This window comes from Hibiscus syriacus, unplaced genomic scaffold (assembly GCF_006381635.1).
Source record: "Hibiscus syriacus cultivar Baekdansim isolate YM2019G1 unplaced genomic scaffold, ASM638163v2 tig00002840_pilon, whole genome shotgun sequence".
NCBI classification, from domain to species: domain Eukaryota; kingdom Viridiplantae; phylum Streptophyta; class Magnoliopsida; order Malvales; family Malvaceae; genus Hibiscus; species Hibiscus syriacus.
In genome coordinates, this window is record NW_024061947.1 from 7443493 (window position 1) to 7503577 (window position 60085).

At 35.8% G+C, this 60085-nt stretch overlaps 3 protein-coding genes and 3 pseudogenes across 4 annotated transcripts; 3 read left to right on the forward strand and 3 right to left on the reverse strand.

Annotated features, from left to right (window-relative positions):
* Positions 1-10967: 10967 nt before the first annotated feature.
* LOC120156127 lies at positions 10968-19699 on the forward strand (annotated as a pseudogene).
* Positions 19700-20589: 890 nt separating this feature from the next.
* Positions 20590-23631, reverse strand: LOC120156118 (argininosuccinate lyase, chloroplastic-like). Its single transcript, XM_039167536.1, has 6 exons — positions 23236-23631; positions 22725-23105; positions 21988-22136; positions 21559-21850; positions 21170-21334; positions 20590-20990 (listed from the first exon to the last, which is right to left on the reverse strand). Exons 1-6 carry the CDS (start codon positions 23566-23568, stop codon positions 20736-20738), a joined length of 1575 nt encoding a protein of 524 aa, XP_039023467.1. The 5' UTR covers positions 23569-23631; the 3' UTR covers positions 20590-20735.
* A 16749-nt stretch (positions 23632-40380) lies between these two features.
* LOC120156139 lies at positions 40381-42962 on the forward strand. The gene is made up of 3 exons (XM_039167552.1): positions 40381-40555; positions 41159-41725; positions 42400-42962. Exons 2-3 carry the CDS (start codon positions 41263-41265, stop codon positions 42447-42449), a joined length of 513 nt encoding a protein of 170 aa, XP_039023483.1. The 5' UTR covers positions 40381-40555; positions 41159-41262; the 3' UTR covers positions 42450-42962.
* A 2018-nt stretch (positions 42963-44980) lies between these two features.
* On the forward strand, positions 44981-48406 carry LOC120152302 (annotated as a pseudogene).
* A 295-nt stretch (positions 48407-48701) lies between these two features.
* On the reverse strand, positions 48702-53450 carry LOC120156149. Of its 2 annotated transcripts, none has more exons than XM_039167566.1 (6): positions 53108-53450; positions 52827-53019; positions 52290-52376; positions 51645-52031; positions 50106-50235; positions 48702-49910 (listed from the first exon to the last, which is right to left on the reverse strand). In XM_039167566.1, exons 1-6 carry the CDS (start codon positions 53182-53184, stop codon positions 48796-48798), a joined length of 1989 nt encoding a protein of 662 aa, XP_039023497.1. In that variant the 5' UTR covers positions 53185-53450; the 3' UTR covers positions 48702-48795. The 2 variants fall into 2 exon arrangements, with proteins under 2 accessions (XP_039023497.1, XP_039023492.1); XM_039167561.1 differs by having other exon boundaries at positions 50085-50235; positions 53108-53448.
* A 491-nt stretch (positions 53451-53941) lies between these two features.
* Positions 53942-58952, reverse strand: LOC120153631 (annotated as a pseudogene).
* Between the last annotated feature and the right edge of the window lie 1133 nt (positions 58953-60085).

The following is a 60085-nucleotide window of genomic DNA, read 5'->3' on the forward strand; positions in this document are numbered from 1 at the left end:
TGGGCATAAGGGAAAGTTTCCTCTCGAGTTTAACTTAGTCCACAGAAGCCTGTGATGGGTTTAAGACTAAGGGTCTGGTAAGCCCAAGGGGGCACCGACAAGGAGAACTCGAGTACCTTTTTTTAGAAGCTAAACCCTGAGACTACAAAGAGTTAGGGCCCACCCCAAAACCTCGTTTTAAACCCTAGGATGCCAAAATTATTTTCTGCTTTACTTTCTGCTCAAAACATGTGAACTAGAAATTTATGCGGTTAGGACTTGTTCAAAATCAACTTGCGGGATAGAGATCATGTCCGGGTAGGAATAATAAGCATGTGGGGTAGATATCATGTGGGGTAGGACTTTTATTTTCATGATTGCTTTGATTATTATCTTTACCTTACTAACTCTTTTCATTTTTTTCCTCTCTTTTATTTTATTTCCATCATCTGCATCATTCAAAAGAGGTGTTGATACACCAAAAAAACGTGTTTGTTAACCATAAATAATCTGCATAAAGGTGTTGTAATACAGGAGATTAAAAACCCCGGGGTACGTCTATGGTCCGAGAAGACTCAGAAAGAAAAAGGAGACAGTCTTCAAGGAAGTTATGTGTCAGAGCTTATTAGCTATGCCTCTATCAGCCTAAAACAGAACAATGTGCAAGAACTTCGAGACACCTGGGACAGTTGGAAGAATGATCGAAAATAGAAGTTCAGTCAGCGGTATGGTGACATTACACTTTTGCTTCATGTTAAGACTGGTGAGCCCTTAATCAGAGCCTTGGTTCAATTCTGGAACCCGGGATACAGTTGCTTCACTTTTAACCAAGAGGACACGGTACCTACCATCGAGGAGTATACTTCACTATTGCACTGTGAAAGCATTAAACTGGAGCGAGCCTACATCAAACACATCAAGAGTCAGCCTTTCAAGAACATACTGGCTAAGATTGCAGGAGTTGATGAAAAATGGGTGACTGACCAACTCCGAAACAAAGGTAACGGGCAAGGAATTCAGTGGATCCACATAAAGAAACTAATGAATGACCACCTTGAATGTTCCTCCATAGTCCGTGTGTACCTTTGATTGTTTTTATGTATCTTACAAGATAAAACATTTTTGTCAAAATAAGGAATATTTATAATAATGGACACTTCTCTAGATCAATGCCTCGAACGTTTCATGCATTTTTTTCATTTTGCGTTGTGCATCTACATTTCATTTTTAAGCATTTTCATAAACATGAAATTTCTTCATGGATGATTCGATGAAGTGGTTTTAACCACATGAAAGTAAGATTGTAATATCAAAAGAAAAAAAACTGAAAACAATACAGTGGGAGCCTGATCAACTGATTGTAGGACAAAGCCTGCCAGGATGATCTAAGAAAAGAATCCCCATATCCTAAGGGCTACGATGTTGAAGCTGTTAGCTCTTACCACATAAAAAGCCCCAAATATTCCTCTTAAAACTGTAAGGCGCTTGCCGAAGAAGGGGGCATGGCATATACCATTTGCACTTAGAGGATTATTTTGTTTGAACACGTCTTTGATCTTTCATATTTGCTTAATCTTTTAAATGATTGAATTTATGCTGCTTTCTAAGGTGGAGCAATTGAACAAATTTTAATCTTTAGTTCTTCGAATATTAAATGAATTAATGATTCTTTTAATTCTTCAAGAATTATAGATTTTTGACATATGGAAAGATTAGACCTTTCTTACCCTGTCTCAAACCCCAGAATAAAATACCTTGATTCTTTGCCCAAAACAACTCGTGGTCATTACCAAAAGATGAAATTTTGACATTACCTCCTTTTGAAATTCTTGAACATTGGCTTTATCTTTTTGATACACTCATACCTTTCTTTGAGTCAATAAGATCACACCACTGTCTTTTTTAGACTCAAAAATAACCTTTCTTACCATTAAAACCCAAGGCATTGAGTTGTTCAATTTAACATGAGTATTCTTCTAAAGAACCAACTTGGGGCATCTCGCGGGGAGCTTGAACATTGAGACATATGGGAAAAAAGAAGAAGAATTCATTCGAAATAATTCTATCATACATTAATTACACTGTTTTCATGTGAATAGAATTAATCTTGAAAATCTATCCCCCTGGTGATACCTCTTCTGTGAAGATTTACATGTATGAAATTATGAACGGCTTTCTTTCTTTATCCCTTCACAACAGGAGAAAAAATATATCCCTTGTGTCCCCTTTTGAGCCTGTAGTATTTTTCTTCTGATTCAACCCTAACCAAGGATCACCCTCCACACTGGGGGGCAAGGTGGAAGAAATATGCTCACATGAGCGAAGACATTGATTCAGATGAGATACCAAAAGGTGAACCAAATGCCAAGTGTGAAGATTCAATCAGAACAAAAAGGGCAAAAACAAAAAAGAAAAGAAGCAAAAAAGAAGAAAATAAAAAAAAGAAAGAACAAAAATCAAAAAGAAAAATGGACAAAAAAGCACGTGCAAAGATTCCCTAAAGACAACTGGTACATCAAGCTTCAAACTATGAGATTGATCAAGCAAAATCATTCCCGAATCACTGAATCACTTCACTCGAAGATCATTGAGCATCAAGAGAGAGAAACATTTTGAGCAAGATTGAAGGCATCAGAATGAATTGATCATTGGTTCAACACCTTGAAACACTTGTTTGGGCCTATTTATCCTTTTCTTTCATAACCATGAACCCTGGCCTACATTACGTGCCTTAAAAGTCCCTTCTAATCATACATGGATTTCTAAACAGAAGAGAATATCTTCAGATTTCATCCCGCCCATCAGGATTAATCTTTGTTTGCAAAAAACAATGTAATTAATGCATGGTAGAGAAAAATAACAAAGGGGGGTTCAAGACGTAAATCCTGAATAACGTCTTGAAACCAAAGGAGGATTCGAGTTGAATACCTAAAAAGGCGGCTCGAATATAAAAATTGTGCAACTGAGGCGATCACACAAATTCCTTGATAAGGCATCGCACAATCCAAATGTGACTATGAAAACTGGGAGTCGGAGAACACTTCCAGTAGAGGAGCATGCAAGCTACCCCATCAAACATTTGAGCATCAAATGCCAAACCTTTGACCAAACACAATAACCTGAGACCTTTTTATCATTTCCTTACTTAACCATTTCCCAAAGATAGCTTTGATCTTGGCACGTGTCAAATAGCTTTAATTTATTGAAGGATTAACATTGTACTTAAACATTTGATATCCAATGAACTCTAGTTTTGTGATTCGTCTCAATTGTAAAACCGTGAAAGAGACAATATTTTCAAAACTTTTGATTAAACATTTTTCGAAACTCTTTATTGATATTTTCAGAACTTTGAAAATAAAAGAGAAATAAAAACATTTTTTTTTCAAACAAGACAGTCTCTCTAGAGTGGATCTTGGTAAATGACATATGACTCTTAGACACATAACTCATGCTCATAATCAATGCTGAAGCAATAAATGAGGAACATTTGGGGCATCTTTGAAGATTCAACATCAAATATTAGGGCATTTTTGGATATTGGGGCATCATTTGGGGATTCAACATCCTAATGCAAATTATCAGACCTTTTTCAGGAGATAAAATATAACCAATTCATGTTACATGCATATTATGCATACATTTTAGAGCATCATATTTATCATTTTCCACATACATAATTTTTTGCAGCTTTTAGAGTCAAGTTTCAACTTCAAGACGAAGGATACTCGATTCAAAAGCACCTTTAAATATTCATGTTGGTTGCTTAACTCAACAGCAAGAAGCTACACTTCGACCAACTCGACAGATTGAAAGTTTCTCTCGAAACAACACAATTTTTTCGAGAGTGGATTTCAACTTCACGACGAAGGATATCTAGCTCGAAGCCAAACTTCACAATAAAGGGGTCTCCACGGTTTCAACTTCACGGCGAAGGGAATTGTGTCCACCCGCAACATACAATACTTGGATTTCAACTTCACGATGAAGGATATTCAAGTCAAGGCTCAACTTCACAACGAAGTGGCCATCCGTGATTTTAACTCCACGACGGAGGATATCGTGCCACTCGAGACAACACAAGTTCAACTTCACAACGAATGGATGGCTGGTTGTCAACAAACAACTTCCCAATTTCAGAGCCAATTTCAACTTCACAGCGAAGGATATTGGACTCCAGACAACGCAAGTTCAACTTCACGACGAAAGGACCGCTGGTTGTCAACAAACAACTTCCCAATTTCAGAGCCAATTTCAACTTCACAACGAAGGATATTGGACTCGAGACAACGCAAGTTCAACTTCACGATGAAGGGACCGCTGGTTGTCAACAAACAATTTCCCAATTTCGGAGCCAATTTCAACTTCACAACGAAAGTTATTGGACTCCAGACAACGCAAGTTCAACTTCACGACGAAGGGACCGCTGGTTGTTAACAAACAACTTCTTAATTTCAGAGCCAATTTCAACTTCACAACGAATGATATTGGACTCCAGACAACGCAAGTTCAACTTCACGACGAAGGGACCGCTGGTTGTCAACAAACAACTTCCCAATTTCAGAGCCAATTTCAACTTCACAGCGAAGGATATTGGACTCGAGACAACGCAAGTTCAACTTCACGACGAAGGGACCGTTGGTTGTCAACAAACAATTTCCCAATTTCAACTTCACAACAAAGGATATTGGACTCGAGACAACACAAGTTCAACTTCACAACGAAGGGACGACTGGTTGTCAACAAACAATTTCCTGATTCCAGAGCCAATTTTAACTTCACGACGGAGGATATTGGACTCAGAACAATGCTACTTACTTGGATTTCAACTTCACGACGAAGGATATCCAATTATAGGCTCAACTTCACGACGAAGGGGTCACCCGCGGTTTCAACTTCACGATGAAGGGAATCGTGCACACAAGCATCATCCATCTTTAGATTGGATTTCAACTTCACGACGAGGGATATCCAACTCAAAGAAAGATTATCTGTCAATAAAGACCTTCGAGTTCGACTACGCTCAGCTCCAAGGCACATCATTTACAGCATAACTCAAGGCTAGAAGGGTTATCTGCCATCAAAATTGTCGAGTTCGATTCCATTCAGCTCGATGACACATCAATCGCACTACTTTCCGATTGTAGTCGAGGTTTTCAAGTCGAGAAGAGGACATGGGTTAGCTGTGCCTGAGTGACAAGCAACCATTTTCAAGCAGCATAGCTTAAGTCAAGAAAAAGCTATCTGTCAATGAAGATTTTTGAGTTCGATTCTGATCCAAGGTCTTTAGACCGAGAAGAAGACCGAAGGGAAACATGAAGCCACGTGCTGATTCAAATTTCGAACTACTGCTTCAATTTCATATCATTTCAAGATGAACTCGACTTCACGATGGAGGAGTCATCCGTAACTCAATTCGACAGGGAGTTATTGAAACATCAGAGTCTATTTTCAACTCCACTGAACAAAAATTGTGTCTTTTAATCTTTGCCATATCCCCGTTACACGACAATGAGCAAAGAGGGGCAGCTATCAACACACATTTTCGTCATACTAGGATTCAAACTCCTAAAAATAGGATATAATTTTGCTAGGATTCAAACTCCTAAAAATAGGATAGAGTTATACTATTATTTAAACTCCTAAAGATATGATCCACAAGCTTTATAAATAGTCATTGTAACTCACTATTGTAACACATTCGGAGAATGATATACGAAATACCAAGTAAAAAAGTACAAGCAACTCGTAGCCATTTTTCGAAGCATTTATATTTTGAAAGGTAAAGTTCATACCTTCGCATGTTATTTTTCCTTACCCTTGTTGTGTTTTGATTCGAAAGAAAACTGAGAGAAGTGTTTTTGGCCGATGAACGAGGGCGTTTTGGAGATCTATTTTTGTAGATCTAGTCCCCGAGGCTTATGTTTTTGAAAAACTATTCGGATTTTTATAAACGGGTCGTGTGGATCCGCGTGTTTTGTCGTTTTTTTCTTCGATTGGCTTTTAGTTTTGACCCCTAATTCATTTTTTATTTTAATTTAACCCTTATTATTTATATGTATATATATATATATATTTAATTATATTTTATTTATTTATTTATTATAATTTTTTTATTTTTCTTTGAGATATATTATATTATTTTCTTATTATTATATATATATATATATATTATTTTTTATCTATGTTTACTTATTTACTATATTTTTTTACTATATTTTCCTAACGTTATATATATATATATTATTACTTCATTTTATTTTATATTTCTATGATTACTATTTTTTAGTTAATATTATATGTATATTTATTTTTCATTTATTTATTATTATTGTTACTATTTAGTATTTTATTATAATATTATACATACATTTTTATATTTTTATATATATTTTTTATTTTTTATTTTATTTATACTATTTATTTATTTTCATTATGTTTTTAGTTTCTTTGTTCTTATTATTATTTTTCTTTTTTTAAAAAATATTTTACCTTTTTTATTCTTTTTTGTATATATATTTTTTTCTTCATTTATTTTATTTTATTCAATTTCATTTTTCTATATTTGTTTCATCCAATTATTTTATGTTTATTATTATTGGTTTCATTTATTTCCTTAGTTTACTCTTTAGTTTTGTTACTTTTTTTTATTATTATTATTTTCTTTTAACATCTTATTTTAAAGGGTATTTCCGTAAACTCATTAAGAGTAAGTAATTCAGATCAAATTTTACCTTTTAATTTAACTTGTAATTTTCTTAATCAAAGACAACTGAAAATTACGTAGTACCGAAAGGGCAGTTCAAGGGTGTTAATCCTTCCTTGACCATAACCGACTCCCGAACCCGACACATCTTTGGAAAGACGCAGATCAGGTAAGAAATAGGGTATCCGATCAACCCATTTGTTTTAAATAAATGATCGGTGACGACTCCCAATCTACATTTTTTAAGTCGAAACCCAATTTCGGGGCCTAACTGAAAGACGGTTACGACACATACCTGAGCAGCAGTATCTGCACCGACCAGGTGCCACAGCTACGACGGGATAATAGTGGATAGAAGCCATGACGCAAGCTCACTATCCTGTGCAGCGAACAACTCATGTTTTTCGTTTTCCACCACCGTCCCATCAGCGATATCAACCATTGGAGGCAGGGGGAGAAGCCGCGCCAATCAACAATTTCTCAAGACGATGACTCCAAATGGCCAGCAACACCTGTTGCTTCCACAACAAAAAATTTCCATCATCCAAAACAATATTGACTGGTTTGTTGGTGAATACCTTTGACGCTACCAATGAGGACTCAGCACTCGCCATAACACCACCAGAAAAAAAACAAAAGCAGGAGGCACCATGCGATCAGAAAGGAATCAACAACCTTGAAAACACTCCAGAACCATAGACATATGATACCGTGTTAACTATCTAACAAATATGAGAAAATAGAGAATGAAGAACTTTGTATATTCATTAAGAAAAGCTACATAATGAGTAGAATAAGCATTGTTATTTATTGCACACATAGCTATTGTAACAAACTTGAAACTATATACACGTCAGCATAACAACTCAAACAAAGGTGGTTAACCCATGCACAACTCATCACATCACACACTATGCATGACCTCAGCAACTCATGCTATTTACGCTTCAACATAGAAGAAGAAGATACATGAGTTTTTTTTTTCAGTTGCCATCTCATAGTACTGTTAATGGGTTAACGAGAGTTAACGGCTAAGTGACTAAAATCGAACGAAATGATAACATAAGGGACCAATCACATTTAATTGAAAAATAAAGTGATCAAATTCGATCAGACAGAAAATAAAGACAAAAAAAGGGGACCATCCATATAATTTATCCTTTACTATTTTAGAGGAACATTATGTGACTCTGGATCTCTTACAAATTGATGTTATTATTGATGTTAGTGTTGAATGACATCTATTTAGATCAGAAGCCAATCAAGTTACGGCCATGTCGACCTGTTTTTTTCGACGATTGTCTTGTATCGACACTGTTGAGCAACATGATTTTAAAACTCATTTAGATGTTCATGAATGCTTTAGGTCATATGGGGGGGGGGCAAATAGTGAACTTTAATATGTCTCCAATTCTGTTTTAAGGTAATACTTGGCATGATTTGTCTCTTCTAAGAATTCAGTCTATTTGAGGTTGAAACAAAAAGTTGCATTGAAATTTGTGAGTGATAACTTTGAAATAAGTCGAAAAATATTACTTAAAACAGTTGATGTAATCCGAGTTTTGATATACAAGAATTTGTTATCGCTGGCTTAATGGAACACTTAACAACTTATGGTGGGGCAGTTTCGAAGCTAAGAATAGAGGCATCCAGTTGGATGAAGCAGCTCCATTTAAGCAGGCAGATTTGGGGTTTTGGAATTTTGACAAGCCCAATATTCCTCTTTTGAGTAAACCTAATATAAAGGTTAATTGAAAAAAGAAAATAACAGAAGCGCCTGTAGCTCAGCGTCTGTTTCCTAAGCAGAAAGTCATTGGTCTGACCCCTATCTGGCCCGTTTCTAACTTTGCTCTCTATATTTTGTTCCGAATTTGTTCTTCATTTAGTTTGAAAGCTTAATACCAAAATAAAATAAGAATGGGTGAACAAAACTTGAATTGAAAAACCTTTTTTCGTCTTGAATTGAGATAGAGTTGTAATTTTATAAACTCGTCTTGAAAAAATTAGTTCAAATCAAGTTGTAAAATACTACTCGAACAACTTAAAATTTTTAGTAATTATTAGTTTGATTTTCAAGTTTGAGTCGAGTTCCTCGAATTTGTATGATATACGTGAATCATATATAAAAAATACGAAAAAATATATATGTATTGTATATGATTATAAAATATCATTTAAATTGGAATCAAATAATATCATAATATTGTAAATATTTATAATTAAATTTAAACGGGAACTCAAAAATTTGACTCGTCTTGACTTGAAAAAATTTCAATTCAACTCCAAGTTATAAAATATGACTCGTCAACTCGAATAACTGAAATTTTTTGACTCGACTCAACTCGATCGAACGCTCACCCCTAAAAAAAGTGCTCAAACTATACTTAAATTCTCGAATATGTGCCTAAACTATTTTTTGACCCATCCAAGATTCTAACGTTACAAACGTTACCTATTTAGGTGCATGTACTGTCCATGGTGTTAATTTCCCCTTTAAGTGCTTAAATTCTTGAAATTTATTTTTTTAATTATTATATTTTATAAAAAACCCTAATTTCTCTTAAATTATAAAAACTCCAAAATATCTAGAATCCCCAAATCATATCCTTAACTAGTCACCGCCCACCTTTTCGGCCATGACCGTCGTCGCCAATATAATCCTTGTCATTCTCCTAGTCATGCGTAGTCGTAATTATCATCGATTGGTCGTCGAGATCGTGGTTTTCATCTTAGGGTTCTTGAGGTATAAAATGTTGATTCGTCGTTGATTGACCGTCGATCGATCACGATTTCATGGGGTTTTTGGTTGTCTAGGAGAGATGAGGTGGGTTTGGGGTTGAAATGAAGGTTTTCAAAGTTTTTGGGATTATGTTTATGGCTTTCTTTAAAAATATATATACTTTTAATTTTAAATAAATTTTTTAAAATCACCAGATTGTGACATGTGTCACTTAACAGAGAAATTAAATCCGAGCACCCAAATGAGTAACGTTTGTTACATTAGACACCTGGATTTGTCAAAAAATAGTTTAGACACCTATTCGAGAATTTATGTATAATTTGAGCACTTATTTTGATATTAAGCTTGGTTTGAAATATGAGCATACATATATATATGCAAAACCTTATTCAACTCTTCATGTTTTATACAAAAAACTCAAACATGCCCATTATTACTTGGACTCAAATTAGTATTTTATTTAAATGTGTTCTTTTTAAATTCCACGATCAAAATAAAATAAAGACAAAATAAAAGTGACCTCCATGATAGTTTATCCAATTTTCAACTTAAAAAGTGAGATAAATCATTTTTTTCTCAGGTAAATTACATTTTTAGGTCATCAATCTACTCTCACAGTTCCTTTTCGGCCACCATACTATTTTTTCTTTAAAATTATACATAATGTTATATTTTGATTATGTTTTGATTATCCACAAAATAGACAGAATGAAAAAAAATACCCTTAACGTTTGACCAAAAGTCACTTTAGCCTCTATAATTTTCTTAGATCTAATTAACCTCTAACATTTCATTATGGGTCTTTTACAGATAAAAATCGTTAGTTAACTAATGTGATAAATTATAATCAATCTTATCATAATATTATAATACTTAAAATTAAATTTGAATAGAAACTCAAATAATTTGACTTGAACTTTATAAACTTGATTTTATTCCAAAAAAATTTAAATAATAAAATAAGACTCATCAACTTGACTAACTCAAAAAAAATTATACCCCAATTCAACTCAATCAAATACTTAACCTTAATGTTATTCTTCATAGACGACCCGTATTTGAGCAGCTGTTTCTACAATGTATACACATATTATTAATGACTGAAAAATAAACAAATACTATATTATAATCTTATCATATTATTAAAAAAATAAACCTTAATATCTCACTTGAGATATATAGTCTAGCATTATTTGGATAAGTCACGTGTCCAACATCTCTCACTCATCAACCTTTTGAATTAGGAAATGAGCGCTTTTTTTCTCAAATCCAGTTCAGTTATTATTAACAAATTAATTTCTGAAAAACATTTCCTCGATTGTTCAAATACTCATTCGCCCTTTGTCCCCCAGAGATTCAAATTGTAACTTCTCGGAACCTTAAAAAAAAAAAAAACAATCTCCACAGCCTTCTGGTAGTGTATTCTCCTATAGTGTTAATACTTTCTCTTCATATTTGTCTTCTTCAGATCTGATGCACACGATTTTGAGTGATTCAAAAGGTGTTTTAATGGTTCAATTTCCTTTTCAACAGTTAGGGTTTTGACGAATCCATTACAGATTTAGGTCGCATTGCATTGGTGATGGAGAACTCGGAATCCGTGAGGGTCGCCGTTAATATTCGGCCGTTGATTACTACCGAGCTTCTCAATGGATGCACGGATTGCATCACCGTTGTTCTCGGTGAACCTCAGGTATTATCATTCTATAAAATCTTCGTGAGTTTTGATTTTGGAATGAGTATAGGTGTTCAAATATTAGCTTGATTGTGATTCGCATTTTTTTTATTACATAGGTTCTTATTGGGTCACATGTCTTTACTTATGATTACGTTTATGGGGAGCTTGCTCGCCGTCTTCAGCAATTTATGATGATTGCGTTGCTCCTCTTGTTGATGCACTTTTTCATGGTTATACTGCTACTGTACTTGCATATGGTCAGGTTAGTTTATTTTGTTATAATGAGGGTGTACTGATTGTTATTATTATTATTTTCGTAAAGAAGTTTATAATGTACTAATGATTTTTTCTGGGTTTTTTAGACGGGTTCCGGTAAAACATATACTATGGGAACCAACTATACAGCGGATGGAAATAATGCTGGGATCATACCTAAAGTTATGGAAGCTATATTTAAAAGAGCGATGCAACAAAATGCTTGACCGAATATTTGATTAGAGTCTCATTTATTGAGGTAGTTAGCTAATGATGATACTTCTACTTGTTTCTTGCTGGTCAAGTAATATGCTTATATTTATTATTTCTGAATTTGACAGATATTTAAGGAAGAAGTGTTCGACTTACTGGACTCAAATCAAGCAGCTTCAGCGAAGTCGAAGGGGTGTCTCTTGCGAAGCCTACAGCTCCTGGAATACTACATATTCCAATTAGGGAGACAGTGAATGGAGGGATAACACTAGCTGGGGTGACTGAGGCAGAGGTCCGGACAAAAGAAGAGATGGCATCGTACTTGTCACGAGGTTCTTTATCTCGTGCTACTGGAAGTACCAATATGAATAGCCTATCAAGGTGATCCTGTGCATTTTTTTTCGTCTTTAGCTCGGTGTATTTCTTTTTTCTTTTTGCGTCAGAATAGACAAAATCTTGTGTTTACAAATTATTTATCATGTAATTCTAGTATATTTTGCAAATTTGTGATTATGTCAATGTTTATTACATGTTTCCAATCGCTCACATGCCATTTTTACAATAACCATGGAGCAAAAGAAGATTGCTAGCTGCTCAAATGAGGTAAATGATGATATCGGTGATGATATCTTATGTGCAAAGCTTCATTTAGTGGACCTGGCTGGCTCAGAACGTGCAAAGAGAACAGGTGCAGATGGCTTGCGCTTCAAAGAAGGTGCTTCTGTTTTTATTTTCCAAAGCCTTGTATTTTGGAAGTAAGCTGTAATCCACAACATGAAAATTTGTGCTGAATGTTAGCTAAAATTTTGATGCTTTCATGTTGCAGGCATTCATATCAATAAAGGTTTACTAGCTCTAGGGAATGTGATTAGTGCATTGGGAGATGAGAAGAAGAGGAAAGAAGGGGGCCATGTCCCATATCGTGATAGCAAGTTGACACGCTTGTTACAGGCATGCTTTTATCTTTTGTTCTGATTTCTACAATTTGTTTTAACTAGTATATATCTGGATATCCATGAACAATCAACTCAATCAGTTGTTTAAATTGAATGCTTTCACTGTATTGAAGTAGACTGTTGTTACAGGCATGTATATTTTGTTCTGGAATGACGTCTAAATGTTTTGGCTACAATTATCTTCGTTTTAGAATTAAATTTATTTGATATAAATATGTCATTTGATGAAACTTCACAAAGAAGTTCTACATTTTCTGATGGAAATTTGAATTCTCAGGATTCCCTTGGAGGAAACAGTAAAACGGTGATGATTGGTATGCTTTTATATGTTTTAGAGCATTAAATTGTTGTTCCTATCTCTCTGTTACCAGTAACCAGGTTTTTTCTTTGAATTTCTCTTGTATGCATAAATATTGTCTTTTATTTATTTGATTGTAGCTTGTGTTAGTCCGGCTGACACCAATGCTGAGGAAACTCTCAACACATTGAAGTATGCTAATCGAGCCCGAAACATTCAGAACAAGGCAGTTGTAAGATACTTATGCAGCATGTTTGCAGGAATTTTTGTTAATGATTATTATAGTCCTCATCTAAGTTCTAAACATCTCGTCCCTTATTTGATTAGGTAAACTGTGACCCAACAGCAGTTCAATTGCAGAGAATGCGAAGCAAAATTGAACAATTGCAAGCTGAGCTTTTGTTTTATCGCGGTGATGGCAATGCATCATATGATGAACTTCAGGTTATTTTTTAAAATATAAAACAGCGAAGTTCTCTTTACTTTCTTAACTTAGTTGTTAATTTCTTTTCCTTTATTTTTCCAGATTCTCAAGCACAAAGTTTCTTTACTTGAAGCAAGCAACACAGAGCTACAACGAGAGCTTCAAGAGCGTAGACTCACTAGTGAACAATTAGCTCAACGTGCACTTGATGCTCAGGTGTTTTTCCATTCATTTTTGTCTTCAGTTGTTTAGGTTATTCTAAGATCCCCTTTTGCATTCCCTGCTTGTGTAGCTGGTCAAAGGCAATATGAAATCTCATGATTTTCAATATTTCAGGTCGAGAAAAACAAACTGGTAATGCAAATTGAGTCAGCCCGTAATAGTAAATCATGGAATGAGATTGACTCTAATATAAATCAGGTAAAGTTTATGCTAGTTATTGAATCTAGCAGATGATGAATGTAAACCTTGGTTGACATGTGCTTTTCATTATTGCAGGATTTGATTTGATGAAAACTTATGTCTTGAAAATTCAAGAGTTAGAAGGAGAATTAATACAATTGAAAAGTTTAAACAACTCAAAGCGTAGTCTGTTGTCTGATTGTGTTGATTTCGGTGATGATGGAAACTCAAAAATTTCGTTATTTTCTTCTGTAAATGATTATTTATCTTCAGGTAAATTAGGAATGCTGACCCTATTATTTTGTCTCACTTGCATATCTCATGCACTGATTATGATTGAATTCTAGTTGAAATGCATATCTATCTTCATCCCTGGAATGTAAAGTTTTTCTCTATTTGCATGCATGCTAACTATAACAAGCCTTATTAAGGACTAAATTTGAAGATGTTGACGCCCCTCTGCGCATCTCATAATATCAACAATCAAATATTTTTGATTTGGGTGTGTAGCAGTCTAGGTATTATATTTTTGATATGAGGCATCATCAGTTAAACCTTTCACATTTATATCATTTCATTGATATGGCTCTTCCATTCTCTAAGCAACCTTTTAAGACTTTACCTCAGAACTAACGCAGATAAGAGTTACTCTTCCTTCATGTGCAGATGAGATTGTGGATAACGAGAAGGAGCTAGAACATTCATCACTCCAAGAAAAGTTGGACATGGAACTCAAGGAGTTGGACCAAAAACTTGAACAGAAAGAAGTATATGTTGCCTTTGTCAGTAATTGAAGATTTTAATTTGGCCTCCCACTTTCTTTTTCATTTTACATTATGCTAGAAAGAAGTGGAGCTGTGGAGATATTCAAGAATATGCCCTATCAAAAAAAAGATATTCAAGAATATTTGATACTGAAATGTTAATATTTCTGGTTAGTTGCCTTTATGGTTCCAGAACCATCAGAAGCCAGATAGTTATTGCTAAAATGTTTGTGAATCACTTGTTGAGATGTTTATATTATCATGCTAATTCAAAATCCTTATCTTTTTAGCATCTTGGTTTACCTTTCTCTTTACTTATTTTTTCATTATTTTCCTAATTGCTTTTTATTTGTTTATTAAGGCTGAAATGAAGCGTTTCACGAGTTCTGACACCTCAGCTCTTAAACAACATTATGAGAAGAAAGTTAATGAGTTGGAAAAAGAAAAAAGAATTCTGCAGGTTAGTCACCTGTATAAAGTTATTGTGTTGTTTTGTGCTCAGTGTCATCATATAATATTAATTTCTTTTCTTTTTATTTGTCACTTGACAGAAAGAAATTGAGGATTTGAGACATAACCTTGCCAATATTTCTTCTACTTCTGATGCTGGTGCTCAGAAGTTAAAAGAGGAATACCTTCAGAAGCTGAATGTCCTTGAGACACAGGTAAGTTTTGAATTTTCTTTCCCAGTCAACAGCTGGTATGCATATCAGCTTGTAGATTAAAATTCAGCTCAGGTTGTGGAATTGAAGAAGAAGCAAGACGCTCAAGCTCAACTTTTGAGGCAAAAACAAAAAAGTGATGAAGCAGCAAAGAGACTTCAGGATGAGATTCAGAGAATCAAATCTCAGAAGGTGAATCTCAATCCCATGCTGTCTAATTTCATCTTTAAAACTGAAATTGTTTTTGCAAAATAGGAATAAGATTCTTATTATCAACCGTTGCAAATTTCTATTTTTTAGGTTCAACTGCAACATAAGATCAAGCAAGAATCTGAGCAGTTTAGGTTATGGAAAGCATCACTAGAGAAAGAGGTTCTTCAGGTACATTCAAATATGAGTTTAATAAATGCATCGTCAAATCATGTATCTGTTATGTACTAATGTGATAGATATTTTCTATTTGCAATACCTCTATAATTACTCAAGCTATATTAATAAAGTTTTGGCTTTCACACAGGTGTGAGTGTACATACGGGCATGGTTAGATTTTTCTAAGTTTTACCATGTATTTGGAGGATCCTTGGGATGCAATGTTACATCATCCCCTTATTCATGTGTTACATATGAATGTTAGAAACTGATACTTTAAGAAAAATAAAGAGTTGAAGCAACATAGAACTAGCATACCATCTGAATATTAATTATTTGATGATAATGGGCGGTATGTTTTGATGCAGCAGTGATACCAAAATTATACTCCACTTTAACATTCAAGTAGTTGCTTCCAGTGGCAGTGTTTCTGTTACATGTTAAGACTCGAGGTTAGTACTAAGCAGAGATTTATTGTTGTTACTTGTTACATACAAAGATAGAAACGCAAATTCAAATGGTATGTAATTCTTTTCTTTTTCATTCTTTATCAATTGGCAAGAGTTGTACAATTTAGATCCTCGCAAAACCTTTTTTGTCAATATATAATTATTTTTCTTTTTCTTGCTAACTAGCTTAAAAAAGAGGGGAGGAGGAATGAGTATGAGATGCACAAGCTCTTAGCTCTGAATCAGAGACAAAAAATGGTAACATTTATTTTCACATAGAATCTTTGTAATTTGAAGGAACTGTTCTCACTCTCAGCAATACATGTTTTGTTTTGCATTGAAAGAATCTTTGTAATTTGAAGGAACTGTTCTCTCTCTGTGCATATGCAATATGCATGTTAGGTTTAGCAAATAAAGAATCTTTTAATTTGAAGGAACTGTTCTCACTCTCTGCATATGCATGTTAGGTTTTGCAAAGAAAGACTGAAGAGGCTGCTATGGCTACAAAAAGGCTAAAGGAGCTTCTAGAATCTAGAAAGGCTTCGTCACGTGATTTTTCCAGTTAAGAGAATCTGTGTGCACTGTATTCTTTCTTTTTGTAACTAGAACTCAAAATGTTTATACTATATTTGATATGCAGGCACTGGAAATGGCAATGGGCCTGGAATTCAGGTATTGACAAACAGATAGAGCAGCTTGTTTGGGAGTTGTTTAGGCCTATTAGTTTCAGTCTAACATATCATATTAAATTCCCATGAGAGGGGTTATATTTTCAATTTTTTTCTTTCATACCATTGGATTTTGATGCATGTTCTAAGTGGTTCACTTTTTGTGATATAATATATCCTCCTTTTGAAGGCAATAACGCAGACAATTGAGCATGAACTTGAGGTCACAGTACGGGTTCATGAAGTACGTTCTGAATATGAACGACAAATAGAAGAGTGAGTCCTTATTTATTTCATGTTCAGCTTTGTAGGCAATGTTTGATATGGCTATAAAAATTGAAATGATGTATGCAAACACTAAGGCTTTGCTTGGTTGTCGGAAACTGTAAAGAAAATAATTTTGAATGTGATTGGTAGGAAAGAAAAATGAGAGGGATGATCATTTTCCGTCCTAATCCTTGTGTAAAAACAAATCATTCCAATTTGGAAGGAAAAGAGGAGAGAATATGTGAGAGAGAGATGTAGTTTAGTTCAAAATTATGTATTTTCAAAGCGTTTTTTTCTTCTCACTTATGAACTTACCAAGCAATGAATGGAAAGAAAAAATGTAATTTTCCATCATTCCTACCAAGCACACCAATGAAAAGAAAAAATATATCTTCTATCTTTCCACTTTTCTATCCTTTAGTTTTTCATCCTTCTAAATCTCTTTCCACTCTATCAAGCAAAGCCTAAATGTGAATTTCAATTTAAAATCAGAGGATAATGTTTGAGATTGTTGCTTGTATGCTTATGGAATTACTCTTAACTTTCAGCTGTATTTTTTGCCTTTGATTTTTGGGTCTCCTCGTACTCTTTTACACTACATTCTGCGTTGACTAGGGATGCTGACGTGCCTCTCCCTCCCCAATTGGACAAAAAAGATTAAAAAAAAAAGGTCTGTTTCATTGTTAAAAGGATAGACCATTTTTCATGATGCTTTTATGTTAAGAAATTTCCTTGATTTTGTACGGTTGCCCCATCTTCCCTCTAGCACCTTGTGTTTATGGAGGATGCCAGAGAAAACTTGTTCACATAATGTGTTTGGGCACAATAACCATTAGTTTCTTTTACATAAGATCCCAACTAGGTAGCGGTGGCTTTCTTATTGTTTTTATTTTTAATGTTCTCTTTGTATAATAGGAGGGCCAAGATTGCCAAGGAGGTTGCAAGACTGAAGGAAGAAGCTGAGATACTTCGACACTGTGACTAAGGTTAAAACCTTGCAAATATGCTCTCTTCGTTATTTGAATTGTTTCACTTTTTAATACTATCACATATACCAATGATCAAATGGTTTTCTTTTAACGTTGCCAAATGCAGAGATTGTCCTGAGACAATGTCTCCTGGTGCACGAGGTTCGAGGATTTTCGCTCTAGAAAACATGCTTGGTGCTACTTCTAGTACTCTGGTTGCTATGGCCTCACAACTATCTGAAGCTGAAGAGCGTGAGCGCATTTTTAGTGGAAGGGGACGTTGGAACCAAGTTCGGTCTCTTGCTGATGCAAAAAATATTATGAACTATCTATTCAATTTAGCATCATCCTCAAGGTAATGCATCTTTCTTAAAAAGAAAGTATTCCATGATAACCTTTCCCTTTCCATTTTCTACCAACTGATTTTCTGCAGCTTTTTGATTCAATTCAATAATTTGCCGTCCCTTTTCAAGGTGCTCATTGCGAGATAAGGAAGTTAGTTGCAGAGAAAAGGATGCAGAAATAAGAAATCTTAAAGAAAAGGTGGTGAAACTTAGTAGTTTGGCTAGACAGATAGAGGCACAAAAGGCATATCTTCTTCATCAAGTGAAAATGAAGGTTAGTTCGTACTTTATTGGTGTTCAATCTGACTTTGAGGGGGTAAGGTTTTACTATACGTATTTACTGATTGTTACCAGTTCTTTCAAAATTCTCCATCCTGCTGAGTTTGGAATCTTATTTCTGTTTGGTGTATCTGATCCTTGTAACAGATATGAAGAAAGACACAAATGAAAGAAGACATAAGAATGAAGCGCGGAAGCAGGTGGTCCTTTTCACACCTCTTTCTATTGCGTTTACTTGTTGCTTTAGGTAGAATGGTTTTAAATGATTGCTTGTTTTGGAAACATTGTTATAGGAACACCAAAGCTCCGTAACATATATAGAGGACATGGATACATATGAATCGGAATATTCAGATATGGATGCAGGCGATGATGATGACGACGATGATGATTGGGTGCAGTCTGAGAGAAAGCCAGTAAGGAGAAGAGCGTCTAGAGCTAGAGCTTCAACTGCAGGAATTCCTAAATCAGATAAAAATGTTGTAAACGGATGCACAGGCGAGGTTGCAAAGAAAATTGAGGGGTTATGCTGCACTTGCTCTAAGAAGTCATTGTGCAAGACACCGAAATGTCAATGTAGAGCAAATGGAAATTCTTGTGGACAATCATGTGGCTGTTCTTCAGTCAAATGTTCCAACAAAGAAGCCGAAGCCAACGTGTCTAACGATGCCGATACTAACGAGGAAATGAACCTTGTTGCTCAAGGTGCAGCACTACTACAGAATGCATTAGAGGGTGAGAAGGCAGCTGAAATGAATGATGGCGGTACTACAAAGAGAAAAGCACTAAGTGACATCGGAAACACATTGGTATCATTTCTGTTTTTATATGATAACACTATATCTCAGGTATCATAATCCTAGGTTTTATTTTCATTTTCTAACTCTGTGATATACTTACCAGGCTAAACCCAATCTACCAAGGCCTAATCAGAGAAAGAAACGGGTAAAATTGGAGATTCAGCTAGTTCCGGTAGCCCCACCAGCTTTACAACCAAAGAACAATGCAGCACCCGGAAATCCAAAAAATGTTGATCCTACACAAAAACCAGATAACTGTCCAACAGTCCAAGTGAATCAGATATCCCTTTGAAGTTACCAAGAGCAATGCGATCAGCTTCGTCAAATGGCAGTAAAGTGCTGATAGAGACAAATGCTGATCATCAACGGGATGAATCAACAACTTGGACACCAATTGCAACAAGAACATTAGAAGAGAAAGAGAATTGCTGCCATTAACTCGAGTAGTAATGTTCCTTAACCAGCCGTTCATTGATAAACTAACCACCACCGCTGTCAAAATCCAGCTTTTTAATCCTTTTTTTATGTACAAGAAAGGATTCAACATGAGAATTTGGAAATCCATTTGATGTTGTTTTATTACAGTTCAGGACAGAAGCTTTGTCCTTGTAATGCACTTTTAGTTCCCGAATACGAAATTGAATAACGAACTTTTGAGTCGGATCACCTCATAAGCAAGGTTTCTTCTTCTTTTTCTTTGCACTTGTCTGAATTGTATTTTGGTCACGTTTTAGGTGAAGAGTGGAATGGCCATCACGAGAAAAATGGGATTTGCAGGTGGCTGGATTGATCTTATTCTGAAGTGTATTCTTTAGTTCCGTTCTCGGCCGTTCTGGACGGGCCACCTCGGAGTCTCTCACTCCCAAAAGGTTTGCCAAATATTTTGGTGATCTTGCAAAGAGGAGGGGGTGGGGGGGAAGGATTAATCAAAGGCGGCTTTTGATCTGTTTCAGTTGGGGAATGTGCAATGACATCTTGCCTAATGCCAACCCAGAAGTACCTTCGTGTTCGGAATCCATCATGCAGTGGACAGAACATCTATTTCACTTTAAAATATTTGCTTATTTTCTTTTCTTACAAATTTCTGTTTAGAAAATGGTTCTATGCGCGTCCTGCTTCCATCTGAATGTCATGGACTAATCTCAGCCTTGCATTTCAATAAATAAAACCCCCAACTTCGCTTTATAACTTTTTTAGAAACGAGCACTTTCAAATTTTCATATATCAAGGCATAATAGACGGTTTTCTAGTGTTAGTTTTAGTAAAAAAGACTGAAGGAAAATAACAAAACGAAAAACAAAACCATGAATCACGTTATTGCTCATTACAACAAAGTTTCAGGAATAAACCTTACAACACGGTCATTTAACAGATTCTACTCACCAATGGCAATTTCATTTTGTTTTTTCTTTATAATGCCAATAAACATCACATCCCTGGAATCCAAATCCAACGCCATGATCATTATTGTCAAAGCTCAAAATAACTCACCTGCAGCACATCCATCAATGAGTTCATGATTTATTGATTTCAAGCTTGGAGACCCAGTAGCCGAGTTGATCGGCGACACATGCTAAACCGGTTGAACCATATGAACTGAATTTATTAACTGCATTTTCTACCCCAAGAAACTCATACACATCATTATCAAATACAGGACTTAGGCTTCTCATGTCCTCTAGACTCAAGTCTTGAAGCTGGCAGTTCTTGAAAACGCATAACGCAACCGACCGTCCGACTATATCGTGAGAAGTTCTGAAAGGAATCCCCTGCGGATGAAGAAATTACTAAACGGTCATAAATTTTGTTTTTTTTTGAGAAAGAACGAGAAGCACAATTGGAAATGGAAAGAAGTAAAAAAGAAAGCACTCAATATATTAATTAAGCAAGCAAATCAAATAAAATCTTAAAACAAAAATGAAAAATCAACAAAAACACAACAACTTGCCTTTTTAACTAAATAATCAGCAAGTGTTGTGGCATCAAGATAGCCTGCAGGTAAAGCCTTTCGTATTCTTTCATCATTGAAAGTAATATTCTGAGCAAACTCAGCCGACACTTCAAGCATGCCTATGACGGTCTTGACGCTGTCAAATGCCGGTTCCTTGTCTTCCTATTTTAAAAGAGAAAGAGATAACTTGGTATTTACTCTAATAGATGAAAAGAAAATACATGAAAAGAAGCTCAAATAGATGAGGGCACAATAAGGTTTTAGTAGTACCCTTATGATAACAAATTAAACATAAAACAAACATCAATGTGCAAAGTCAGGTGTCCATGAGTACATGAAACTGATATATCGAAACCACAACATCAAGCGCATAAATAGGCTTCTACCTGCAAATCACGATTATAAGCAAGAGGAAGTCCTTTGCACAATGTAAGAAGGGTAACCAAATCTCCAATCACTCTAGCAGACTTTCCTCGAACAAGTTCCATTGGGTCAGGATTTTTCTTTTGAGGCATTATACTACTTCCGGTGGAAACAGAATCACTAGGTGTGATGAATCCAAACTCCTCTGAAGCCCACAACACCCATTCTTCACCAATTCGAGAAAGATGAACAGCAATGATGGAATTAGCAGAAAGAAACTCTAGGACAAAATCCCGATCTGAAACCGCATCAATACTGTTTAAGAACAGAAAATGCAACTTTGTTAGCACAATCCTATAGAAAGGGTAATAACTTTTCATGCTACAAATCGTAAAATGGTTATGTGTGACATTTCAGAAGTTGGAATATAAAGACTGTTTCAGCACACATACCTGTTCCTCAAGGGAGCAGTGAATCCCAAAGCATTGGAAGTCATAAATCTATCAATCGGTAAGCCAGTACCAGCTAGTGCACATGCACCTAGAGGGCTGAAATTCAATCTAGCTTTACAATCCAATAAACGCCCAGCATCGCGGTCAAGCTACAACCAAAATGGTAGAGTTAGTGATTCTAGAGGCAAATTCATAGAAGATAAAAGGTAAGACGCCATCATGAAAATATACAGAAATTTCAATTAACCACCTGCAATCAATTAGCATATATAAGAATCACCTTTTTTGTTTGTTTTAAGAAAAAGTCGTGGTCTTCCCAGCCATAACCATAATTGATTTGTTAAGAAGTCGATGAGCACATCATATCATGTGGATTCCAACATTCAAAGACCTCAAATATTATGTTGACTTGATCATAACCACTAACCATTTATAATTACAATCTGTAGGCTTACTCAGGTTTCTATATTTTCTACATTTGTTTACCCTTTGAGAACCAAGCTGCAGACCATAAATGTGTTTTGCCTTCAAAAGTAATCCTTTTTTTTCCTTGTAAATGTTTAATTAGATAGGCTTCTTTCTAAGTTGAAGAATACGAGAATAAAATTTTACAGTTAAACCAATAACCCAACCACTTATTTTTCAATATATAAGTATGTATGCCCATACGTATGTGTGTGTATATATAAGGATGTTCAATTTCATCTAGACTAGCTTATGGATGACATGACGCAAACCTGCTCCACAAAAGCCAGAAGAAGATGTTGAAGCAAAACAGGTTGTGCCCTCTGTAAATGTGTATATCCAGGAATGATGAGACCTTCATTCTTTAAAGCCAATTTCACCAAAGCAACTTGGAGATTTCTAATGCTAGCAACAATCCAGTCGATGGCATCACGACACCACAAACGAAAATCAGTCGAAACTTGGTCATTTCGGCTTCGAGCAGTGTGGAGCTTCTTCGCAGGCTCACCAACCATATCCGTTAATGCAGCTTCAATGTTCATGTGGACATCTTCCCTGTCAGTTCTCCACACAAATTCACCAGCTTCAATGCTTCTCTCTATTTCATCCAGACCTTTCAAAATACTATCCTTGTCACTTAAACTAATCAACCCCTACAAGCACAACATATGCATTTAAATTAGCGAAACGCCATTACATAAATGACAAATAATTAAAACTGCGTTTTGCATTTCCATTCTCAAAAACACTCTGGAAACAACAATTTGAAATAGAGATATGAACCTGTTGAGCAAGCATAGAAGCATGGGCTTTACTTCCCATAATATCATGCTTATACAATTGCTTGTCGAACGAGATAGACTCGGTGAACTTCTCGACGATATCCGTCACACTCTCTTCGAATCTCCCACCCCAGAGCTTGATCTCCTTGGGCTTAGTGTCGGCTTCGGCTGAATGGCTCATGGTGCACGACAATGGCTCGAACCTCGACTTGGCTATGTGCGGCAATGGGAGTACGGGTGTCGTCGGGGTACAGAGAAATTTATTGGAGTGGAAAGTGGATTGGGAGGAAAAAGCTGGGGTTTGAAATGAAGAAGAATAAAGCACTGACTCCATTAACCAAAGCTTAAGATTGACGAATGGAGAATAATTATAGTGCGCCTTGCTTGCTTATATGTGCCTTTGGCATCGCATCGGCAGACAGGGTTTTCGGGTGTTTTCTTCCTCAAACTGTGTGGGTCCTTTCGGGTCGGAATGAGGTTGGTTTCGGATCCAACATTATCGGGTCTTGATTTTAGTTTTTTTTTTTCAATAGGGCATTCCCAAAAAAAATTGTAAAATAGGACACACATATTTTTATTTTGGGATCTACGGTAATTTTTATAATACATGTAACTAGTCACGTTGAAGTAACGAATTTTAATAAAAAAATTATTTAAACCTTTTACCTTGATTTGATAAAATTAAAAAAAAATTATTGTAACTCGTTACCTCAATATAACAAATTCTTATAAATTCACTATAACAATTTTCGTATTCTTCAAATAAAAATTCAGGTATCTTAATGGGCTAAATAAAAAACCATATACCTTAATGACCTATAAAAACCCTTGATTTTGGGGCAATTGGGGCTGTGATGCATATTTGGGTAATGAGTCTTTTAGGGGATTCAAGCCTAATCCAATATCTGTTGTTAAGAACGCTATGCTAGCCTTTGAAGAAAACCAAAACTAATACCATTCAAATTATGAACACATGTATCCTTAAGTTACAATGTAAAATGAATTCTATACCAAAGATTTTGCCTATTCATTTGTTTAGTGTGTCACATAAAATAATGTTGAGAAAAAATCTAAGTAATATAACATTTATAGGAGAAAACAATATTAGATCGATCAAAATTTAAACATGGATAGTTAAATTTATAAATCATTTTAAATTAAAATTAGGTTGATAGTATAAATTTTAAGAAATAAAATTATTAAAATATCATATTATATTAAATATACTTTTTAATTTCAATTAAATTATAACATTTAAAAGATAATTTATTTGTAATTAAATTAATAATTAAGTAACACGGTGTACATTACGCTTTGAAAAAAAAAGTTACCTAAAGGAGCATACTAGAAATATTGATTTCTGTTAAGGATGTAAAGCTTAGCTTAGCTTAGCTCAATTTTTGTTCTTACATCTTGTGTTAAGGGCGTGCCACAAATGAAAAGGTTGTTAGTTTTTTGTGTGTGTGATCAAAGTTGGTATTGTTGTTTAGGGTGGTCTCGGCCCTATGGGAAAAGTATTGACAAGGTGCATGTGTTAGCTGTTGATTGGTTTAAGTAAAACATATTGAAGTAGGACAAGTGCAAAAGCATAATTCTTTGCCAAAAGCATAATATTTTGCCACTGTAACACCCTAATCCAATTTAACTCAAAGATCATCGAACTATGATGTCATACGAAACCACATAAGTGGTTAACCATTTTTTTTAAAATGTTTCATCAAATATAATCCAGAAAATTCGAATATCATGTAAATACAAAACATAAGTATTTGAAATACGGGAGCTCCCGACATAAGTCTCCAAAATATATTAGTAATCAAAATACATAGTTTATGACTCAAATACAAATAAGGGTCTATGACAGTACATGTCTACTAAATACTTGAGACATACTTTAAAACGGTCGAGTCTGGAAATCTTTGAATTGGCGACGTGTTCCTCGATCTGACACCTAAGGACCTGCGCACGGAAACACATTACATACACTGAGCTCACAAGCTCAGTGCCACATAAATAACAAGGTTATACTACAGGCATCCAACATATAAGAATAATACAATATAGTCAAGAGCAAATACAACACTCAAGCAAACAGTAAGTATCATGGTGTAGTTCGTGGTCACTTAGCATCACGGAACTCATACCCCTCTTTACGTATGAGAACACTTAAGGAAAACCTAGGTCACATAACATCAGTGTCTCCTTAACCCTTCGGTTAAGTCTAGGTGACGAAGATTCGACACTTGCCCGACTAGTCTACTCATCTAGAGTACTCGAGACGTGTCTGTGTCACATAGCATCGGCACATCATCCAACTAGCATTTTAAGTGCCTAAGCACTAGATTGGATATATCTAGATAATCATTACTCATTCAGCTAACATCATTAAGTAACTCGGGTGTGCTCGTCGTTTCCCGAGCATCAAGCAAAGGCATAAGTCTTATGGAATCTTACCTCATTAAAACTTTATCACACAATTATTTGAGTTTCACTTGTATTCTTGAAAGAGTATACCTCTTTAAAGAACCCTAAAATAATCTCTCTTGAATCACCCACCAAATTTATCCAAGGTTTCACGTGTGTATCGATACTCCATCGGGTATCGATACCAAAATTACATTCGATATTTTGGAAAATATCCCAATATCGATACCCCTATTGGGAGTATCGATACTACCCTCTTGGTATCGATACTCGCTCGAGTATCGATACCAAAATTATATACTAGAATCAATTTAGAACCCTGAGTATTAATATTAATCCTCATGGTATCGATACCGCACGAACAATATCGACACTCCCTAGTGAGTATAGATACCCTCTCACTTTTATTCAATTTTTCAACATTCAACAAAGAACATTATCGATACTATTCTTACAATACCAATACTCTTGACCCATAACCTCTTTTCCACTCGTTAAAACACTACCAAATCACTCCTAAGGTACCCCTAAACATCCCCATTTAGTGTTTAAGGCTTATTTAGTATGTAAGAAACATGAAAGGTCGTCACTTTGAGCTTTAACAACAACAAATTTCATTTTTCATGCGTAAATCCCTACCCAAGTGCATACAAAGGCTCAAGAACACAACATGCATCAAAACTCTATATTTTGAACTACAAGCAGTAAAGAGATGTTAGAAATATGTTACCTTTCACCTAAGAGCTGCAAAAATGACCTCAAGATCAACCAAGAGTCTCATTTCCTTTGTCTTGACCCTTAGAGCTTTCACACACTTCTCTCACTAGAACAAGAAAATGTAAAGGAGTTATTAACTCTCTTAAAGTCTTAGAACGTTAAAAGTAAGGTTTTAAGGTTTAAAAATGTTCTAGAGTATTTCCTAAGCTCTATAACTCAAAACCCTCCTTAAACCCAACCTTGGCCAAACTTCAAGGTTAAGAGCTCATTTTGAAGCTCTAGAGGAGATGATTACCAATCTTACTTTCTTAATTTCGGACTAGGAGTGTAACCCAACAAAGTTCCCCCCTTTAAATTTCTAACAACCAAAGAGAAAAGAAGAAGAAGACAAAGGATGATGAAGAAAAAAAGATTGAATGATTTATTTCTAATTTGGTGAATGCTCTCTACCGTGGCTGCATCAACAAATTAAGGGAAATCAACCTTTGAAATCTCTCAGGGGAAAATTGCACTCATAGTCCATTTTATTTGATGCACACTTTAAAAATACCCTTTTAAGCCTTATTGGGCTCAAGCCCAAATCAAACAATTATACCTTAGCCCAAAACTCATAAATGGTTTCCTTAGACCATTTAAAACACATTTGGGTTTACCCAAAATTACTAACCCGAGTATCGAGGCGTTACAACTCTTACATCCTTAAAAGAAATTCCATCCTCGAAATTTACCTTTGTAGAATAGATTCAGAAACTAGAGTTGCATGTCCTCTTCGGTCTACCACATTGCTCCCATGATTCATCCACAAAACCTTCACTAAGGAATTTTGCTTGCTTCTCAACTCATTAACCTTTCAATCCAAGATCCTTATCGGTTCCTCTTCATAGGTCATGTCTTGGCTTACCTCGATTTGTTCTCAAGAAATCACATGGGACGGGTCCGAACGATAGCTCCTCAGCATCGATACATGAAAAACGTTATGAATTCACTTTATATCTTGTGGTAAATCCAAAAGGTATGCTAAAGTTCAAACCCTATCAAAAATTAGGCCTAACTAACTTTCTATCACTAAGTTATGTCCAACACAATAACGTTCTGCACTTTCTCTCATACAAGGCCTCATACAGAGCCATTTGGATGCTTGATAACTCAACCAACGAAAGATGATCCTCCCAATTGCCCTGAGGTTAATCACACAATAGCAGTGCACATCCTCTAAGATTTATATCACACACTTTAAATGACCATCGATCTGCGGGTGGAAAATGATGCTGAAATAAAATCGAGAGCCCAAAACCTCATGAAGCACCCTCCAGAACCTCAATATAAAGCGCAGATCTCAATCGAAGATAATTGACGTCGGGACCCCATGAAATCTCAATATCTCTTGGATGTACAACCTAGCCAACCTCTCTAGGGTGATGTCCATACGAACAGGTAGGAAGTGAGCAGACTTGGTCAATCGATCGATCACAACCCAAATAGCGTCATGCTTCTTTCGCGTCATGGGCAACCCCGTCATAAAGTCCATGGTCACTCTATCCCACTTCCACTACAGAAACTGAATGGGCTGGAGTAACCCTGATGGAACTTGATGTTTTGCCTTCACTTGTTGACATGCTAAGCATCTGAATACGAACTCGAATATTCTTTTTTTATGAATGACCACTGGTATAACTGCCTAAGGTCTTGATACATCTTGTTTCCTCCTGGGTGAACTAAAAACGAACTACAATGTGCCTCTTCAAGAATCTTGGCTCATAACTCACTAACTAACGGAACACACAATCATCCCTAATAGTACAATACCCTACCATCATTCAATTCAATACCTGACGTTTTACCTTGACGAGTTTGCTCAACCTTACTCATCAATAGAGTGTCAGTCCTTTGAAGTTCTCTAACTTCTTTAACCAAATTGGGCTTTGCTTGTAACCCCACTAGTAGTCCTCTATCAATGGTCAAACTCAGGCGCGCAAGCATAGCTCGAAGATCAAATACAATTACTCTTCTCAGTGCGTCGGCTACTACATTCACTTTACCCATATGGCAGTTAATCATGCAATCATAATCATTGAGCAACTCTATCCACCATCGTTGCCTCAAATTTAACTCCTTCTAGGAGAGTAAGTACTTCAAACTCTTGTGGTCAATGAAGATGTAGCACTTCTCTCTGAACATATAGTGCCTCCAAATCTTCAAGTCAAATACCATAGCTATCAATTCTAAGTCATGAGTAGGGTAATTGTATTCATGCAGTTTGAGCTAGCGAGACGCATACGCAACTACCTTACCCTCTTGCATCAATACACATCCTAACCCGTTTGGTCAAGCATCACTAAACACGGTGTAATCCTTACCCAGTTTCGGTTGTGTCAATATAGGGGCTTGAGTCAAAATCTCTTTTAATCTTTTGCAGTTCTACTAGTGCTTATAATCCCAAACAAACGACACTTCTTTTTGCAGCAACTTTGTCATCGAATAGGCAATCATGGAAAACCCTTTCACAAAATGTCAATAGTAACCAGAAAGTCCCAGAAAATTATATACCTCTATTATATTCTTCGGTGGTTCCCACTCAATAAAACTCAAATCTTTTATAGGTCCACCCGAATACCCTCACTGGCCACCACGTGACCCGATAAAGACACCTCTGCTAGCCAAAACTCACACTTGCTGAACTTGGCATATAACTGACGCTCTCTAAAGGTTTGTAAAATGATGCGAAGGTGGTAGTCGTGTTCCTCCTCAGAAAGCGAATACACCAAAATTTTGTTGATGAACACTACTACGAACTGATCCAAGTACTAATGAAAGATCATGTTCATTAAATCCATGAATGTTGCAGGGGCGTTGGTGAGGTCGAAAATCATCACTAGGAACTCATAGTGACCATACCGAGTTCTGAATGCAGTCTTTTCTATGTCGGCTTCCTTAACTTTCAACTGGTAGTAACACAACCTCAAATCAATCTTGGAGAACACTCTAGCTCCTCTAAGTTGTCAAACAAGTCGTCAAACCTCAGAAATAGATATCAATTCTTCATGGTTAGCTTGTTCAACTGGCGGTAGTCAATGCACAACCTCATTGAGCCATTATTCTTCTTAACGAATAACATCGGCGCTCCCTACGGTGATACGCTCGGGCAAATGAAACCTCTCTTTAGAAGTTAATATATTTGGGTTTTAAGTTCCATCAACTCCGTCGGTGCCATGCAGTAGGGAGCAATAGACACCAGAGCTGAACCCAACATAACCTCGATGCCAAATTCTTGTTCCCTATTAGGGAAATAAACCCGGCAACTCTTCTAGAGAGACATCTAAAAGAGTACACCTCTTTAAAGAACCCCCAAATCCTCTTTCTCTAATAACCCACCAAATTATTCGGGTACTACATAACTTACTTGATCTCCATTAGTTTAAAGTATTAAAATTCTAGGTACTACATAACACTGACTAATGTTACGTGTTATATATAGATCGTTCTCATATAGCAACACGAAGACACCACTGACGAGGCTTAGCTTGCCTAGCTGATTCACTTACTGTTTATGAAAAAAGATGTCTTGGAGACATCTGAAGGTTCACTGCACCTAAAGACTCATAACTCACTAAAACATCTATAGTACCTTCAAAATCTAGGTTGAAATTCCAAAAATGTTGCATCAGAATATACATATGGCTAACTTACTCCTTGTGAGTACTTGGGGCATATGTGCCCATTAGCAACTGAAGTGCTTTGACACTTGTTGAGACATATTCTGAGATTTTTGACAATATGGTGATCGATACACCGGAAAGAGTAACCGAAGTACTCTTAACACTCACGTAGAGATCTCTACCTCCAAGATTGAACCTTTGATTACTAATTCTCTATTGGTCAATCACATGAGCCCTCTACTAATGATTTTAAGACGCCCTTATAGTCTCGTCTCTGACTGGACCATAAGCAATGATACTCCCATAAGGAACACGTAACACTTGTGCTAACAACTATATTTAGGTCGACTATCGAGTCCGATCTAAGCCCTCAACGACTATCTAAGGTAACCTTATTTAATCCACTAAGGTACACCTACTAGCCACTTGGATCTACACTTTGGATTATTTATCTGACATCTCATCTACGACATCAACATCTTGACCCTATCTCTCCACAATCTGCAAAGCTGAATCGCACTTAGTCAAATCGTGAACTGGTTGATTATGCTATCCTACTCTCATGTCTGAGCATAGAACTAACAACTCCCTGAATATGCTATCAATCATGATGAACTACTGGGATCACTTCCCTCGATCAAGTTAAAATGTTGCCTCTTGAACTAAGAAAACCCTTTACCATTTACGTGAAGGATCCACATCCATGATACTCCCTTAAAAGTTTAAAGCACATTCCTTAAGAATTTTTACCATAATGCTAACACTTTGGATAATATAAAACTCTATCAGGGCTTCTAAAACTTGCCACAAAAGGTGGAGCTAATAGTCTCATACAAGACCTTACAACTAACCTCTGACTTGGTTGGAATGGCTGAACTGACATCATTCTTCTCTGCTCATGCGAACATCTGGTCATATCTGTCATTGACTAAGATAGATCTATTGATACACATTTCTTTATATTTAGGGTGCCTAACTCACTCAATAAACTCATTCTCATGCTCTACACTGAAACACTTTAAGCGGGTCTGCTGCTAACTGCACATTGCTCTCAAAATGAAACCCCTCAAGGGACCTTATGCACTTCAAGGACTCGGTCACAACCTGCTCTTGAGCATAACGACTCAACCTAAGAAATTTATCAATCTCATATTCGTACACTGAGCGATCCCCCTGAACTAGTTGAGAGAACTATAATCTCAAATCATCCATAAGTGCCTTACTAATATACTCGCTTTAAACTCATCCAGATAATTGATTCTACGTGGGCACTCATAGTTGTAGGGTTATTTGTATAACCTTCTACCAATCGATAGCATCAACCTTGAGCTAAGAGGTGACACACTTTAACTTATCCGCTGGGGTAAGGTGAAGCTACCTCAAAGTCCTCACTGTCTCTTTTTCTCACCACTGATCGACTGAAATAGGATCATTATCGCTTGAATTGAAGAAGTCGACTGTTTGATGCCTCCTTAGCCTCTCCACTGGGGATTTTGTTGGCACTGTAGGACCTTGGGTGGTTGACTGAACTGTATGCGCTCTAGGAATAACATTCACCATCTCTTTGAGAGTGGAAGTTATACCTCTGAAAAAGGTCACTTTTGCGACGTTTGTGCCAGACGGGACTTTAATAACCTCTATCATTGGCAGTACCTCCTTACTAGATTTATCGGGATGAGAGTTTCGTATCTCCATATGATTCTCTAGATTATGCTCAAAACTATTTGTCGTCGTAAATTATATAACTTAGATTAAACAATGAAGCACCATAAATATTCTAGACTTATACAAGTACTTTTAGTACCTAGGTCCATGTATTCACTGAAACTTTACTAAAATTGACCACTCTGTTCTAGAATAAACTCAAATTAATGCTCTGTTACCATTAAATGTAACTCTCTAAACATGATTGGGCCTAAAGTACCATATTGGGCTATCAAGACAATCCCTGATTTCCAAAACCTACTCATTTTCTTTTCAAACATACTGAATGATATCATAATTATACATAAATAATTGTTATAAAACATTTTATAAAACTGAAGCTTTGTGACACATAATTTAAAACCAAAATAATACAAACTTTGAGTTTAATAAATTGAATACATGAGTAAGGTTCTATGAATACATATGCCCATTAAGCAATGTTACAATACTCTGAAGGAGATACTGGAAGTCCTGCTGCGATGGTGTTCCACGAACTGCTCAAGCTACTGACCTGTCAATGAAAAATATATGTAGACTAAGCTTACAAAGCCCATCACTATAATCTCTAATCTATAGTAGCATAAGAATTTCATCAACACAAGCATAAAAATTTCTTAAACACAAGCATGCTTAAGGCTTACTTGCTCTATCACAGAAGTAAGGGTCTCAAACTTCCCTAAATCCTCTGCTAAGGGCTTAACCATGAGTACACCTCTAAGGGGTCTCTAACCCTAATATTTGTTTCTGATGTGTATTGTCTAAATGCGGTATCGATACTGGTACCGATACCAAAGGTAAGAGAAGTATCGATACTCTCTAAGTAGTATCGATACTATCAGTGTTTTCTAAATTACTTAAATTCCAGAATGCAAAATAGGTATCGATACTCAAAAGGGTACCGATACTACTTTACAAAGTGGTATCGATATTATGAAACATAATATCGATACTGGTCAAGCCCAACAATATTTAGCGGCTAGTTTATTTAAATATTACAAAGAAAATACCAATACTCATTAAGAGAACACTAATACTACATGTCCTGGGCAGTTTTATTTTGTAAAAAAATAATCCCCAACGACTAGAAAATACCACAAACTCATTCCAACATATAAAAATAAGTTGAGGACACTTGAAGAAGTTTACCAACTCCTATCCAAGCATTTATACACAAGAGAAAAAAATTTCAAGCTTTATTTTATTTATGTTGTAAATATTTGTGTTTTCAGCTTAATTGTATATCCTTAGGTTTTATTTTTGTGAGCTTAATTTGTAAACACATTCATTTTGAGAGGTTTTTCTTTTGTACATCTTTTTACCTTGTAAAAGGGGATTAGTTCTAGCTTAGCCTTTGAAAAGATAGAGAGTTGTAAATGTTATATATTTATCCTAGTAAAAGAAAGAACAAATTAGTGAATTTATTAGAAAATCCTAAGTGAGGAGCTTATGTAATGGATGTAGACTTGGTTGAGAAGTCGAACCACTATAAATTATTGTGCAGATTGTCTATATATTTTTACTCCTTACTCCCTAAACTCAAAAAGCCAATTCACCCATATTGGCAAATTGTTCGACTGATCAAATTGAGCTTCATCGAAATCCCAACAATAAACCGTGCCAACTTACTCTGTCGAGTCTTAGGGTATCTACGTCCAACTGACAATAGAAGTTTTTTGGAACTGACTGGTATATACCTGGACATATTAACAAACAAGACAATTTCCATACTGATAGAGTAACTCGGGTGTTCAGGTTATTTCCCGAGTGTCACACAAAGGCTAGTTTTATGACATCTTAACTATTACTGTTTTTAGTTGTTTTGGATTATAACTGATCTCATTTAATGTTCTCTCTAGCTTCTATCTCACTTGTTCTCTCATCTAGAATGCGTTGTGAGGGTTTATTAGTATGTTATTACTGATAATCTGTACTGATTTGGGTTGTCACTACTTAAGGGCATTTTAGTATTTCTTTAACTCTAGAAAAGTCTCTATGCATTTTGTGACTTCACAATGACTATTGTGTGTACTGTTTACTGGTTGTGATATTGGCTAGCCCGATATCTGAATTGGGTTGATTTCTGAGTAGTGATACTCTATTTGCTATTACTACGTTTTCCCTCAATTCGCCCTCGAATTAAAAGAATAATTGTACGTCCAACACTCTCAGTTGTTCTTGCGGTAAACGACAGTACTGTTTCATAATATGATTATTTGGTTATATATCTTTTTAGTGCACCCTTAGTAATGATCCTTCATTCTTAGATATTTGTTACGTGCTCAAATGAGGGTACTTGGACACGTTATGCCTGCTACGGTTACATTGGTTGTAACCCATTCCTATGAGTGTCGTTGGTACCTTTTGGCCATTTACGTCCCTCACAGACTAAGCTTTATCCTAATAGACCATCCCTAGCTCTAAAAACCTTAATCGGGTCGAATATGATCATCCAAGATGGGTAGTATCGATATTATACATGTAGTATCGATACCCTAGGGTCAAGTATCGATACCCCTATGAGTATTGGTACCAAAATGCATTATATTGCTGAAATTAGGGCTCACTATCTATACTGTCATCCTGAGTATCGATACTTCCTTGGCAGTATTGATATTCCCTGCCTGAAATTATTAACTTTTCCCTAATTCATCCAGTATCGATACTCGAACCTTGAAATGATTATTTTAGGCTTAGAAAAACACCTAAAATCACCCTAAAGGCCATAGTTTGATTCTAAATCATGTAGTAATTCTTGGGGGTGATTATTTAGGGTCCTAAAGTATCATAAAAACACTTTCTTTATATCTAAAACATAATCTAAGATATGAATCAAGTTTGAACCCTAAATACTCAACTACACAAATCTTAGCAAATTCTTAAAATTTATGAAAGTTTAATACTCCAAAGGATTATAAATATGCTGCCTTAATGTTTAAATCCCAAAATGAGGCTCCTTGCTTAGCCACACCATTTCCTTTGAGACTGGGATGAAAATCTATCACTTTTTCTTTGCTACCAAAGACCCTTAGCTTTGATTAATTAACAAAATGATGCTAGAGGAATTAAGGACAAATTTGAAGCATGAAATTAGGCTAAATTTCTTACATTTTCCATGAAACTTGGAGTGGAAAGTGGGAGGAGGAAAATGAAAATGAAGAAAGTAAAGATAAGATAATAGAATAAGATATAAAAGTCTTCATCTTTTAAAAATGGGCTAATTACACTATTGGTCATTCTTTATCTTTCTACTATATAAAAATATCTTATTTATGGCTAATTGGGCCCAAGGCTAACCCAATTAAGCCCAACGACTTGAAATATAAGATTCACGGTTCCACTTATCCCTCATATAAACCTAAAACTACTAGCATAAAATTTAGGGTTTTTTCTTTGAAAGGAATTTCAAAATGTGAGAAGTCGCCACCAATCATTTAAGGTGCGATTGGGACACCATGAAAACATGGTTCTTTTAATAAAACATTTTATTTTTATCAAAATACCAAGTTTTAGGGTCTGTGAAAATCTAGAAATCATGTTCGGTAGTCAGTTACGCGTGGGGAAGGATTAATACCCCCAGAAGCACCCAAAATTGGTACATGGTTGATTACACTATATTTAAAGTTAGAAATTTTGAGTTTGATCTTTATTTAATTTGAAAATCATTACGGATGCAAAATTGAAAAGGGTATTCGTTTATTGAGACCTATAGCATTCGCTCCCAAGCGTAAATGAGAGAAATCAACTATTGTGTCTAATAACCGAATATTGCCTCGTTTTTAGAAAATCATGATGCAGTCTTTGAAAAGGATGTCGACCTATTTCGGGAATCACCGATAGTCACCCCCTGAGTATTCTTGCGGGAGATATATCATAATTCCCTAAAACGTGAACATTGCCTTAGGTTTAAAAAATAATGCAATCAAACAAAATTTTATTTAATCCTAATTAAGCTGAGGTAAAATAAAGGTTTTTTCTAGCTTAAAGTGTCAATTTATGAAAATTAAGGAACCTAGGGGACTAAACCTAAATGTAGGCTCTAATATTAATCATATTTGATTTTAATCAATTATCGAATTGAATAATCGAGATGGTCCCTCGAGCATTTAGGAAAAGGCCAACTCAAATTATTCCCTAAATTAAAAGGACTAGCGTGAAATCTATACTAAAGTAAGGGTTCTAACCTTACCTTAAATTAATTTTAATAAATATTATTTCGAATAATTAAATTGGAACCTCGAGCAAAAGCGAAGACCAAATTAAGAATTCACCTATTTAAAAGACTAAATGTGAAATCAAGCCTAAGATGGAGGCTCTAATATTAATCTTAATTAATTATGCAAAAATTAAAATACTAATCGAAGTTTAGGGACTAAAAATGTCAAAGAACTAAAATACCAGGCTCAAAGAGACTAAAAGTTTAAGGTCCTAAATTGATAAATTATAAAGTTGATGACTCATTTAAAAGCTAATTTTTATCTAAATTATTAAACCTAAAGTTTTTAAAAAAATATTAATTATTAATCAATTTTAGAATCGAGCAATAGATTCGGGTAATAGGGCATCTTATGTGAAAACTCGAATCAAATTGCTCCCTAATTAAAACTAATGTGAAATCCTAATTTCTAAGCTTGATTCGAACGCTAATCTAATTTAAAAAATAAATCTATAATTTAAACTATGAAACAAAATAATTAATGAAAAAATTAAAACAATAAAAAAAAACAACATAAATAAAATAAAAAGGATAAAAAATAAAATAAACATAAATACAAGGACCTAAATGCATAAATGTCAAACTATCAAACTAAAAGAGAATAAATTAAACATATAATGGGGCTAAAGTAAAACAAATCGAAATTAAAAGGCTAAATCGAAATAAAATAAAAATAAAGAGATTAGGGACCAAAATGTAAAAACACGTGAAAGTTAGAGGGACTAAAACATAAATATCTCAAAAAAAATATTGCACGCACAAAAATAGGTAAAATGGCAGTTTTGGTCCCTACATGGACCAAATTGAAAAAATGCATGAAACTTACTGGGGTTTAAACATAATTAAACAAAAAAATTCTTTTATAAATACTAATCATTTCAATTTTTTCTCAATTGTAACCCGTTTTAGAAAAAAAAGAGAAATCTCATTTCTCTATCGCCTGGTTTCGGTCAACCCACTGTCGGCCGCCAATCGGAAAACCCGAAAAGACCCAAAACTTCCTCCGAGCCTAGATCTACCCCTAAGACCCTTCCTCGGGGCTAAAACACCGAGAAACACCCCCAAATCCGAGGAAAAAGCTCCGACCATTCGGCTTCCACGAACACTGGTGACGCCTCCGACTAAGGTACGATCGATATGCTCATTTTTACTTTTTTTCGTTTTATTTTCTGGCTAGTTGGGATTATTGGGTTCGAAATAAATAAAAAATAAAAACATATTTGATGCATGTTTAAAGAAAAAGGCCTCTATTTTTCTTTCATTCGATTTAAAAATATATATTGATTGTTATTTTTGATATGATATTTTATGTTTCTACACGAAACTAATGGTGCTTGAAATAAAAATCGAACAATAGAGCACAAACGAAAAAAAAGAGAAAAAAAATAAAAGAAAAAACGTAAACAAATAAAAGTACCAAAAACAGTTCGAAGTAAAAAAACCTTAGTGATTGTTTATTGCTGAAATGTTTACAGTTTTTTTCTTCAAAATCCCCCCGAGAGAGTTACAGTGATCCATGCAGGGGGTTTATATCCCCTTTACACAAGAAAAATTATGATACATTTTGTTGGTTTCTATATCTTCTACAGGTAGTGGAGTGCACGGGTGACCTTGGCAGTGATTAGGGCAGAGGGGTGGTGGCCAATGGGTGGATGAAATGGGCGGCTACGGGGTCTAGGTTTAGAGTTTGGGTAAGGCTTGGTTTGTTCCCGGGTTAAATTGGTGTCTGGGTCGGGTTAAGGTTAGTTAGCTTCGGGTTTGGGATTCTGGGTTGTATTTTTTGATTGAGTTATATTTAGGGTTTAGTTTAGGTATATGGATTTGGGTTTAATTTGGGGGTTAGTTTTAAAAATGGTGTTTACAAGGGTGTTACACCGGGTTCCCCTTTAATGATATATCTAATGGCTATGTGAGGACTAGGAGATCATTCATCAGCTTAGTGGGAACTTCGCCGATGGTCTGATGGCTATGTGAGACCAGATACTAGTCAGGGTACATTCAGATAATGCACATTATGGTCAGGTACATTCAGATATTGCACATTATAGTCATGTTTGCATTCAGATAATGCACATATAATGCACATTATGGTCAGGTTTGCATTCAGATAATGCATATGAGTATCAGTGTCACATTTAGATAATGTGTAGTAGTTACAGTCATTAAGGTTAGAGACCCTTTAGATGTGTACTCATGGTGAGGCCCTTAGCATAGGACTAAGAGAAGCGTGAGACTCTTACTTCAGTGATAGAACAGTAAAGCCTTAAGTAGGTAGCACTTGATCTAGATCATACATGTATCTACTGCTTAATACCATGTCTTCAGCATGCTTGTATTTATGAAATTCTTATGTTGCTCTAGTTTAGCGATTATATTGTAGGGTTTTGTAAACTCAACCTTCGGATGTTTTTTGTTTGCAGGTTAGTAGCTTGAGCGGTTTGTGGAGCATCGTCGCAACAGGACTTCCATTATCTTATTCAGAGTACTGTACCGTAGCTTAGTGGGCATATGTATTCATAGAACCTTACTCATGTATTCAGTTTATTAAACTCAGAGTTTGTATTATTTTAGTTTTAAATTATATGTCACAGAGCTCTGGTTTTATAAAATGTTTTTATAACAATTATTTATGTTTTATTTATGATACCATTTAGCATGTTTGAAAAGAGATTGAATATGTTTTGAAATTCAGGGTTGCCTTGGTAGCCCAATATGATATTTTAGGCCCAATCGTGTTTAGGGTGTTACACCTTTTTTTCCCATTTTAGCCCCAAAATATAAATTTTAAATATTTTGATTGAAACTATCAATATAGATATATATTTTCAAACACATTTCTAAAACGCACATTTGACATGACACGTCTTTACAAAAAAAATATATATATAGTTTTTAAAAAATACATTTTTAAACTATCAGTTTTTATTTGTTTTAATACCTAAACTTTCACTTTTTTTAAAACCATGTATAATGTTTTGTTTTTATTTCTTTTTAGTACCTCGTCATTAAAAACTTAATGGCATTTAATTTTTATGGGTTAATTACATCATTCATCACTCAACTATCTTTTCACTCCTATTTTGGTACTAAAGCTTAAAAAATTTCAATTTAACTACTCAACTTTCAAATTGCTCCTATTTTTTAATCACTTTAATTTATTTTATTATTAATTTTTATGACATGCTATTTTTATTATTTTATTAATATATAATTGAAATAAAAAAATAAAAGTTAGAGTGATTAAATTGTGAGTAATTTGAAAGTTAAGTAATTAAATTAAAAATAAACTTTAGTGACTAAAATAGTAGTGAGAAGATAGTTGAGTGATGAATGATGCAATTTAATCATAAAAAAGGTGCAACATGCAAATCACCTGCTAAGTTTTTAATGACGGGATACTAGAACGAAATAAAAACTAAATGTTATGAATGATTTTGAAAAAAATTAAAAGTTTAAGTACTAAAACAGATAAAATTAATAGTTTAAGTACTAAATGAGTAATTTATCCATAATTTTTATATATTATTTATATAAATAATAAAAAATGGTATTATTTCTTATAAAATTATTGAAATTCTGGGTAGAAGGGTGACGATAGTTTAGTTGAAAGATAGCCGCCTATAGGGATAATTAATGAAATTTAAAAGTCATAAATTTGAGAAATTATTTCTTGACTTGGCTCATCATATAATTCCTGGTTTTAATGAATAATAAATACAAATTCTAAGATAACTTTTAAATAATATCTACTTTTTATTTATATGTAGAAAATATATGAATAATATTCATCTTAGAAAAAATGATATGGACAAATATTATTAATCGAGAGTAGTGAGTCAATATCATATAATAATTTCTCCATAGATTGAGATCAACAAAGGATGCATGCATGTCTATTAAACGTAATCTTAAAAGATTATTCATAATTACCAATTTAATGTACCCATGAATTATTTATTCCCACTCGATAATATTGAGGAGTGTATTTTTGACTTGCTAAGATATCTATTTATTACTATAAAATTTATCAAAAATAATATTAACTGAAAAAGTAAATAATATTTTAATTAGAGTTTATTCCCACCGAGATAACTTAATTTGTGTTTTAATTAGAACATTAGGTCAGGTAAACAGGGAATTCCGAGGAAGAGGGTTTACTTGAACAACAAGCACACGTTTCTCCTTATTTCAGTTTTCTGGTCAAATTCTCCGCCTCGTCACCCTTACTACCGCACCTCATATCTGACCAGGCAACCAAATTCCGCCTCAAATATCGTTAACCCTCTACACAGGTTTTCACTTCAACACAACTAATTCCACCAATCCAAAAGCATCTTCCCCTCGCTGCGTAATAATTGCAAATATTATATTATTATTCAGCTGTTAAAGTATTATTCAGCTGTTAAAGTATTATTCGCTGTATTCCTAATGAAACTCTCTTCCTATGGAGTCTGTCTTATCTCTCTGTTTTAAAAAACAAAATTGATTCTTGCAAGTGAAGGCAGATCAACGAGAGTTAAAAACAAAACTGGTGGGATTTCGATTTCATCACCGTCTCTGAAATTCTGGGTCTTTTTGCCTTTTTCGGTGGGGAAGCTTTTAAGGTACTTTGTTGATCTTTTTTGTTCTTTAAAGTTTCCAACGAGTCTTCTCCTCTATAGTCGATTATGAAACACAAGGAATGAACTTTGGGGGTTTCTTTGTCGTCTTCTTTTTTCTTTGGATCCATCAGAGAAGGAAACTTCTATCTTCAACGTGCCCATCTCTTTTTTTTGAGGGATTTGAAATTGTTTATTTTGAGATTCTGTTCGTAATTCGTTGAGAAAATGTGAATGGAAAGTTGAGTTTTTAGTTTTACGGTTATTTTATTGATAAATTTGGAAATCTATTTTTAGCAGGAAAACAATCTATTTTTTTATTTTATTGCTAGGCATCTTTCATTCTTCTGGATTGTGTCTAAATTTATTTTATTGACACTAAATATTGTCCAAGGCTGTATTTTTGTTGTAAATTTTGTTTATCACAAAGATGTACACATTGTGAGATGAAGCCAAGGAAAATATAAGATTTCAAACGTTTCTGTTTGATGGTTTGTTTTTGCTGCATCTAATTCCTTCAGAGAATTCTGGGTTGAATGCAGTTTGTTAAGTATGTGATTTGTTTCAAATGCAGAAAGTTCTGATGAAATTGCTTATCTTCTGATTCAGGTTCAGCTGGGGATTGGATATTAGCTATATTTGTGCTTCATATTAGAAACTTTTTCTTGTGCCGAAAGATTCCTAACGAATCGTCGCTACGGTTAATTAAACATATGGCTTTGGCCTTTACTCATCTTTCATGGTGGTTATGGAGTGGGAAACATCAAGAACCTAGAACTGCCAATAAGTCCTCTTTAAGTTCCTCACCTGATTCAGGGTTATGGGAATCAGATAACCTGAAGTTTCCTTGGATTAAGAGGGCTAATATGTCTTCTTCGTCGAGAAGAGTTAAGAGGAAATGGCACAGCCGGGAGGAAAGAAAGATCGATAGGGAATATGATGTAGTTCTTGTGCCATCTGATGGAGGGTGTGTGTCGGGGTCCGAGTCTGATGGTTCTGATTACTCCATTGGATGGTTAGAGCCTCATGGACCTGGATTCCAGAGTGATGATGATTCGGATAACAGTTTTGCAGTATTGGTTCCATGTTACGGGCACAATCAGGATAATGTGGTGGCAGATTCAAAGAACAATATTCTCGGTGCCATTGTCAACCTTCCTGACAATTATTCTGCTGGTAAGAACCATTTCTCACCTGTTTTTTAATGTCAAGAATATTAATTTTCAATTCCATCGTCTTTATTGGTTAGAAAGCTGATGACTAGACTGGTTCTAAGGTTTAGTTTGGAAGTCTTTGACATCGTAGGAAACAACCTGGATTTGAATATTGTAAATTCCATATAGGATTGTATCCCATTCATGAGCCTTTGCAATGTTATTTGTGATGTGTATTTATGAAGTAGGAAAGGACAAGATGCAGCTCGGCACGTGGCAGCTCACGGACCAAACACAAACTTTAGCTCGTGAATTTGTGAAATAGAGCATATTCAGCGCTGTGAACCTAGATGCACTTTTTTTATGTTTTAAACTTGTCCACGAATGTTGTTGAATTCTTTACTTGTTCAAAATATTCAAGGTTGCATTAGGAAAAGTATGTGCAGACTAACAACGTTCTAGGTTCGACTTGTAAAGCATTTCTCGGTGACTTCGATGGTGTGTAGTGACCTGAAAACAAAGAGATAATTGATTTATGGTTAGTTGTGAGATTTATGCATTGAACTGTGAAAAGTTCCATTGAGATTTTTATAGGCTTTAAGTTTCCAATCATGGTCGTCTTCCATAAGATTTACCGAATTTGCTGAAGCGAATGTATCGATCTAAGTCCTTTTCTCTGTGTTGTTCAATTTGCAGAAAGCAAAAAGTACGTGGAACAATGGCTTTCTTCCCTGCAGACTAACTGATGTCATGCACCAATGAAGATTGCATATGAATGCCCGTCTGCTGGAAGAACGTGGTCTAGTGTTTATAAGTATTGTACAAAGATATAGATAGCGTAAATTCTTTTAAAGAAGATAAGAAGATGGAGGGCGGACGAATGACTTGCTTCATCGATTTGTTTTTGCAAATAGAAGAGGATCGGAACAGATATCAACCGATGAGCAGCAGAAACAACAGTGAGGGGACCAACGTGGTGTGAATATGGGACTAGACATGTCCTCTTCTGCTGTTTCCTTTGAGAACAAAAGAGAATAGAGCCGACGATATGTCTTCCTTGCATGCCGTGATCAGATGAAGTAGATTAATGTCCATTTGTGTCTGTGTGTGTGTGTGGTATATTTATTGGGAGATTTGGCTAGGAATAAAGGGAGAACGTTGTGTGTGTATTCTAATTCTTTGCTGTAAATATCAGTGTACATACAAAAATCTGAAGCAGATTTATGTTCTCGTTGTACTGCTGTAAATATAATATTCGAGTAATTGCGAGTATTGTGTATACAACAGAAGTCTTTTCTTTCTCCAAACGTTATTGATCGATAAAAATCATCGGCATATCGGAGCACAGTTGGATAGCTTGTTGTTCCGACGTTTGTAGTTTTCCGTTGTGGGTCAAGAATTATCTAATTTGGCTGCAGATGACCAAACAATTTGTTACTGTTCCATGTTATGGTAAAGACAAGGAGCTGAAAGTGCCAAAATGGAAATGAACATGGCAGTCCTAAGGCCATTTTGTTCAAGGAGATGAACCTGTCATATACCGGCTAATGTGATGATAATCGGGTAAGGTGGGTCGGATTTTTGGCTGCTCCGAATTTAGCCCAAAAATGATATGTCCACATCCAACCCTGATTTGCTTCGAACCTGAATTGGTTAACATCATCTGAACATGTTTTTATCCCATTTAGGTTTCTTATTATTTGTAAATAGGAAACATATACATACACTATATATTAATTTTTTAACATAATTAGAGTCGCAAGTTAATTTGACATCAATTTAATTAAGAAAATAAATAAAATGGCTAAATTTTAAAAATAGAAAAAATATTTTTACCCTGCATAGTTGTTCTCCCGATGTAATATATATATTAATTAAGGTGATGTAATTGGATATCAATTTAATTTAAGGATAAACTATTGCAATGGTCACTGAATTATTATCCCTTTTTCATTTTGATAACAGATTTCTCGATTTTTTCAATCAGACTATTTAACTATTTAAATGATGTCAATCAAGCTATATGCCGTTAACATTTAATGAAAGTGTTGACGTGATAGTTAATAAAATTAGTATAATTGTATATTTAGTTCTCATTGCTCACACATTTATCAAATCGGTCATAATTTTAAATTAATTTAATATTTTTCTCCAAAATATTAAACTTATTTTTATTTTAAATCCTACATTAATTATATTTCAAAATACATATGGAATGCATTTATTTATAAACCAATAATTAAACTTGCTTCAATGATTTTGATGCTAATATATTCTTTAATAAATTAAGGTTTGATTCTTTTCACTATAACATCTGGTATAAGACTTGAACCAAATATAATTGTTGGTGCTGTGGTAGAAGTAATTGCGTTTGGTTCAAGGAATGTAAGATTACCAGTGGGAATGTAAGATTATCAGGGAATAGGATTACTGAGAATGTTGTATTTTGTGTTTGGTTGGTTTAGTATGAATGTAAGATTACCGTGTTTGGTTAAAAGAATAAAAGATTATTGGAATGTATATTTGATCAAATTGTCCTTATTATATATTTGTTTTTTAACAAGTTGGAAAATATTTATGTATTTTCTTTAAAAAAAATTAAATTCATAAAATTTATATATTTTTTTAACAAAATGGAAAATATAAAAAGGTTTAATGAAAGGGTAAAATTTTATTTTAACCCCTGAACTTCATATAAAATTTTAATTATAGTTTTTTTTGTAAATCTAAAATAGTTTAAGGATAAATTTATAATTTAACCTTCGTAGAATTTTTATTATTCAATGACAGAAGAAAGATATTTTTGAGAAAAAAAATTTAAGAGCATTTTAGTCCAAAACGCCAGTAATCCAACAATATCTAAGGAAAGGGAGGTAATGACATTCTCGGTAATATACCCCAGAAAAATCTACTATTGGTAATAAAACATTACCGGGAATGAGATTCCCAGTCAACCAAACATGAGAATATGGATTCCATTCCCAGGAATCTCACATTCTTTTATCCAAACACCCTGAATGAATTGTAGCATGTGTTTTTTGAAACTCTAAAAGGGGGCCTTTGGAGGACATCTTATAATAGGAAACCCCAAACTTAGCAAAATTCAACTCCACTTTGAACACGGTGCCATTTGGACATGTTCTTGCTATTTTTGCAGCCCCGTCGGGCCATCCCCCTAACCCCTCCCCATTTGCTGCAAGACTTGTCACTTTTTTCTATGGCCATCATCACCGTTACCATTTTGCATGGGATCTAAACACACCCACAAATCAAAACCATGTTGCAGAGAGCTGCAAGCAATGCGTATTCATGGTGGTGGGCTAGCCACATCAGAACAAAACAGTCTAAATTGGTTGCATGGATTTCCTTTCATTTTCTCGGAAACTCGTACTCTTCATTTTTCTTCGGTGTATGAAAAAATCGAATATACCTGTTTTAAAGTGACAGTTAACATTGATACTTGAATATTGCAGATACGGAGAAGGTCTCTGATATGTTGGAAATCATTAATTACGAAGGAGACTCCTTTACGAAGAGGGTAGAGATGTATTACAGCAAGAGACCAGAACTTATAAAACTCATCGAAGAGATTTTTCGGTCTTATCGGTCGTTAGCCGAAAGATTCGATCACTTGTCCAAGGAACTGCAAAGTGCCAATAGCACCATTGCCTCTGTGTTCCCTGATCGAGTTCCATATGAGATGTATGACGACGAAGACGACGATGATAATTTTGATTTTCATCGTGACAAAGCAGCCATCCCCAAAGCTAAATCTCTGAAGAAAGAGTTCAGGAACCAGGCTATGTTCACGCCGAGAAAGGGAGCTCCGAAGAAATCGGTCGGATTTCGAGCTTCGGGAATGAACAAAGATGAGGCATTGAAGGAGATTGATAAGCTTCAGAAGGAGATGTTAGCACTTCAAATTGAAAAGGAGTTAATGAAGAGTTCATACGAGTATGGATGCAAAAAGTTCAATGAAATCGAAAACCAGAAGAGAGTATGCGATTTACAGTACGAATTCGAAATCGGGTCTGTTATCGATGACAATGAGGGTCGAACTCTAATGGCGAATCAAGCTCTTAAATCATGCCAAGAGTCGTTGGATAAGTTGAAGGAAAAGCACGAGCAGTCGATGAAGGCGGTAAGAGAAGAATCCAGAAGGATTAGACATGTAATTAGTAAGTTTGAAGACATAAGTTTAAGTCCCTACAGATGGATCAGCAAGGGAAGCCGAAGAGCGTAAGTTCGACCGCCGAGCTCAATAGCATGGACTACGATATCGACAATGAAGCTAAAAACAGAGAAGATACGGAAGCATCAGATCAGCAAGAGAAACCAAAGCGCATACCTTCGACTGCAGAGCTCGATAAGATAGTCCATCATGTCGACAAGGGAGACAAATTGGAAGCATCAATGACGGATCTTGATAACATGGTCTACGACATCGATGAAGAAGAAAACAAGATCCTAGATATCCAAGCATTGCAAAGGGCGATCGAAGAGAAGCTTCAATTAGGCTCAAATGAATCTCTTACAATGAAACAGCTTGTTAAGAAAATTGACAACATTTTGAAAAGAGTTATACGTCTGGAAACTGCGGTCTTGTCAGAAAAAGCTCAGGTAAAGAGATTGAACTACGAAGCGGATGAACTTCAGGAACAAGTTAGGAGCCTGGAAGAAGACAAGGCAGCACCGATCTAAGGTTCGGCTGCCACGAAAAAGAGGATTAACGAGTTGGAAGCAGAGCTAAGTAGAGTAAAAGATCACGCAAAAACTGTTGTAGAATAAAATAACAGCCTCGAAGCTAATTTCATTGAAGCAATTTGTAATGTTAATCATTTAACAGCGAAGTTACACGAGATTGATACCACTGGATTCTCCGAAGGTGTAATATTTGGACCCGATGCCAAAGCCTACGAGGGAACTGAAGAACTCGAGCTCGTTCGTTCATCATTAAAAGACATAGGAATTGGTCTGGAACCAGTGGGAGAAAACAAAGCTGATGTGAAACATTTGTTCGTTGCTTCTGATTCAAGCTACAAGGATTCCGAAAAGGGTTCGGAACAGGTGGGAGAAAACAAGGCTGATAAGAAATATTTTTCCATTGCTTCTGATTCAAGCTACAAGCCTGACAATGATCCCGAAAAGAGTCCGGAACCGGTGGGAGAAAACAAGGCTGATAAGAAATATTTGTCCGTTGCTTCTGATTCAAGCTACAAGCCTGACAGTGATACCGAAAAGAGTCCGGAACCAGTGGGAGAAATTCATTCTGATTCAAGCCACAAGCTTGACATTGATTCCAAACAGGGTCAGGGAACGGTGGGAAAAACAAAGCTGATAATAAACATTGTCCGTTGCTTCTGATTCAAGCTACAAGCTTGATGGTGATTCCGAAAAGGGTCTGGAACCGGTGGGAGAAAACAAAGATTATACGAAATCTTTGTCCGAGACAGCAATCAGTATCCTCAATGCAGAGGTCGACCAGCCCGAAACCGATGAAGAAGAGGAACTTTACCGGATGCAGAGATTGAGAAAAGATTTTACTAGAAGAGTACTCACATGTTCTTAAGAATTATAGGGAGGTGAGAAAGAAGCTTAACGAAGTAGATAAGAAAAACCACGACGCTTTCCTTCACTTGGCATCGCAGATAAAGGAACTGAAGAATGAGGTCGCCTTGAGAGACCAAGTGATCCAATTTTTTCGTAAAAAATTTAGCTCATTAGTAGAAAATATGGATGAGAAATGGTAGAAGATGAAGCAATTCGACTAAGTACTAGCCAGGAATCTGACTTAATTGAAGCCATTCAGCCATCGCCAACAGATGAGGAGAAAGCCGGATAAACTACACGGGGAGGATTCAAAGAATCTGCAGAGAACATGGGAGTACATGTTACGCGGGTAAAACCCGAAACTCGACCCCATGGTGCTTTAACAGTAGAAGTCGAAATACGATCAGGTATCAATGACTTGCTGGAGGAAAATCTTGAGTTCTGGTTGAGGTTCAGCACATCAGTTCATCAGATAAAGAAGTATCAAACTTCAGTGAAGGACTTGAGAGCGGAGTTATCAAAATTGAGAAAGAATCAAGAAGGTGGCAAGCAGCAATCAATGAAATCAGCAGCACGCCCCATTTATTATCACATGAGAGAAATAAAAACTGAATTAACATCGTGGTTGGAGAACAATGAGGTGTTGAAAGACGAAGTTCAAGATCAACATTCGACGTTGTGCAACTTCCAAGACGAGATAACAAGGGTGACCAATGCAAGCGACCACAGTGGAGAAACTGGGATCAGTCTATATGAGGCTGCCAAGTTTCAAGGCGAGGTTCTCAACATGAAACAGGAAATCAAAAGGGTTAGCGAACAGTTGATATCGGGCTTCACTCATGCCCGACAACTCAAGGAGGAAGTCGAGAGAACAATGGCGGATTTGGACAAAGAACCCTGGTCGTCACCATCGATGAATTCACTATCCCATTCGAGATCATGGCGGCCCCGAATTCCTCTCCAATCTTTCTTATTTGGAATCAAATTCCGGGGCAAGAAAAAGAAAAAGAAAACATTGTTGAAACAGCTCAGTTACATAGTAGAACCTAAAGAATCCTCAGAATGGACTCTTGGTTTCTTGCAGCTCCATCTGTTTAATTTTCTTGGACGCCATTGTGGAAGATCTCATTTCATCTTTTCATTTAAATTCTAATAGGTTCAATACTTTCCATTTTGGATTTCATCATCTCATTCTTTCCTTCTCTGTCCATGAATTCGATCTATGCAAACTAAAATCTGAACCGGAACGACATAATGATAGTACCATTTTCAGAACAGGAATCCAAATGTTGGAAAAGATTCGTCTTGAATCCCATTTATGAATGAAATGCAAAATATGACTCAAAGCGAATAAATTTATTCTCATGAAAAAAGGTAAACAATCAAGCCAATTTTTCGCTTTTCCTTTCTACAAAGACTACAAATTTCTTTCTTTATCAAGAGATTCATTTTCCAGATAAATATCTACAATATATTTTCCTAAAATAGCAGGATAAAAACCTAAAATTGACAGATATTTTACTATAAACAAGATGCCATGCCTCACTCTGTAGCTTGGTCAGTTTCTGGTGTGCTCATAACCTCCAGATTCTTGGTGCGGTCATCATTTAAAGGAGTAACTTTAGCCGGTGTCTCAATAATGTTCTGATTCCCGCATCGCTCTTCAGCTATAGGTTGAATGACACTTTTTTTAACCAGTGAAAAATCAGTCTTACTATCATTCGCATTTTCACTGTCTTCAACCAGGTTTGCTTTGGCATATAATTGATCACTTATAACCATTAATTTCTTATTAGAATGTCCTGTAGCGGCCTCAAGATTCAACTTGGATTTCGGATTTGGCACAGCTTCTTTATGATCTTTAACTCCATCACCTTCTTCATTTTTTGAAACACATGCTCTATTTTCCCGCACCTGCTCTTTAGGCGAACTGTCTGACACAGAAATCTCCATTGCTGCCTCCAGCTCTTCCTTCAGAGGACCTTCAATGGTTGGACCAGATGTACCAGCATTACATTGCTGAATTAGTGCATTTAATGGAGAGGAAGAAACAGATGGAGTATCCTCAACTCTTTGAGTTGCAGGTTTTACCGAACCAGGATGCGAGGTAGAAGATGTAACGGGAGAAGAGTGTGGTTCAGCTGTTAAACCAGTGCAAACATATTGGGAAGAGGTTCCACTTGGAATGAGAGGTTTAATTGAAGAGCCACCTGAAGTCATAATATGAACAGCATTTTTGGACTGGGCAGCCTTCAGCAGCGATGCAGCAGCCTTTGGGCTACCAAAGCGGGCCCCAGCAGCAACTGCAGTGGCATCCAGGATCAAGCCTGTGGTGGAAAAAGGTTTTGCCGGGACTCTTTTCAAGTTAACCCGAGATTTTAAAGTAGAACCAGATGATGAGGATTGTGTAGTCATTAGACCATGTTGAGACTGATTTGGGACTTGGACTGAAGCAACAGGACCTTGCTGGGATGGACTTTGGGTGGGCACAGAAGTGATCGGGCCATATTGAGGCCGATTATGGGATGAGACAGATGTTTGACACTGATTTTGGGTTTCAACAGAAGCAAGGAGGCCTTGTTGGAACTGGTTTTCGGTTCGAACTGAAGCATCACCGCTAGCAATTGGAGGTCCAGAGCCAGATGCAGTCTTCAAACCTGGCCCAGTAGCCAAGAAGTGGGTCTATTAGAAAGAGAATAAGAGATCTCACATTTTCAAAGAAGGTTCCCATAACTTCATCACTTCATAAGTTTGGCTCACTTACTCAAAAGAATGCTGCCACATCAAACACTTCAAATAACTTAAAAATAGCATTAGATGGAGAAAATTACCAGGGTTGTTTGAACAAGCACCTGTTAAATTTTTATCTGGAATAGGAAGGGCTAAGGACAAAGCATTACGAGTTGCCAACTGTGCCTCAGAAATCATCGAGTTTCCTTCCACATTTAAGTTGCCAAATCGCTTCTTAATAACATTCCACCTCTGCAAATAATAGAACAAACTTGCCACGATTAGCTTGTGAAAAAGAAGAGGAAAACCATTCTGGTGTGGAGCTTTAATCTGCATGACCAACTTATAGTCATCTTATAAGATTAACAGAACTGGACAATTTTTTTTTTTATTTTTCTTAAAAAATACAGAATTGAGGAAATTCCGTTGCCGGGATTTGAACCCGGGAAAAGCCGGGCAAACCCAGATATCATGATCGGAATAGATTAACAACGGATTGTTGTTCTAAAGTAGCAACTAGATGATATTTACCAAAGAAAAAGCTGATTGTTTGAGATATGGAAACAGAAACACCGAAAATATACTTGTGCTGTCATTTTCACCATCTCCAGAACATGTTTTTAGTTCTAATTCAACAAAATATACAAGTCGTTCACCATCCAGGGGCAGGGGCTATTCCATGATACTCTAAATTCAAAGGTTTCAAAACATCCCCTTGAACCGTTTGTCTTGGCCCAGATCTAGAACTACCCTCAATGGTTTGTGTAGCCATATATCTATATTTGTATTCAATGAAATCTTTTGACTTTGTATATCATTCAACTGTAAATGAATGATCTTATCATAGTGACATTGTGATAAAAATTCAAACAGAAAAACATATTTGACAAGAAAAACAAACTTCTAACACAATAAATAAATACTAATTCCAAAATAAGTCATCAAGATCTAATACTAGAATCATAATTTTTTTTGGCAAATATTAAACAGAGGAAAATCTTCAGTTAGCCCACAACTTCTAATTTTACATAAGTTTTCATTGAAGCGGCATACATATAAATGGTTCTACATATCATTAATATTCCAAGAATCAATACACAAGTTTTTCTTGGATCAACAAAAAGATGATCGCGAGGAGAAAGCATAATAAGAAACTTAAGAGGATAAAAATATGTATATATTGTTCTATATATCATTAACACTCCAAGAACCAACACCGCCACACAAGCATTCACAAATAATATAAGGTGATCTGAAAGCATTATACCAAACCTAAGAGAGCAGAAAAATCACACATACAGAAAATAAGAGCAAATACGTTTTTTTCTATCACGTAATCAATACTTACTAATGAAATCAACCAAAACATAACTTTCACATCCCAAGCAAATTCAATGTAGCATGGAAAGACAGAAATGTTAAATGAATCTAGTTACTTTAATGTTTACTAGGCATTTTAATTTAAGTTTATTAATTCCCAGCTCCACAAAGCAACAAATATAGACTCAGACTTTGCTATACTAATTTTATAAAAGTGAATTGAATTTCAGCCATACAGAAAAGGAATGGTGCATTTGAGTCTATATATTGCATAAATAGCAGGATTGATATGATATTGAAGGAAACAGATATATAAAATAAAAAAGTCAGTTTAGTTAAACCTGAGCCAGCTGGTTAGCACTCCTATCTCCCTTGAAGTCTCCTCGTAAGATATTTGCCCAATTCCCAGTACCACATTTCTGCACAGCAGCAATAAGTTCCAAATCCTCTTCATCTGACCAAGGTTTTCTTTTCCTGCGATTTGGCAGGTTTGCACCAGCTGGTCCATTTCCTTCCAATGTTTCAGTCGATGGCACAGCAGGCAAAATCTTTTTCTGAACAGAAACAGGAACAGTAATGTTCATCCCTGGCTTTGAGCAAGTGAGCTGCAAATTTTCTGAAGTCACTCTAGATGACCTCAGATTAGGTATATTTATAGTTAATGGAGCATCCACCATTGAGCTGTTTGCACCACTCGAGTCATTTGGCAAACCAGAAGCAATCAGTACCTGACAAGAATAAACATCTTAGTTGACTCAATTCGAATTTGGAAAAGAAATGGGCAACAAGATAAATGAGTTTGGAAACTTGAAGAGAAGGTAGTCAGACAACCAATATTGTTATTGGTTAGATTTTCAAAAGGCTACAATTATCCTTTTCATTGAGCTTGCAAGTTACTCATTGACCAGATAAGGTCAAAAACTATGTAGACCAGAGATACTAACAACCACATATAATTCTATGGCAATCACATATAATTTTCTTACCTTCACACATGCTACAGCCTCTGCTGAACTTTCGCTACTAACAGAAGGGTAAGGTTCCAATTCATATTCTAAGTCACTATCATCGTCCTGCAAAAAAAAAAAAAAAAAGTTATATGACCAGACTAGAGCTATAACAAATACGAAGAACACTCATCTTCCAAGTTTCAACCAAAAAGAATCGTTTATAAATTAACAACCACCACTTCAACCCTTTGAGCAGTGACCAAACATGATTAAAATTTCCCAATTTCAAAGTCAAACCAAGACTGTAGCAGATTGGCAGGCTACAAGTTAGAAACTAGAATATCTGGAAGTGAACACACCCTTAAGGAACAATATTCTAATGGACAGGAAAGTTTCGCATCATATTGGAAAACCATATTAATTTCAAGGATGTATTTACTTTTAAGAGCAATTCCCAAAATAAATTTCATCTCATCAAATAGGGCAGTAGCTAAAGAATTTCAAATCTTTTAGAATAAACATAGATATATACCATAGAAAAAACAAAAAAAAAAAGAAAAAAAGAAAACTGACCAAGGGTTCAGCCCCATCGTCCAATTTCTCAAGCAAGGTGTCCCGGTAGACCAAATGGCGCCATAACATCTGATATTCCCTGGCATTAGAAATACCAGTAGAAGTCTTCTTGAATAAAGCATTCCAGTCCAACTTTGCATCAGGGAATTGCGCCACTTCTTGCAACAGTGCCAAAACAGTAGTTGCTGGATACCTGCCCAAACCAATAAAAAAAAACCTGTATAGTTGGCAATTAAAAAGAAGCCCAAGATGGTAAATAACGAACTTAAGATGAAACTAACCTTTGTAAAAGAGTAGAGATATCTTCCTCACTGATTGAACCCTTCTTCTGTTTCTTGGTATTGGTATTTTCAATCATAGTTGTTAGTCGATGGAAAATGGCATGGTAATGAAACTAAGGATTTTGGAATCGGCGAAAACCCTAGAAGGGTTTAAGATAAAAACTGAGAAAATAAAAGCGCCTAAAACCCTTTGAATGGAGAGAGAGGAAGGGGCAAAGATGAAGAAGGAAAGGAGAAGCGTGTGGAGAAGTGATTGAAGGGGGGGGGGGGGACCGTTGAAGAGCGTGGATAGAACGCGCCTAACAATGTTCTTGTGGAGAAAGAAACGGGAATCTCTTCGGAATATGGATCTTTGTTTTCTAATTCTCTCAATCTTATTTATTTATTTTTTGAATTTATCTTTCAATTGTTTAATTTAAATTAAACCCTCGAACCAAAAATAGAAAGAACCGAGGCGAGGTATAATGACATTAATGCCCTTCCTGTTTTATATATGTAGTTTAGGTTTCGGACCTGCCAAGTGCCTCTGTTATGAATATTAGTTCAAGTTAGTCCATCCATTACTCAATTAAACAATTTAGTCAGTAAAAGAATAAAAGCCAAATTTAACATTATTAACGTTCTTCGTTTATAAAAGCTTTGTAACACCAACTGTTTACTTGGATATAACAGTAAAAGATGATGCAGATGTGTTTTGGGAGGAAAATAAGCATGCAAAAAAGAGCAAAACACCAAGCCTTGTAACTCCAACTGTTTATTTATTTGGCTTTTTATTTAGTTTCACAGCGAAACTATGACCATCCCAAACCTACAAACAGAGAGCATTATGACCATGACCATCCCAATTTTGGATGAAGGGGGGAGTCTAAGCACAAACTTTGCTTCTATTCCTAGTATTATTTGAGATTACACAAGTTAAGGAAAGGTTGATTAACATCCACAACTGACTCCTACCACCGGATGAAACCGGGTTTTGTTTCGACCACCATACTATCCTACCAGCTACTTTTACCCCAGACCGTTAGAGATGAAGCACTTAAAGATGCTAGAGCTAGAAAATATAAACCTAATCCACCACCATATTTGGCATGGATGTTTCGAAGAACCGCATAGGGCCATCATCACCAGATGTCTCGAAGGTATCGTCCTTCCACCTGGAGTTTCTTCACCATAGACTCCGCCTTTGACGAGTCCACGTTCGCCTGAAACTCGTAGACAAGTTTCAAGATTAATGTTCCTACTAATCAAGAATCGGTGATGGTGAAACTCAAATTATTATCATTACAAGCCTACCTGGAAAACTTTAAACTACGTTTATCCGAACACAGAACGAAGAAAATAGAAAACCGATGATGAACAATACCTGCTCCTGAAAGATGGTGTGCAAGGCACGATGAACATCTCTTGCCATACCCTTGGCATCGCCGCATACATACTGATATCCTCCCTTAGAAATTAGGCTCCATATATAGGCTGACTCTACTCCAGAAACAACAGATTTAACTTATAATGCTCCATTTTTATATCATTAACTGCAATATCTGTGGTTTCCTACTACTATTACTTGCTTTCTCCATCATCTTATGTTGAACATACTCATGCAACGCTGAGATCAGATAGAGGACCTTGTTCCACAAAGTCGTTGAGCTCGTTCTCTTAAATGAAATCCTAAAGAAGTTGCAGGACAAGTAAATAAATAAAATCCTCCAAAAGAATATCAACATTGGTTGAAAATTACAATGAGACATGCTAATGATGCTGCTAGAAGATCGTTATTATCAGAATCAGATCTGAACCATTCTTCGATTCCTACATCCAAAAAAGAGTAGAGCTAGACCAAGTTCAGCACCATCTTTTTTAAGGACCACTCTTTCCTGTAAGAGATAGCTTAAGTTATTTTCTTCATTCCCCTTTTCTGTCAAAATAAAAGAAAAATGTAAAACGGAGTAATCAACCTGTAGAAAACCTCGGAAAGGTGCAAATCCAGTCCCAGGTCCAACCATTATAACTGGAATTGAAGGATCTGCTCGGAGCTTAAAATTAGACTGCCTGATAAAAATGGGAGCCCGGCTACAATCAGTGTTTTTCTCCAAAGGAACAGCATCTGAAAATTTTCAATGCAGTTAGATGTTAGATGTCATAGAATCTGAGTAATGTCTGTCGGGTACATGAACACTATTGGTACATAAGAAAGTAGAAAAATTAGAAGAGCAACGGGAGCCACACAAGAGAGATACATTCGTTACCTTCATCCGGGTTGAACACACGCCGCAATGAATTCTTCCAGTTGGAGTTGGACCAGGAACTAAAGCACAGGTTACATGAATTCTATCGGGTGCAAACCTGCCCAAAGGGACCAATCTTCTTATTAAGCCGAAGTATACGGTAATACTGCATCGATATGTAGATAGAACAAATTCAATCACCTAGGGGAGGATGAGATAGAATAATAGCGAGGCTGTAAATGAGGGGCTATAGCAGCAAAAAATACACCAAGCAGAGGTTTTGCTGATGGGAACTCAGCCATAACCTCGAGAAGGCTTCTGTGAATTCCAACAACCCATTGTGCGTACTCATCCTGGGCAAAAGGAAGAAAAACACATAATCAATAGGAAAAATAATAACAAACGAGAACAAATGAGACCGAGAGAAAGAAAAGCAACACAAAGTATCCCATCAACCTTCCCTTGGGGTGACGATAAGAACTTGAGTCTTTCTACTTCACTGGGTTCATTGACATGAGCAGACAAGGCAACCAGAGCAGCCTGCCCAAAAAAAAAAAACAGTTTGAATACGAAGAAAAATGTTAATCAAGCAACAAAAGGGACTAGAGGATCAGGAAAATTTTCAAGAAATTTTATTGGTTTTTGGAAGGGGGGGGGGGGGTTTGTTTTACCTTTCGTGGAGGGTTTAAGAGATCTGCATAGCGAGCCAATGCTGTTCGAAGTGTACATGGACTGTCGAAAGGTGGTGGCAATGAGCTTCCACGGGATGTGCCATCCTCGTTGTCGGTATGTATAGAAAACAGCAAATCCAGTGGTTGATCCAATAATTTTGCTGCTTCCTCGACAGTCTCAATGCTATTCTCAGCAAAAACACCGACATGATCTCCAGTTTCATATCTGTAACAGTTCCACTTATTAATTGCAATAGTAAAAGATCATAAAATCAGAAAGGAATGTTATCTTTCATTCCTCTTTTTAAGACCAAAATCTGTGATGTCAAAAGCACTTAAACGCAGCAAAAATATTAATAATACTTTCACATAGAATTCCAGGAAATCAATTTATAGAGTAGCGAACATTAGAAAGCTATGAACTTACGTTATACCAGTCCCCGATATGTCCAACTCCAGATGTACACAAGAGCGATCAGATTCAGGCTTGTGGAGCTCATTCTGAACGGCAACATTAACTCTTGGCAAATCATTTAACGATGATCTCAAAATGAAAACCAAAAGTGGGATGGGGAGAGAACAAAACACACATCCCTTATTACCTGCATGGATGGTGGATGTCATGTGAAGATTTCCCATTTGCGATATTTGAGTGATTATCCTTGATGTGAATCACAGAATGATCATGAATCACTACTCTATACTCGGGAATAGCAGCTGTATATGAGTTAGACACAGTCTTTTCATCTTCTTCACCTCTAAGAAGTTGATCTAACTCTGGCCATAACAATTCTCTCCTAAGGAAGGAACAAAAAAAATGAAAAAGATGTACAGTAAAGCTAGCAGAGCACGACATTGAAGTATAGTCCCCAAGAAAAGCTCGAGTCACCAAGGTAAGATATTATGATGCTTCAGCTTCAAAAATGAAGAAGAAACAGAATTTCGGGTACGACTGAAAGAGCATTACATACCATGCAGTGAAATCATCTTCAATACATTTATCATCATCACCAAGACCAACTTTGATAAGACTTTTGGCACCTTTTTCACACAAGAAAAAAATCGTACACTTCGTAGAATCTCATCAAGATCAGAAGGGTGGAATCTTAAAATAAGTGAAGTAAAAAATACCTTCTTCGGAAAGTTTCTCATCAAGAACCTTTGCTATCTATTTTGGAAGAACGAAAGGGAAAAAAAAGAAACCATAAAACCAGATACCACAATTGCAACGGAGAAAGTGATTCAGCGGGCGAGTCCCGAGCCAATGTTACCTTATTAAAATGTTCATATTGACGGTTATCAAGACCGAAAATGCCATATGTGAGTTGTTGAATCCAGGGCTCCCTTCCATTCCCCTAGATTTGAACAAAACAACGAAATAGTGAGTGTTAATTAACAAAAAAGATGAATGATGGCATAAACAAAGTCTAAATTTAACTGCTCTTTCAAGGTACCAACCTCGGTAAGCCATTTGTAAAATCTAGCAGAGTTGTCGGTTGGCTCCCCATCCCCGTAACTACAATGTCAGTCTCAATTATATTAAATAACCCATACTTCGTATAACGCTGAAACAAATACACAACCAAATATAGCATCAGTAGAAGTGAAAATCTATCTTACATGGCAACCATGAAAAAAACCAGGGTCTCCTTTTTAAGCTTCTCTTCATATTGTTCACCAGTGGCAGCATAATCATCCTAGTATAAAACATACAAAATTTGGTTAATGTAATTGTAAAACACTAGAAGAAAAAGAAAATCTGAAGTAAGAGAACAAGGTAACAAGCAATTGTGTGTACATACCAGGTCAACAACCTTGACTGCTGCCTTCTCATATCTTGCCTTGATCTCATCACCTAAAGCCTGCAACAGGAAATCTTAACATCAACACGTGAGCCATTAAATAAAAACAGACATCTCTTTCCGATCATGCATCGCCACGTTCCAAGCACACATCAATTCCGGTCAAGTGTAACAGCAAAAAAGCTCCCCATGTAGCTAAATTATCCGCTATCGACAAAACAATTAAAATCAAAAAGATTTGCTAAAGAGAACCATTTTAGCCACATTTCAATCTATATTTATGTCCGGATATCTTTGAGCTCGGAATGACGAAAGGTACGGACATAAAAGCGTAATGAATCAACAATGCAACTAAATCTCCAACGAATAAACGATTTATTACAACTAAACTAATAGCTAAATTATTCAAATATTCGAAAACAGTTGAAAAGTACATTACAGTGAACTTTAAATAGTCTGATACCCTAAAATTTTCATAAAGTGTGACTTCAAAAAAAAAAACATTCCCTTCATCTCCTTGCAACTTCTTGACCTTGAACTGTATCCTTTAATTATTATACCAGCCACACAACTTTCCATTGACTGAAAAAACAAGCTTGATTAGTAAAGTTTACATCAATTTTCTCCAAATTCCATCAGTAAAAAAGGTTTCATTTCTCTCAACTAGTAACATTCAAGTCATACATTTTCATTCATAAAAAAAAGAGTCATACATTTTCAAGATAACAACAAACAAACCATCATACTAAGCAATCAAAACCAACACATCAAAGTTGCTTCTTCTTTTACCTTAGCGAATCCCTCGGCGGTTCCCGTCTGGGTACCGTAGAAAACGGTGACCTTCATTTTACCAGCGGCGAAGCTGGCTTCATCGTCATCTCCATCAGAATCGAGCGAAACAGGGTAAGGAGCAACCAGAGGTTTAGCGTCACGGCTTCGTTCAGTGGCTGATTTTATCCAGAGAAAAATAAAGAGCCCCAGAACCACCGCCAACGACGTCGTTACCAACATTATCATTGAATCCATTACCGAACCGCCTAACGATACTACCAATACAGTCTCAACAAAACTCACCAAATCCGAGCTCGACCTCATCTCTCAACCCCCAAAAACAAACGAAACACAGCAAAAGTAAATGCAATTCAAAATGGGAATTCTAGTGAAAAAGCAAAAGAAGCTTTCGGGTTGTCGGAGATACAGAAGCTTCAGTTTAAATAGTGAGAGGCGGGGTCCCAAAGTGACCAGAAATTTAGAGTGAACTTTTTATTTTTTTATTTACTTTTTCCAAATAATCTCGGTGAACGAAAATATTTTATAATATACTATTTTGATTAAATTTTGTTTGATTTGCTAAAAGAATCAACATAATCACAATGCGATTTCTAAATCGTAATTCGATCTTCAGTATCGTAAATTTCTAGATTCGTAACGTGATTTTAATTATCGCGTTGCGATTTTACTATCGCAATGCGATATTGCGATTTTATATTATCGCATTGCGATAGTTCAAGTTCACATTGCATTTGTTTCTTAACGACTGGTGATATTACATTTGTTTCTTAAGAATTTTCTCGAAAAAGATAGTATCCGCGCGGGACGGTGGCGGCGGCGGCGATGCGCGAGAGTCCCCCTTGTTCTCTTCCACTCAACAAGGAAGTGGGAAATCCAAGCCTTAAATACCCATTCCCAATAGTATTTCTAATACTATGTGGGATTGAACATTACAAATACTTGTGAATCTTTTACACTATCGCAACACATTATTTATTGTTTCAAACTAAGAACTAAGATCTTACAAATGGCTTGGGAATCTTTTACACTATCGCAACATATTCTTTATTGTTTCAAACTCTACGTGAATTTGGAATAGTTAAAATGTAAACTTATTTTGGATTTTTCACTATCGCAACAACACGTTTTTTAAACTCTCGCAACACATTTTAACTATCGCAACACATTTTTCAATATCGCATTGCGAATCTGGAAACTGAGTTGAAAAATTAGAGTTCGCGTTACGATTTTGTTGGTCATTTTAGCAAATCCAAAAAAAATTGGTTAAAATCGTATATTATAAGGCATTTTAAATTACTGAGATTATTTTCTCTAACTGAAAACAGGCGTTACGATAAGGGGAAAAAAACACCCGGGAATCCGATTTCTCTCGATTTTCCATGTTCGAATTCATGACAGTATTCGTTGACAACAAAGCCGGGAGAAAAGAGAACTAGATAAAAAGAGAATACAATGCATTTAGCACCCCAACTATCATTTTTATTCCGT

Excerpts from the sequence above, each read along its gene's own strand:
- LOC120156149 (XM_039167561.1), bottom strand. The coding sequence starts at position 53,184 with ATGATTGAAAATACCAATACCAAGAAACAGAAGAAGGGTTCAATCAGT. Across the intron at positions 53,020-53,107 it reads ATCTCTACTCTTTTACAAAG|GTATCCAGCAACTACTGTTT; the intron begins GTTAGTTTCATC and ends TGGTTTGGGCAG. Across the intron at positions 52,377-52,826 it reads ACGATGGGGCTGAACCCTTG|GACGATGATAGTGACTTAGA; the intron begins GTCAGTTTTCTT and ends TTTTTTTTGCAG.
- LOC120156139 (XM_039167552.1), top strand. The coding sequence starts at position 41,263 with ATGGCTTTGGCCTTTACTCATCTTTCATGGTGGTTATGGAGTGGGAAA. Across the intron at positions 41,726-42,399 it reads TCCTGACAATTATTCTGCTG|AAAGCAAAAAGTACGTGGAA; the intron begins GTAAGAACCATT and ends TTCAATTTGCAG.
- LOC120156118 (XM_039167536.1), bottom strand. The coding sequence starts at position 23,568 with ATGGAGTCAGTGCTTTATTCTTCTTCATTTCAAACCCCAGCTTTTTCC. Across the intron at positions 22,137-22,724 it reads TTCTGGCTTTTGTGGAGCAG|CTTGACCGCGATGCTGGGCG; the intron begins GTTTGCGTCATG and ends TTTTGGTTGTAG. Across the intron at positions 20,991-21,169 it reads CTGATTATTTAGTTAAAAAG|GGGATTCCTTTCAGAACTTC; the intron begins GCAAGTTGTTGT and ends CTTCATCCGCAG.